The 69,480-nt window shown below is 48.7% G+C and overlaps 4 protein-coding genes and 2 non-coding genes across 6 annotated transcripts in view; 2 read left to right on the top strand and 4 right to left on the bottom strand.

Moving 5' to 3' along the window:
- The first annotated feature begins 3,955 nt into the window (after nt 1-3,955).
- TRNAE-CUC lies at nt 3,956-4,027 on the top strand. The gene has a single exon. It is a non-coding gene; the product is annotated as a tRNA-Glu (tRNA).
- A 488-nt stretch (nt 4,028-4,515) lies between these two features.
- On the bottom strand, nt 4,516-4,597 carry TRNAS-UGA. Its single transcript has one exon. It is a non-coding gene; the product is annotated as a tRNA-Ser (tRNA).
- Nucleotides 4,598-14,075: 9,478 nt separating this feature from the next.
- Nucleotides 14,076-25,292, top strand: LOC104289865 (myeloperoxidase-like). Its single transcript, XM_009888880.1, has 11 exons — nt 14,076-14,214; nt 14,834-14,957; nt 17,062-17,191; nt 17,799-17,993; nt 18,083-18,398; nt 19,568-19,728; nt 20,359-20,611; nt 22,042-22,212; nt 23,063-23,300; nt 23,624-23,841; nt 25,252-25,292. The coding sequence occupies exons 1-11, from the start codon at nt 14,076-14,078 to the stop codon at nt 25,290-25,292; spliced, it is 1,986 nt and encodes a 661-aa protein (XP_009887182.1).
- A 2,636-nt stretch (nt 25,293-27,928) lies between these two features.
- Nucleotides 27,929-34,499, bottom strand: AGPAT1 (1-acylglycerol-3-phosphate O-acyltransferase 1). Its single transcript, XM_009888859.1, has 6 exons — nt 34,315-34,499; nt 32,843-32,976; nt 32,218-32,393; nt 31,855-31,950; nt 31,284-31,356; nt 27,929-28,074 (listed from the first exon to the last, which is right to left on the bottom strand). The coding sequence occupies exons 1-6, from the start codon at nt 34,497-34,499 to the stop codon at nt 27,929-27,931; spliced, it is 810 nt and encodes a 269-aa protein (XP_009887161.1).
- Nucleotides 34,500-42,039: 7,540 nt separating this feature from the next.
- Nucleotides 42,040-59,644, bottom strand: LOC104289864 (myeloperoxidase-like). Its single transcript, XM_009888879.1, has 12 exons — nt 59,570-59,644; nt 57,942-58,033; nt 56,857-57,032; nt 55,210-55,333; nt 53,661-53,790; nt 52,340-52,546; nt 51,176-51,491; nt 48,718-48,878; nt 46,632-46,878; nt 46,064-46,234; nt 43,912-44,149; nt 42,040-42,313 (listed from the first exon to the last, which is right to left on the bottom strand). Exons 1-12 carry the CDS (start codon nt 59,642-59,644, stop codon nt 42,040-42,042), a joined length of 2,211 nt encoding a protein of 736 aa, XP_009887181.1.
- Nucleotides 59,645-66,806: 7,162 nt separating this feature from the next.
- The window catches only part of BZRAP1 (benzodiazepine receptor (peripheral) associated protein 1), a 58,954-nt gene continuing 56,280 nt past the window's right edge, over nt 66,807-69,480 (bottom strand). Inside the window, exon 29 of the mRNA XM_009888858.1 lies at nt 66,807-68,170. The gene's annotated coding sequence lies outside the window, so the exon portion shown is untranslated. The remainder of the gene's footprint in view (nt 68,171-69,480) is intronic.

The raw sequence follows: 69,480 nt of genomic DNA, 5'->3' as shown, positions 1-69,480 counted from the left end.
CCTAACACACCCCAGCATCAGCCAGGAAGGGGAGTGCTTGCCTGGGAAGCCCAGCTCGGTAGTCTGACTACAAATACTGTTGTCTCCGAAAACATGAGGCAAACACAAGTGCCAGCATGGGTTCGGTACAAAGTGGGATGCAGAAGGCGGAGCAGGACGTTCCCCTGCCTGAGGAGTGGAGAGGGACCAGCTCTTGTACAAATGGGAACCCTCATCCCCTTGTGCACACTCACAGGCACAGGGCTGCCCAGAGCCCCCCAGCACTGCCCTTGCCATGAGATGATGGGCTTCCTGGCATGCCCCAGGGACCATTTCCCCTTTTTCCACCTCCATCTTCTCTGTAACAGGCACCAAATTTGCCAGCTCACAGCCTGTGGTTTCTCCGGGTATTTTCACTCTCGGCTCCCAGAGATAACTGCCGTTCACGAGGCACCACGAGCTTGTCTCCCCGGGATTTCCTCGCTTCCCTGTGCACCCAGTAATGCAGCGGGGATCGCAGGGCAGTGCTGCTCTGCTCCCACTCTCCCTCTTCCCCACCACATCGCATGGGTCTGCGTGGGGCCCTTGGAGACCTCCTTGTGTCTGGGTGTATTGAGGCTGCCTCCCCGCAGCATACCTTTCACTGCAATGTCCCCACGGGTGGGGACCGGTGCTGCAGGAGGGTCCCCATGGGCTGTGCCAGGGACCACGCTGGGGTGGGTAAGAGTCCATGGCTTTCCCAACTCATCCTCCCAGGAGCCATCCTCATGGGGCTGGGGGTGGTGGTGTCCTGGAGGCCCTGAGGACCCCTGCCTTCAAAGGCACATGAAGGACCTGGAGCTGAACCAAGTGACTGACATCATGGGGTTGTCACAAACGCACAGTGGTGGCACCTTGGGGCAGCAGAGCAACATGCTAGCAGGTACTCAGGCTTTGCAAGGGACAAAAATCTCAACTGGAATTTGCCAAGGGACATCCCACTCTCGGAGATGGGGAGAGGGATTATTTATTAGATATTATTATTAGATAATAATAATAATTAGATATTTATTATCTAATAATAATAATACTATATTTATTACATATTGCATGTGTTCCAGTATTCCAACTATCCCATTGTTCTGGCTAATGTATGTATGTGCTGCTTGTTCCCAGACCCACGTAGGGGTGCACAACAGGACAATGTGTCTCAGCCTCATTTGCTACAACAGCAGTTGTATTCTGTACAGATGCTTGACCTGTCCGTGCTGCCCCAAGGCAGATCCTGGGCCTGGGACTTCTCTTTCAAAGGAGTAGTGCCTGTAGAAAGTAAGTTTTTACATCCCCACTGCCTGCCTCACCACATGGCCCCACACGCTGCTGGGCTCCAACATGAAGCTCCTGGGCTGCATCGCGTCCTTGTGGCACCTGGTGGGTTGGCAGTCACCCATCTCCCCTTCCTCTGCCATCACCGACAGAAACTGTCCTGCTATGGGACATGCAAGTGAACATGGTTTGGTGTGCCCGGATCTGCTGGCAGAGGAAGGAACTGTTACTGTCTATGACAAAATATCTGACAGGTCCTGATAGAGATCTAAGAAACCACAGAGTGATACTGACGTTCCCCCAACCGCAAGGCTGCCAGAGCTCACGCTCTGTTAGAGCTTGTAGAGGCAACCGAAACCATGACATCTGCATATCTTTCTGAAAGCGCAGGGTGGCTGTGCCTCAGCCCAGCACAGCTGCCTCTTCCCCCCCCGACATGCCCAAGGGATGGCATAATCCCATGTGACCATTGCACAGCCCAGACTTGTCCCTCACTCAGCACGGGGCGGGGATTTGCCTTGTGCAGGTTTTTCGGTGTGTATTCTGCAGCCCTGACCATCACAGCAGAGATGCCAGAGTGTTGTAGAATCACAGAATGGTTTGGGTTGGAAGGGACCTTGAAGACCATCTAGTTCCAACCCCCCTGCCATGGGCAGGGACACCTCCCACTAGAAAGGTGTTGGAAAGATGCCAGGCCATTCATGGTGGCTCTGTCCTTGCTCCAGGTCAGCTCTTGCAAAGGGTGACACTCCTCCCTGTCCTACTCTGCACTCCTCCAAAGCTACCCTCTGCCTCCCTCTGCCCTCTCCTGCTCACTGCAGTGCAGCTCCTCAGGGAAAGGTGGTGGCAAAGGCATCCACCAGGCATTGAGGAGGAACCCGGGCAGAGATTGGAGCACCATGGGGACAGGAGACCTGCATGCCGCATGTCCCACTGTCACCTCAGACCGTGTCATGGAAAGGGCTGCAGGAGGGGGGAACATGGAGACCATGCAGGGGTTTGGTCTCAGATGGAGTGGGGAGTTGCACTGGCCATTTTCGGGAGCTGCATGGGACAAGGCAAGCCCACGAGGAGGTTTCCCCACTCCCCACTGACCCCTGCGAGTCAGAGAGATTTTCTATCTGTCCATGCGCTTCCCCTCCCAGCCACACATGAGCATCCAAGAAGCACCGGGCCCTCTGCTGTCTTGTGCAGGAAATGTTCCTGGAGCCCTTTCGTTCATCTCCATCTCACTCGGGCTGGTCCATCTGCCCAGAAAGCCCTGCAGTGCTTCCTCCTGACCAAGTGCATGGTGGGGGTCTCCTCCCCGCACAGCTGGGGGCAGGCAGGGCTCCTGGGCACCCCCATGGGTGTCATCCTCTGTGTCAGCACTGGTTCCCCTGGTGCCTGCGCCCCACCATGCTGGGCGCTGCAGGGACAGCACAACTGTCACCTCGCGCCTGGGGCTCTCTCCTGCTGTCCTGCTCATGCTGATAGCAACCACATGGTGAGTGGGGGGCCTGTTTCAAGCCCGTCTCCATCTTCCTATTCAACAGAAAGCCTCTTTTCTAGGAGGGGAGTGCAGGTGGTGGGGGAGAAGTCTGCTTTTATTTTTGCCCCAGCCTGACTTAGCCTCTTTTTTAAATTCCCTGCCCCCCCTGGCAGCACAGCTCCCCCAGCACACTGGTAACAAGGGACTGCTTCCTTCTGAGGGGTAAACGAGGGCAAAATTCTCTGGTCCCTCAGAAGGACCCTGTGGAAACTGGGATCACCTCCTCTTTGCAGCTCCAGATGAAGTCTCAAAAGATGGCCCCAACTGGCTGTTTTCCCCTAGAAAAACAAGATGCAAATGTTACTGTAAAACCAGGAGGAACAGGGATTCCATCTTAACAGCAGGAGGAACTTCTTTACTTTGAGGGCAGTGGAGCACTGGCACAGGCTGCCCAGAGAGGTGGGGGAGTCTCCCCCTCTGGAGCCATTCCAAACCCACCTGGACGCCGTCCTGTGCCACTGCTGGAGGTGCCCCTGCTCTGGCAGGGGGTGGCACTGGGGGAGCTCCAGAGGGTCCTTCCAACCCTGACCATTCTGTGATTCTGTTATTCTGTGACTCCAGACACATGCCCTCTGCCAGCACAAGGACTCAGACCCCTGTTTGCCCTGAACAGGGAAGGCTCTGCCGACAACAATCCGCCTGCACCTATACTGTTCTGCTTCTCCCGAGGTGACTACAGGGAAACCCCGGCTCTGCACTGGGAGTCGGGGTTGTTGTGTCCATGAAGCTGAGTCGCCGGTGCCCAGTGTGATGTGTGTCACACAAGCCTTACGATGTATAGCAGTACAAATGGGGTCCATGCTCCGTCATCAGCAGGGCTGAACCTCCCTGTTGAAACCCCAGGGAACAGCTAAGTCTTTTGTTGAACCATTGGCCATCATTGCTTTCCCTAAACCTGACCTCGGTGGTCATCAGAGGCCACCTCCTGCTTCCCAGGCTTGGCAGAGATGGGATCCTCTAGCACAGAGGTTCTTCCCAATGCCACAGCTCTCAGAGAGGAGCAGGCAGCCCTGCAGTCCCTCAGAAAGGCTGTGGCATCCATCCCATCTGGTCCTCTCCTTGGGCCATGGGGCCCCAGTGTCCCTGTCCTTCAGGGCTTGGCTGGTGGCCACCAACAGGTCCACCACTATCACCACCTCATCCCTGGTGGTCTAGTGGTCAGGATTCGGCACTCTCACTGCCGCGGCCTGGGTTCGATTCCCAGCCAGGGAAAGGGGTTCCTGCAGCCACCGCAGGTCCCAGCCTTTTCCTGGGTGGCTGCACTGCTCTTGAACAGCTTCTGGGGTTCAGCATGGGGTTCTGAAGCCCCCACACCCAGTGCATGGGGCTGGGCCAGGGTTGGATGAATTTTGGCGGGTTGCAGCAACCTCCTGTCCCCCCACTGCCATCAGGCTACACCCTCCCAGCAGAAAAATACCTCAGGTGGAGGGTGGCCACGAGCATGTGATGGTCTGTGGGAAGCAGGGTGACATGGCTGTGTGGGGTGGAGATTCTATTGCAGGATTTCTTCTTGTGATAAGGAGAGGTGCAGGGCTGCTCCCCTGAACATCATCTTGGCCACCTCCTAAAGGTAAGGGGTCCCTGGGAGACCAGGGGCAGGGCCAGAGTGGGGATGCAGGGTCCCTTAATGGAGGATGACAGGTCTGTGTCCGTCTGTCCCTCCTGGGGACAGGAGGGCAGGGGCTGCGAGTAAAAGCTCCCGCTGTGAGCAGGATTTGAACCTGCGCGGGTATACCCCATTGGATTTCAAGTCCAACGCCTTCACCGCTCGGCCATCACAGCAGCTTGCACACATGGTCTCCACAGGAGCCCACAGCTGTCACCCTGCCCCAGGGGCCACACCAGGACCCAGTCCCACCCTGGACATGGGTTCTGCCATCCTGGCCCCCACTGCACATCTAGCACTACTCTTACTGCTGCCACCTGCCCTGCGCAGATATGGCTGATATGGAAATTGGTGTCCCAGCAGTGCTGGGAAAGGGAACTGGCACCACTCACAACATCAGTGCTGCTGACACGGGAGACAGACTTGCTGGGAGGTCTATGTCCCATCTTGTCTCCTTGCACCCAACAGGAAACTTGTCCCTGGATGACCGTCCCCAACCTCCTTTCCTAGTCTGGGAACATCCCAGCCTCCTCTATCCCCCCCTCCCCCGGCCATACATACATTTGCCTATGTGATAACAGGTCCAGACTTTGCTAACAGAGGCAGTGGGACACAGTCCAGGCAGCGCTTTGCCCTATAGCTGGCAGGATGCTGTTGCAGACTTGTGTGGTTTTCACCAGTTTGCTGCCCACCTTTGGCTTTTGGAAGCACTTGCCTATCCCTGGTTTGGGTGGGAGCTGGCTCTGGGAACCCATCCTGAGATATCCAAAGCCCTCTCTGGGTTCCCAGAGTTATGCCCCAGAGCTGTGCAAGTGCTTCTCTATGTTGCTGCCACCCCATGCCTCTCCCATCCCTATGGGGATCTATCAGCAGGGAGGAGTTTGGATGGAAGCCTCACCACATAGGAACGGCTCCTCCATGCTCAGCTCCCAGCCCAAAGGAGGGTCTGTCTGCACTGTCCGTGGCCTCTGCCTCACTGGGTGCTTTGGTTTCCCTCCTCCGCTGGCTGGGGAGGAGCATAGTCCTGACAATGAGTCAGGTGTGGCACAGTCCCACAGGCATGGATGGATGCCCAGGCATGGGTGACCACCTGCTTGGATGTATTGATGCATTGGAAACCAGGTGCTCAAACCAGCTCTGTCACTGGACACATGAGAGAGTGAGGAGAGCAAGGCCAGCAAACAAGACAGAGCTGAAGAGAGGGGTGAGTGGGGGGAATACTGTCTTTGGGCAATTATGGAGAGACTCAGGAGAAAGGTTAAGCTTAAACTCATCCCTTTCAGTTATCCAGGTTTCCTTCCCCCTCTTCTAGGTGCCATGTTCATGTTCAGAGCTAGGAGATACGTTCCCTGAATCTCCTGAAGTCCCTGTGGGGTTCAGGTTAGGGTATGGCACAAGAGTGGAGAACCTTCAGAGCCAGAAAGCCACTAACATCCTGACGGGCACAGTTAGCGAAGATGAGGTCTATGGACTGGAATGAGCTATTTCTCCTTACTCCTGTTGAGGATGAAGTACTGGTATCCAAATCTGGTATCCAAAGAGGTCTGTTGAGGTGAGGTTTCATTTCAGGGTAAGAGTTCAAACATCCTTCAGATGGCAAATGGAGGAACCTGGAGGAACCAGACCAGAGCACATAGACCTGCACATTACTGGAGCCTTAAAGGAGGGGTCTGGAGGGGTTCACAGTGCATATGGAAAGGACAGGGGTGGTCCAGACCCCAAGGGAGGGACCTGAAGAGAACCAGTGGTGGAACAGAGGGGCCTGGAGAGCAATGGTACCCTGATGGAGCAGCTTGGAGGGGACCAGAGCTTGAAAGAGAGGTCTGAAGGGGTTAAGGAGGGCAAAAGGTGTGGTCTGGAGAACTCCAGAGCCTAGACAGAAGGGTCTGGGGGAGATCCTATTCCCCAACTCGTTCTTGCAGCCTGACTGAACTCAGACTTTCATTGCACTGGCCAGAATTCCCACAATATTTCCCATAGTTAGGTTTTTTGTTTTTGTTGTTGACTTTATTCCTTATCTAATCTTGTGTCATCAGCAATGGACACCTATTTTCATCTACAGTTCTTGTGATATTTACAGACAAAACAATCTCGCCTAGTAGAAAGAACAGGATGTGTTTATAGAAAAGTCTGAGTTCAATGGAAAATTGACAGCTCTTCTCTTGTAATAAATGACACTTTTCAGTATTATGCAATATAGAAAACCACAAGGTCTGTCATGAGACAGACCTTTTTCTTCTTCAGGGAAACGTTCAGGCTCCACTTCTACTTGCAAGTTTTCACCCTTTGATCTTCTGAGTTTCAGAAAACAGCGACTGCCTTGCTCGAGTGCTGGCTTTGCCAGACCCAGTGCACAGTGGTCACCATTCACTGCTGTGTCCCATTGTCTGATGCGATGTTGTCCTGATGATAAACCAGTGCTTAAGCACCTCACTGGTTGTAACACAATGTCATGTGATGTTCAAGAGGAGACTACTAGTTGTGCATTGTGAATACTAATGATCCACAGCAACCTCTGTCCATCCAGACATTCCTTCACATTGTTAAGCATTGAATCAAACCCAACATTTGTCCTAATTTTCACACCTACTTATGTATTCAACCTCTCTAGAAATGAAGCTGTAGTCCAGGGAAAAGAGTCCACTGCGGCGAATGACTCCCATGTCTCCTGGCTGGTATGGCAAGATGAAAACCACAATGAGTATCTAAAGCTTCTTCCACTCTCTGTTTAAATAAATCCCTGGAGCTTTTGAAGCCGTGTATTCTCCCAGTGGCTTTCTAGGGGCCTGACAACTGCTCTGTGTATGGCTGTGTCCCAGATTCCTGGGTAAGATGGGAATGGGTTTCAGAGCAGGAAGGTAGTGTAAACTGGAAAAATGGAGAAACTGTCCTCCTGCCTGGCATAAGGGGCAGCTGAGGTCTCCTTCCAGACCTGCCAACCCCATCTCCAGGGAAGTCATCTCCCACTTTGAGCATGCGGTCACAGTCTGAAAGAAAAGTGAGAGGGTTGGAAAGGGGCTTTTAATAGAAGATGGGGCAGGAAGAAGTTTTGTTCCTGAGGAGGAGCTGAAGATATTATCCATGGAGAAGAGAGGGAGCTTGGTCCATGGGAAGGGGAAGAAGAGACCAGCCCCTGGGGAAGGAGAGTTACTCACAAGGAAGAGTTGCGCTAGCTGCTGCGTGGGACAGGAGTCATGTTTGGGCCTTGCACACTGAGGTCTTTCCCCAAATGGATGTGCAGTAGCTTGTCCTCGTGGGTGTGGTGGGTCCTACCACTGTGCTAGAAAGTCACAGGTGGCCTTCCATGGCTTTCCTGCCCTGGGAACTGTGCCTACTGCTCAGGGCAGAGTTAGGTCTGAATGCCCTACCCTGCTGATTCACGCTGAGGTGGCATAGCCCCCACCACCTCCAGGACCACTGCAGGCCACAGGGGCAGCAAGACTGCATGGGCTGTCCCACAGTACAGCCTGAGAAAGCCGTAGATGGTCACTCCATGGGTATCTTTTCTGGAAAGAGGCACAAAGCAGTCTGTACGCACTGATGGCACTGCCCAGTCTGGTGGGCGTACCTATTTCTGCATGGCTGGCAGAGCCACTGTCCACTTGCCCAGAGTACCCCATTGTGGCTATGGAGCAGTTTCTGTGGCTGATGGAGAGCTGCACTAAGAAGGCTTCATAGCTTTGGGCATTGCCTTGAAAGGAGGACTTCAAAGAGAGGTAACAATCTCACTCCTGGGTGTCATCCAGCTGGAGAAACCCCTGAAGTGAAGACGTCAGTGATGCTAGAAAGGCCTGTGGTGCCACCTCCTGAGCATCCTTTGCTGTTGCTATCACTCCCACACCAAGACTCTGAAAGTTCCCACTGAGAGGAGTCAGGAGTGAGCTGACCATGCCATGGGCATGGGACCCTCAAGCACATGCGCAGCTACTGCTAGATGGGTACCAGCTCCTGCTGGGGGACTGAGGTTTTTTCTCAGCAAACCTCACCAGTTACCATCCCAGGCTGGAGAGTGAGACCCTCCTGGTGTGCCAGTTCCCCTCCTCCAGAGCTGCTGGCTGATGGGGGTAGGTTGGTCAAACCATGGGAAGAAGGAAAGTGCTCTGGCTGTGAGAGCTACAGCTCTATTGTATGATGAAGTAAAGAGGAAACAATCCTATAGCCCACTGATGCTCAGGTTTTCATGTGGTTTCAACCTACATTGCTGCTCTGGGGTTGACCCCTTACACATTCCCCAGAAAGCATCCAGTAGCGAGCAAGTACCCAGGCCCGGGACATACCTTTGAGTCCAGAAGAGCTGTTGCAGGAAGCTGGACTATGAGCTGTGCAGAGTATTCTCATCACCAGCTTTCCCCTGTGCACCATCTGCTGAAACTCCTCTGCTGTCCAGAGGCTGTATTTGGCCTTGCACGTAGAACCAGATGGCTTTCTCCATAAAGAGTTAAAGTTACTTTTTAGTGCTGAAGCTTTTATATTTTTAAAGGTGGACAAACTGGTTTTATTTAAATGTCACCCCTGAACTGCTGGGAACTTTTCCTCCTCTACTTGCCCTACAATTTCTGTGCTTCTTACCTACCACTTCTTTTTTTTTTTTTTTTTTTTGTTTTATCCTGCTTGCTCCATCCCTATACAAGCTCTGATGTTCATCTGTTGGAGCAGAAGATGCTCTGGTTGCGGTTTTGTAAGCCAGAAGTGGTTCTTTTATGCCACTGTGCCCTGGACAAGGACAGACTTGTCTTCTATAGGCTTTTTGCTCTCAGTAGTATGCAAATAAATCCACTGTTTGAAATATAGGAAAAGTATGCCATTGGCAGGTGAGGAAGGATCTTCATATGTTTGAAGTTGTACCTAAATTAAGTCCTTAACTGCTGTTAACCTTGAGACATCGTGGTTCACGCCTGGGTTTTACTGGCATGAATGTGTCTATGTGATGAAAATGGGCACTGAAAGAGCTTGCAGGAAAATCCGAGGTGTGTCAAACAGGGAAAGGGACGATGTTGCTTTTTGCTTTTAGGATGGGAAATAAGGATTGTAATAATGACCTCTTTCTTTTTTTTGTAGCTTAAGTTTAATGATCTTCTTGCTACAGTGAATGCTTAGTCACATATTTAGCAAACACCATCGGTGGTCACACAGCTACAGGTTGCCAGATTTACACGAGGATTCACAGGTGGAGATCTGTGGCCTGAATAGTAATACCAAGAAGTAATATTACTAATACCAAGAGCCTGAAAGAGAAGAAATATACAGCTTCTAGACACTCAAGACAGAGGAGATCTGATGGAGAAATCTTCTGCTTTGTTGGCTAATTAATGGAAAATTAATGCCCTGGCAGCCCAGATGTCTTGTCCGCTTTGCTGAAAGAACATCAGCCTTGGATTCCGTGGTTTCTCTTGAAGGTCAGAACATTGCATCAAAATGCCATAAATCCTAGTTGGAAGTGGCATAGGTCAGCTTGCCTGCAGACACATGAAAGCCCCGGGTACTGCACTGACACCCAGGCTCAGGTAATTGCAAGGACACATGTAAGGTTAACGCAGCACTTGCATGGACGTGACTCCAGTCGTGGGAGCAGGCACTGGGCCACTGGCAAGTGACGGCACACGCCCTGCAAGGCAGACGGTGTCCCTCTACCAAGGGCAAGCGGGGCTTCCCAGACTGTCACTGAGGCACTCATGCAATTGCAATGATACGTGTCAAAATACAAAGGAAATAGCAAACCCACCCCTTAGGTACCTGGACTTCCGCTTATGTACATTTTGCAGGCAGAAAGGTGGATGGACAGGTTAGAGTCCCTGCCAGGGTGATCAGAGTCCCTCTGGTACGAGGGCCCAGCTTCTGCTTTTAATTTTGAATTTCTTTTTAGGAGAAATATTGACAGCTCCTGAAAACCTGACCTTCACAAATATTTTTTTTTTTTTCGTATTTAAAATAAAACATGTTTGTTAGCAGTTTCCTTTTTCATATTTTCTTTTTATTTGTTTTGGCTTAATAAGAACTGTGAAAATATTTAAACAGCAGGAAGGATTGGCTACCTAATCTTGTGAGATTTACATGGCTGATAGTCAGTGAGAATTCAACATTGTCTTTTGTGATCAGCCTGCCTGATGTTCAAAGAAATTAATTGTTTTTGCTACCTTCCTGTTTGTCCACTGAAGTAGAGCCCTTTTTCCTACTGTATAGCTTTTGTAATCCACTTTGAAGAGCTCAGCTGGCCCACGACTTTGTTCCTTTCTAGACATTTGAGGATGGAATCTCCCATTTTGCACCTCTGGCCTGTTCTTATTTCCATAGATATAACTTTGTTATTGTCCGTATTACTATGGGTATGATTTTAGTGGATACAGCTCAAGTTTGCTCTGTGCAACTGCCTTGTTCTTTCTCCAGTCTATGTCATCCACAATGATCAGCGGTTATTTTATATGCGTTTCCAAATCACTGATGATCTGACTACTATTTAATTACAGATACCATCTCAATAAACAGTGTAAAATGGGACAGAACTTTGGTTTTCCTGGATACAAATGTTGGCAGGTCCACCGTTCAGACATGCTGTATTTGGACCTTGGTATACTCCACAAATGCATGTTGGCAAAATGACCCATTTCTGGCTTCCTAAACCATCAGAGATGTCAACCAAGAGGGAAAAGCAAACCAAATTCCACCATCGTCTTTTACCACCATAAAATTAAGCTGGTCTCTTTCACCTGCGGAAAAGAAATGTGTGCCTTTATTCTTTTCCCCTTTATACTGATTTGTCAAAAAGGAAGTCAACATTTACTCAGAAGGAATGGAGAATTGTGCACCTTTCTGCCTAATCCGGGAAAGCAAACCAGCAGATATTTCCTCTTGGCTCAATCTGGTCCCAGTTTCTCCCTTTTTGGCCACACCCAGGTCAGACCTAATTTCTACTCTGGTGCAGGTGCTATAAAGGACTGGCTTGCTTCCCAGTTCCTACCAGCTCGGCAGAGATGGCAGGTAAGATCAGTGCCTTTTAATTTTATATCTGTATTTGACTGATTGGATATTTCTGGCGTGGGTATTGGTGCACACCATGGGTGAGCCCCGGGAGATGAGGAGACAGAGAAGAGCGTTAGGACCTGGTGGTCCTTCACACTTACTTCTCCCCTCATCTGTGAAATACATTTGTCTTGAGAAGCGAGAAAAGAAAGCTTTCCTGCCTCATGTAGCAATATAAGATTGCAAGGAATAAGCAGCCTTCCATCCCTGTGAAGATATTTGAAGAATTTCCACAGTTGTAAATGTAAGATAACCTGCCCCACTCTGAGAAGTTCGTTAGTTCTTCCAAATTTTTTCTGACTTTCCTGTTCTAAACAGGTAATACTCTGACTAAATTACTTAACATGTATCTAATTGTAACCTTTTGGCTAAAGATCTCCTTTCAGGGGAGGCACTGTGCCATTGTATATAACATTGATGAGAACAGATGATACACATTTCTAGCGCTAATGTGAAAAAGGGATAGAGACAAATTTCAGGGAGCATCAAGAAGTCTAATGGAGATGGTCGAGGGCTGGAGGAGAGGAACGGTGCTCAACGTAGCAGCTTGTTTTGCTGAGTAACAAGTCAGAGAGTGTGGAGAGGGATGTGTGAGGTCTCACCTCCTTCACACCGTCCACCTGAGAAGGACCCTCACGAAGGCAGGACGCCAGGAACCTGTCCTCTTCCAACGCACCTTCCCAATAGTCTCCATCACTGAAGCCTGGACTGTACCTGGCTGCCTCCTCCTTGGCTGTTACTCAGCCTGGTTTGATGAATGTCCCACACCACAGGGATGTCCCCGGGTCTTGCCGACACCTACAGCTCCGTCCCTTGCCAGTCCCACTTACGGTCCTGATCGGAGGGGTGCTGTATTGTATTCCTGGACCCTGAAATACATATTCAAACCAAATTTATAAGTCTCTTCTGATGCTTCAGTGAAGCCCTGCCTGTTCAGAAGATTTATGTTGCATTTCTTTCTAGGCATAAACCCAAGAATTACTCTCTTAGGATCCATCGTCACTCTCTGCTTCATCGGGGCAATGGAATCATTAAATAGTAAGTTTTTGTTTCTCCTTCAGCCGCTACTGTGCTTGAAAGGGTGTGAGTCAACACTCAGTCTGAGTTCCTAGTCAGATACAGCTCCAATATAAATTCAAAATATCCTGTACATTGACCCACTAACAATGAAGTCAGTACCTAAGGAACTTGTCTAAGGAAATTGCCTATTTAACCAATAGGTTTTCTAAGCACATGATCATCATTTTATGACGAGGAAACTGGGTCAGGCATCATGTATTTGATGACTTCTATGCATTTCCCCTCTCACAGGGAAGAATAGCTTCAAAAAGAAGGGTGAAAAATAAGTCCCTGAAAGCATCCCAAAGCCATCAGAGCCAGTTCTGTGAAATGGGTAACAAGCTACTGCTTTGCACTTGTCCTGTGATTTTCAGGACCTCAGCAATGGGGTGAAGCAGATGAGCAAGAGAAGCACAGATGAAGGTGTCCAGGCAGCACTAAACACACAGTGGGAACTGTGTGTAAAGCGAACCAGTGCACCTCAGCACCCAGCGATGGGGTGTGATGTGTAGCTCCTGGTGTATCCTCAATTTCTGTGCTTTCTTCTTTTTTTGGTAGAGGACCCAGAGGTGCTATCAGACTCATCTCTTCTGAGCAGCATTAGTGAAGCCAAGCAGCTGGTAGACACAGCATATTTACTTGCACGAAAAAGGTGAGTAACTTTTGCACGAGGACCCCTGCATTATAAGGAAATAAGAGAAAATATGTGTGTTTGTTCTGTTTTCCAATGCACATTTATTATGGAGATGCTTTTGTTCAAGGACAAACTGTCATGGTTGGAGAGATCCTTTTGCCCAGTTTGGCTGCATTCTAGTGTTCCTGTCTCAGTCCCAGGGCCACCCTTCATCACCCAAAGCTATTGCCTCCTCACTGGTCACACTCCCGTATGGGCACCTCTCAGTAGCCTGTAGTGGTATGGGCACACTGGGCACATGCTGAGTCCTCTCCTGGCTGATGAGGTTCTGCCTCTCTCCAGAAGGACCACAGTCATGAGACAGCTGTGCAGATGAGCACCCTATCACAAACAAATCTCTGTGGAAGTCAAACCCCAGGTGTCCCTCCGCGTATTGTCCCAAAAGGCTGGTTCCAGGCAGCATGATGCTCTGGGGAGGAGTCTCTCTCCCCTCACCCTACAGAAGGTTTCTCATTGTGCAAGAAAGAGACACGGGACTGGGAAGAGATGCAACAGGACCAAGGTTGTCTCTCTGTTCAACGAATATAACTTGTGACATACTAAATGTAAAACTTTATCCAGTCTCTGAGTCACTGTTTTCCACTGATCTGGCTTTTCACAAGATATGACAAAATTTATTGTGACGAGGAAGGAACGCAAACTTGAAGTAGGGAATCACAATGATTTGTTTGCCAAAATCTGTCCGAGATAATGTGCAGAGCTGCTGAGCAGCCACCTTGTCCTAGGTGCGCAGAGCCTGCCGGGCATCCAGCAGCGCTGTCATGTGTAAGTGCACCCAGCCCAGCATGACAGAGGAGGTCTGATTTCAGAGAAGGCACTTCATAGGACTCTTTTTTTTAATGTTCAGCTTAAAGAGAAAACTAGAGGAAAGGGCTGTCAACCCCATGGATTTCCTGAAGCACTTAAAAGACCCTGTAGGAAGAACCAGATCTGCAGTCCGCGCTGCTGATTACTTGGAAACTACTTTGAAACTCCTCAAAACAAAGCTGCACCTCTCTGGGAAACGGAGATTCAATGTTACAGGTAATGGGGTTTAGACCAGAATGGCTTACAAACAGCTAAGAGCAGAAAATCTACCACAGCAGGAGTGTCAGAGAGCAGCTCTGTCATGACCCAAATAGCTGGTGATAAACCCCTTCCCCTTGAAGCATACTCAGAGGCAGATCAGACCACCCGGTGTTTTAATCACCATATTGGGCATATTGGGCAGTGTCCGTCTCATATCTTTGGTCATAAAAACAGCCTGACGATAAGTGTGATAAACCTGGGGCAAAACGTGCTGAATGGCGGGAGACTCTGAACCCTGAGAACAGAAGCCCATCTTCCACTTCTGGTGGAACCCACCTGCCCAGGTTGGACCACTCTGCATGCTCGGGATTTTGTTCCCAGTCTAGGATAGAAGGTTGCTGGTGGCGATGCTTCCCATATTTCCCTGGAAAGTCGCTCCATGCCACCACAGTCTCCCTAGCCCAGAGGTGAGAGCTGATCCACAAAAAGGTTTGGGTGCCAAATTAACAACTCAATTCCAGATGTTATATATCCACAGCTCTGAGTCAGCTGACTCAGACATTGACCTAGAATACCGGGAAGCTAAATAAAAAGGAGTAAGAGCAGATATTATTTTGCATGATTTCTTTTGTAGACCTACTAGACAGAAAACAGAAGGAGGTGATTTCCAAAGAAACCGGCTGTGCCTATCAAATTCGTTCCATTAAATGCCCAAAGCGTGACATTTACCGAACCATTACTGGAGAATGCAACAACAGGTAGGACTTGTGTGTGGGCAAGGAGAGTCCCCAGTCTGTTCTTTGACCCAGGATAGATGGCTTAAGGTCGTTTGTGTAAGTACCTTTCAACAGGGCAAGAAGAATGAAATGCTCCTTTTAGTAGTGCCTAGAACAGATGTTTCATTTCTACCTGTGCCTGGCAGGAAAAGATGTCATTTCTTGAAAATTTCAGATTTGAGCCCATGGCCCTCCATATGCTGTTTGTATGAAGGAAAGGACTTCTTGGTGGAGGAAGGTGAAAGGTTGAGGAAAGCAGACTTTGGGGGTATGACGGCCAGCCTGCCACTCAGCTTGAGGCTCCAGGAAATCACCCCTCCTCTCTTCTGTGGCATGGATCATACTCATTTCTCTGGGCCTAGGGAGATGCTGTGCTTTGAACGTGATGAGGGCATTGACTGTCAAATTTCAAACTTCTCTTGTCTTGGACTGACTACACAAGCAAGGTTTTTAAAAACATAGGTTTCACGGGCGCTGTGAATATATATAGGATATGTTCAGTTTACTCTACTCAGCATTATGTCACAGAGGACCAGATTTGGTGCCCAGTTCATATAAAAATATACAGCTCTTAACATATCTGTGCGGCTACCGAAATAGACACTGTGTTTTGATGCATGAGGAAGGGAAGTAAATAAGAGTTTAATTCTTGGCTCCTTGGTGTGTATCCTTTACGTGAAAAAAAAATTAGTTCTTCATCTTTTTTGTGCATTGAACCCTCCTGGTTCAAACCTGGGATCATACATTTATTTATTTCCTTGTTAGCTTTATTTTTGACCAGAAGATGGCAAAATTTCTAGCCTAATCCTTGGAAGTCAGGGCTTGCTGTCCTGTTCTGCCACAGAGTTGCTGCCTGGCATGATAACTCCAGCCCCCCGAGTCCGAGCCGGGCTTGCATCTGATGTGCATCTAGCGTGAAACAGATGTGACAGATGTGAGGAAATAGCACAACTCCACACCGCACGTGCAGGGAGCTCACACTCACTGTGCTAGTGATACAGCCAGTCTGTACCTTTACCCACGGACACCAGAGCCTTCAGCTCCCCAAGGACAGCAGTGTCCATGCTGACTTCTAGACTCAGGGCAGGGTTGTCCTTGGGCTTCCAGCTGCCAGTGGGATAATGAGGCACTCGGAAGCAAGGGGACTCTGTGGTATGTTAACATTTGTCCAAGGATCTTGCACAGCTTCAGACATGCACCGTGAGATCACACTTCAATATTTTGCAAAATTCTGCCCGCATAGGATAGTAATAGTGATTAAAAAAATAGCTGTGGTGGTACTGGGCTCTTAATATTTGATGGAATTGCTTCAGCTATGGGGTGGCAATTGTTCTAGGGCATGCTCTTGCTTCACAGCACACTGCTGTAAATTTTGGGTATAACACTCCTTTTTTGGTATAGGTAGGTATTACCCAAGTTTTACGGATTTAAGAGCTTAAACATAGAAAGGTGCTGTGCACCAGCGGATATTCCATAACTGATTTCCCCAAAATCACCTGTGTTTCTCTGTCCCTAGGGCCACCAATAATTGTCTCAACCAGCATTATTGTTCTTCTGAACAAGTGCTGCTGAATTTACTGATTCAAATTCTTCTGAGTAGTATGAGGCAATACAACAAGTGGTCATGGCTGCAGATTGCAGCTTGAGAGGTTCTGTGTTGGACATGGGGGAAAAAATTCCTGAAGGTGCCTTCCTTGGCGCAGGTCTGCACAGAGGCGGAGTATCTTCATCCTTGGAACCTTCCAGCCCTCAGCTGGAGAAAGGCATGGTGCCCCCAATCACTGGTGATGGCACTGCTGTGAGACTGATTTTCTGTGGAGCAGCAGTGGAGACAGGTGCTACAGAAATTTAAATACCAAACAAAATTAATATAATGGCATAAGGAGTCTTTTCTTAATGTCAAAAAAGTTCATTTTTCTCTGCAGTAATAATCTTGGTATTATTTACTTCTCAGTGTTTTCTGGCTATCACCCCTGTTGCCAGAGTAACCGGACATGGATTAAGGGGCTGCAAAACATTAGTCTCTACAAACCTGTGCATTTCTGAAATAATACCGGTATTTGCTTTTCTTCTTGTGATGCTCCAGAAAGCGTTCTTATCTGGGGTCCTCGAACCACGCGTTTGCTCGCTGGCTCCCAGCAGTGTATGAAGATGGAGTGTCTGTTCCCAGAGGAGCAAGTGAAGGAAAGCTGTACAATGGATTTCCACTCCCGCTGGTGAGAACTGTTATTCTTGTCCAGGTAACATTAGTGGACACTGCCCTCCCTGCATCCATCAGAAATGAAACCATGGCAACATCTGGAGTGTAAATTACTTGATCATTTCCTGTCATCTCAGGTGCTAATTTGAGGGTTGTTTTCTACAACTGAGCTATCGGTTGGGATGATATTTTTTGTTGGAGACAGGTGAACGAAAAGGTTGTGAATACTTCGCTAAGCAAAGCATGGACAACATCACGTTTTCAGAAGTGTGCATCCCAAGGTTTGATGCGGACAGCATCACAGTGTGCTCAGATACACCAGGATGTTTATACAAACCATAAGACTTGGGTGTTCCTCAGCAGTCTTCCTGACTTTCTGGATGTGTGCACACACATTCCTTTCAGCCATAAAAGGCTTTCCATGAAGCTGGGCTTGGCTGAGCGACTGTGCAGTCAAGAGAGTGCTACTTATTACATCTGAGCTGGGGCATGGCATGGGTCTGTTTAATACTATAATTAACTCTTATGAACTCATCTAAGATCATCTTATGCATGGTTTCATAGTAAGTGTTATGTTGAGAGGTGGAGATAGCCATATGCATTTTCATTTTGATTTTCTTCAGGTTCGAAAAGTGTCAAACGAAATTGCTCACACAGCCAACGAGAACGTCACTCAAGATCAAGAGCTCTCTCTTGTCTTCATGCAGTGGGGCCAGTGGGTCAACCATGACATAGACTTAGCCCCTTCCAGCGGTGCAGGAGTGAGCCCGGAGCTTCACTGCGGTTGTGCCTTCAAGCCCCCTTGCTTCCCAATTGAGGTACCCCAACTTTCATTCTATCCCATGCAATCTTAAGACAGTAAGAATAAAACCACATGACTTTGCGGCATTGCTTATGTTTGCTTTAGTTTCCCCCCGATGACCCACGGACACCGCGGTCAAACTCTTGCATGCCATTCATCCAGTCGGCATCCGTCTGCAATCCCAGGACATTTACTCGTGAGCAGATCAATGCTGTCAGCTCCTTCATGGATGCCAGCACGGTGTACGGCAGCGAAGACTCCGTTGCAAAGAGCATTAGAAATGAGACAAACCGGCTGGGTTTGATGGCTGTGAACCAGAATTTTACTGATGGCGGGTTGGAATTATTGCCCTTTGAGAACAAAACCAAAAGTGTTTGTGTTCTCACCAACAGGAGCATGAACATCCCCTGCTTTAAAGCAGGTAAGGTGCATCTGTGAAGGAGTTTTCAGTGGCCCATAAACTCAAAAAGGATCATTATGGTCAGGCATCTGATGTCTCTTTACATTTGTATTAGGCGTTGCAAGACATGATTATGTAAGGTGAAAGACAGGGGACCCCCCCAAATTAAAAAAAAAAAAAAAGAATAATTGAACAATAACTGTTTAATTAAACACAAAAATTATTTTGTTGTAGTTTCCCAGAAGAGTTACAGCAAATCATCCTGCCTTAAAATGTCTTTTCAAAGGTAGGAGAAATTTTCGATAGAATAACCACCAGTGTTTAAAACTTCTCAGTGACTTTTTTTTCCCCTCCTACCTAAAATTCACCATCCAGTTTTCAGCTCAATCTTTACTAACAATTAAACAACCTTAATCAATTTAGTTAACTCTCCCTGGTACCACATTCTAAATTTTTAATATCTCTAATATCCCAACCTCTATCAGAAGAGAAGTCTATAAATTTGTCTGAAACTTAAACACACTGATAACTCAAAATGCAGAACTTTTTCAAATGGGAAGTGATCCGTCATAGACATAAGAAAATTATAAATGTGAATCTTGCAAGTCAATCAGAAGAATACAGAGTATCCCCATTGCACATTATTTTCTCGTTCCCTGCACACGGGAAGAGCTCCTTGCTGAGTGAGGAGATATTCAGTGCTTCTTCCATCAGCTGTTGGAGGGTCTTTGCTGCATCCCCTCCAGTTTTCTCTCAGCATCTCAGCTGAAAGCACGTTCATAGACCACTCAGAGGTGTTTACAACTTGGGTCACCCGAGACAAATTTTCAAAACCAAACATTCACAGTGCTGATATAAAAGAAGATTGTATCCTTGAGGTACAAAAGGAAGGCAGACACTAGAGTTTCACATAACAAGATGTTCACAGCTGGTTTATAAATATGTGCAATATAGTTTAAACTGCCCAAAGCCTCTTCTCTGATGGTCTTGGCTAAATGGTTTGGGCAGAGAATGGTTTGTCTGTGTTGGAAAGAAATACCGGGGACGAATGGTGACTGCTAGGAAGCTTAACCATAAGCATTACTGCCAGTAACATTGACTATCAGTTGTTACTCATCTGTCCTAACACAGAAACCTGCCACTGAAATAAAAAGCTGTTTACAAAATTCCTACAATATTTTCATTTGTAGGTGACAAACGGGTAACTGAAAACCTGGGACTTTCTGCGCTGCACACTGTCTTTCTACGAGAACACAACCGCCTGGTTACAGAGCTGAGGAAATTAAATCCTCACTGGGATGGAGAAAAGCTTTACCAAGAGAGTCGAAAGATTGTCATCGCCACAAACCAGGTACTGGTCGCTGCTCAATGTTTATCATCTGCATGCTTAGGAATGGTTTTTCCTCCAGGAAAAGGTGGAAAACCATGCTTTGCAGATCTAGCGGAGTTATTTGTGAGAGTCGAAAATTGTGAATAAGGACGGTCCATCTGAGACAGCACAGGTACTCAGAGCCTTTTTTTATCCATTATTTTACCAATTTATCAATTATTTATTATAATAAATAATTTTAATATATGGGCCAAACTCGTGGGTTAAAAGAGTGCAATTTAACAGAACAGCAAAAGGAAAAGACGAAAACGCGATTACAGTACCGCCGCGAAGCGCACCGACCAGACCCGCACTGCCGCAGCCCACCCCCGAGTGGCGACTCATCTCCTCGCCCCGGCTAGCGCCTCTTATAGCCCGGGATGGGTCACGTGGGATGGAATACCTGCCCCCTGCCGGCTCCTGGGGAGATTAACCCCATCCCTGCCGGAACCGGGACAACGCCAAATTCATGCCATTGCTACAGCTCTTTTCTGAAGATCTTGTGAACTCACTGCCACTGGATGGAGAATCCAGGTTCATGCTCTGCACTTGACTTTGGTGGCATTTCTGCTACACCTGATGACAACTTGCTCTGCTTTTGTGCTTTTTCAGATAATAACATACAGAGATTACCTCCCACTTCTGCTTGCGGAGGAGACCAGAAAATGGATCCCTCTGTACAGTGGCTACAATGAGAAAGTGGATCCCACAGTATCAAATGTTTTTTCCCTGGCTTTCCGATTTGGCCACACATCAGTACAGCCTTTTGTATCCCGTTTGGATGACAGTTTTCAGCCTTTGGGTCCACTCTCCCATGTCCCTCTTCATTTGACCTTTTGCGCTACATGGAGAATTATAATGGAAGGTAAGAGCGTGGGGCAGCCAGCAGTCCTGGTCTGGTCCTGAAGCAGACACTCAGTTGAAGGTCAGCTGGTAAGACACATGAGCCTAGACTCCAAAAACTGCTTTAGATCCATTTATTTAACTGGCCTCACACAAATTACAGTGCCATTCAGCTTGGAAGGTGTTCATGATATGTCTACCCAAGGGGCTGCAAATTGGTGGTGTGCCAAATGTGGGGCAGCAGGACAGTCCTGCAGAATTGTCACCAAGCACAGCCTAACACCGGTTCTGCATTGTAACGAGGCAAAGGACCTCTGCCAAAAATTACATGCTGTTATAGTCCAGTCATTGAACCTTATCAAGACCAGCTCCTGCAGAAGCAGCCACATTGGAGGAGGATTTTGCATCAGAACATATAGTTCTGTAGCATCTTTTGCACGGTTTTTCAGTATTGTCTTCCTCAGTTCATTGCACGATAATTATATTCGTATTCTGAACGTCTCAGTAAATAACCAGAATATGTAACAGATTAAACCTCCTTCTCAGGTTGCCATACATCTCAGCTCAGTGAGACCCGACAGTGTGAGCATTGCGCATTCACCCAAATAGGGCAACTGCTCATGCTGTTCCAGAAGACGTGACACTCATGGCGCCAAATGTCAGTCAACCAAAGTTTAGGTCAATCTAAGCTATTATATCCCCCTGTAGGTGTTGCCATAGGGTGATGCCTCCAGTCTAACTGAGTTAAGACAGCATAATTTCTTCCTAGTGGTGGCCATCTCTCTTCACAACTCTAAAGGGAGCTATGACATCCTGCACTTATATAGGCAATATCTGCTGACAAGAGTCTTTCCAAGGAGCACAAATGTCTCTTCCAAAATGAGTTATCTAACTAATTACAGAAAACATACCAAAATACACAAGTGCAGCCAATTTTGCTGTGTTTTACTAATACTGTCTTCTTAATGGCTATGAAAAAGACATACACAAACAGACATAGATTGATTCTATCATTGTATTTAATGTTTTAATAAATATTTTGCAGTTAATAGCTGATCATAAACAAAATCAATTGCAAAACCTAAACCTTGGACAGAACCCCATGTATCATTACATGCTGGGGACTGACAGGCTAAGGAGCAGTTCTGCAGAAAGTGACCTGGAGGTCCAAGTGGGCAACAAGTGGACTTAGGCCTGCGGAAGGGAGGTTGAGGGATGGAGATGGGGAAGGGTGGGGAGTCTAGTTACCAAAGGGCGGCCCCATCTACTGGCATATAGAGGTCTGTACATATGTAGTAGTATATGCTGAAATGGAATTAAGGAGCTAGGTGAACCCCACACAGCCCAGAGTAGAAAGGACATCTAATGTTGCACTGTTTCAGCTGCACAAAATGGACCATCAAAGCTGGAACTTGGTACAAAAAGCCTTTTCTTGATTTGCAATGAATGCAGGTGGCATTGACCCACTGATACGGGGCATGGTGGTCGATCACGCAAAGCTGATGAAACAGAATCAACTGCTTGTTGAGGAGCTCCAGAACCACCTTTTTGAACAGACAGAGGTAATGGGTCTGGATCTAGCAGCTCTGAACATGCAACGGGGAAGAGACCATGGCCTTCCAGGTAAGGAGGCACAAGTCCACATGTCCTGTGAACAGCATTCTTTTTTCTTCTGCTGTTTATAGTAGTTCCACAAATGCACTAAGCTTTTTCCATACCAATGGGAAGAAACAATACCTTGATTTGAGGGCAAAGGATGGATAGAAAATCAAGCTCAGAGAAGAAAAGTTCTCTGTATTATAAAGAACTTTTTCTGACAGATTTAAGACAAGGACAAAAGGCTTGGAAAGCAAAGATGACATCTGGGATAATGTAATAAAGAGGGGTAGAAACAGTCGTGTATTGCAAAGAGAGAGCATGTGGGGTACAGAAGGCACAGACTCAAGCAACCAAGCTCAGCTTTCACGTGGACTAGACAGACCATCTGTGCTTTGTTCTTTGCCCAGCCATGCCTACTTTGTCCCTTCAGACAACTCAGAGCTCTGAGCAGAAGTGGCTTGCACCCACAGGTATGATTGCCCACAGGCACTGGAGAAGAACAGGTGTGCTTGGCTTAAGCACAACCAAATATTGCTCTTTTCTAGAACTTTGACTGCAGAAATTTTGCCTCCCAAAACTGCAAAGACTTGTGCATTCACCCTCAGCACCAGGTAGCTCTAACCGACGGGATGAGATGAACCTGTAGTCATGTATGAAGACAACTCAAGTTGTTGGTTTAGTGTGTGCGTAAAAAATGGACTTTGAAAACACGGCATTTGTTGTGACTGTCTAGGCAATAACGTCTTCCAGATCCTTTAATGCCGTGAGAAAAAGTAGACATTGGTCATGGGCCAAGGGGTCTGTTTAGCTCCTGAATTTAGGCAGATGCTGGGAAGTCATGGGTCCTGATCAGCTGCTGTTCCTGCTTTTGCAGGTTACAATGCCTGGAGACACTTTTGTGGGCTCTCCCAGCCTCAAAACTTGGACGAATTCTCTGAAGTGCTAGGCAATTCCAAACTGGCCAAGAAGTTCATGGATTTGTATGGGACACCGGACAATATTGACCTCTGGATTGGGGCAATCGCAGAACCCTTTGTTCCCCAGGGCAGAGTTGGACCCCTCCTGGCCTGCATCATTGGCACTCAGTTCAGGAACCTGCGTGATGGGGACAGGTAGGTAGCTCTGAGAGCAAACCTTCCCTGTGGCATTTATTATGGGAAAAAATGCTGACATTTTATGCAGCACACTGATCCAGCCCATCTTCAACACACCAGTGAGTGCTCCCAGCAAGGCTCACACCTTTATTTTAGCCTGGTTGCCAAAGGGCTCTTTTTTCTAGCTGTTTCTACAGACCCACACTGGAGACATCTCTTTCCAAAGGGGTGTGCTTGCTGCCTGATGAATCAAGGTGGATCTGAGCAGAGACTCACCTTGGTCAGATTCCTATCTTGGCAAGTAACCGTACTCTGAGCTGCTCCTGAAAATATCATTGCAGATTCTGGTGGGAGAAACCAGGAGTTTTCACTCCACAGCAGTTGCACGCACTAAGAAAAATCTCACTGTCGACGGTGATCTGTGACAATACTCGTATCAAAAAGATACCCAGGGATGTGTTCAAGGTCAACAGTTATCCTGAGAACTTCGTTGACTGCCACGAGATCGACAGGCTTGACCTCTCACCCTGGAAAGATGAGCCTGAGAGTGACACAAAAGGTAAGCAGTTGTCTGAGGTCTGCCAAAAATAATAAATACCCTACAAGGTCAGACTCTTCTGTGCCTAAAAAATAAAAGAATTAAGGTCATCACAGTGACTCTACCCCAAAAAGGCCTTGCCCAGCCATTCAGACCTACGCGGACACCACTGGAGGCAGAGGTGCTGTTAGCCTAAGTCTCCTTGCAATCTATCACCTTCATCATCCCTTACTAGCCTGCTTTTCCTCTTCAGCTAGGAGGGAAATCCCTGAAAATCCAGTCTGTTCTGGTCCTTGTGAACATGTCCTTCTCTGAGCACCTTATTCCAGGACAACTGGAGTCTTCCTTCACAGGAAGAGTGTCCCTGAAGAAATCAATCAGAATTAGCCAACCTGCTCTGAATTCTTACTTCCCTGCTCCAAGCCCCTGCTCTCCTCTTGCCTTCCCTTAAGCTTTAAGGCCTCTTGAGGTATATCTGGCATTATGTTGACACTGTATGGCCTGACACACCAGTAGTTTAACACACATAATCAGAGATCATGATGTGCCACATCCTGAAAGACAGTAAAACAGTGTCTTCATACAAGAGGTGTGGACACTAGCTGTGTCCTCCTACTGGTATGCTTTTGGCAGGGGGTCTTCCAGTTGAAAATGATGTAGGGAGAACAGAGACTTGCAGAAGACAGGTATGACCTGAGCAGAATGGACCGGATTCAAATTTTCCTTCTGGCAACCCATTTATAGATGATCACAATACCTGGATCACCTACTCTGTCCTTCTTCAAGGCACAGACCACAAAGCATCTCCATGTAGTTCCTGTATTGAGTTTGATAAACTATTTGAGACAAATACCACTGTTTAAGAAAGAATTTGCACTTGATATAAAGGCTAAATTATGGTGACTTCACCCCATTCTTTAGGAACCAAGCCCAGCTGATCTTGCCTTCTCTATAAACATTAAAGGCTTCCTGATTTCTTTTATTACCTTAGTCTTATGGTCACTAAAAATCGCTGAGCTGCTTCCTGTGGCTTTTTTATCACCAGGCTGGGAGGAAGCTGAACTGTGTTTGCATAACCCAGAGATGGTGAAATCCCAGGGTGTTAAAAAGCAACTGCTAGAAGTTTAACCTTTTCAAGTGCCAAGAAGTTGCCCCAAAAGCTCTCGTCCAAAGGGCTGTCTGCTGTCAGGTCACTGCAGGTACCTTTTGACAAGGCTGAAGGCATCGCAGTGTCTCAGAGGTACAAGGATACAGGGGTGACCTCGTATGCAGTTACCCATTCCTTAGTGACTATTTTAAGCTATAGAGTCAAATAAAAATGTGGGGAGAAATATTGTGCCCTGGAAAGGAGTCAAATAAAAATGTGAGGAGAAATACTGTGTCCCGGAAAGACTTTCGGCCTCTCAGTAGCTTTTTCTGCTTCACTGACAGTTTCTAATCCTGCTCGTCAGACCAGCGTTGGAAATTCCTAATGGTGGCACTGAGCTGCTCTTAGGAAACCGCTGCCTGTACATCATGCTCAGCTGACTGCTGTCCACCGAACCTCGGCACGTGATTTCCCAGAGAGGAGCTTAAGACTGTGTCTACTGTTTTATTTGCTGAATGGTGATTTTTATTGCGTTCATTTGTAAAAGCCTCCAATAATGTAACATTTCAGACAGAAGGGTGGTGAACATTTTATTGCCTGTTGCCCTAAAAAAATGTTCAGAGTTGTGCAAGGCTTGGTTAGGTGCTGGATACTTTGACTCTCTAAACGCACAATCAAGACAAACTTTTTACTTCCCGTCCTGAATGGGTGTTAAATATGGAGGTTGGTGCGCTTGCATTTCAAAATCAAATTCCTTATCCTTTGTACCTGCTCAGAAATAGCAAGTTCATGTAATCTTTATCAAAACTTTTCTCATCTCGTTGTTTGGCACAAGAGCATAAACTGTTCAGGCTGTTTCTAATTAGCAGTGACATTTCAGCCTTTGAAGACACTGTAGAACGGCAGCTGCATCTTGAAGCCTGGAAACATATTTTATTTAAATCCTATAGTGAACATGAGCGTGTTTGCGTGTGCTGGGCAGTAATAAAATACATTATGTGCACATCTGGCATCAATTCTGGTATGTCAAGCATGTGTCCAAAACATTCTTTGGCTATGGTTCATAGCTAAATGTATCAGCATAGAAAAGCAAACCGAAAGCTGGCTGGTATGTAAACCACAAGCATTAGGGCCAAAAAGTAATCGTCTGGCTGGGATGATCACTCCCAAGAATCATCATCGTGCATCAGAAGAAGTGTGGCCAGCAGGCAAGGGAGGTGATTCTGCCCCTCTACTCCACTCTCGTGAGATACCACCTGGAATATTGCATCCAGCTCTGGAGCCCTCAACATCAGAAGGACACGGACCTGTTGGAGCCTGTCCAGAGGAGGACATGGAGGAGATCCGAGGGCTGGAGCATCTCTGCTGTGAGGACAGGCTGAGAGAGTTCGGGTTGTTCAGTCTGGAGAAGAGAAGGCTCTGGGGAGACCTTATCGCAGCTTTCCAGTATCTGAAGAGCACCTACAGGAAAGCTGGAGAGGAACTTTTTACAAGGGCATGTACTGATAGGACAAAGGGTAATGGCTTCAAACTGGAAGAGGGGGGATTTAGAATAGATATTAGGAAGAAATTTTTCACTTTGAGGGTGGTGAGACACTGGAACAAGTTGCCCAGAGAAGTGGTGGCTGCCCCATCCCTGGAGGTGTTCAAGGCCAAGTTGGACCAGGCTTTGAGCAACCTGGCCTAGTGGGAGGTGTCGAGGTGTCCCTGCCCAGGGCAGGGGGGTTGGAACTAGATGGTCTTTGAGGTTCCTTCCAAACTAAATAATTCCGTGATTCTATGAAGACTGTATTAAGTCAATAAATACCAAACATGTAAAAATCATATCAAGTTGCCATTTCTCCTTGGCACAATTGGGAGGCAAGGAGGGGACTGGGAGCAAGAAGGTGACAGCCTAAGGAAGAGTCATGAGTAAAGCTTCTAGGTGGAGTAGGTACCTCCCTGATGAGGAAATGAAGGAGATGCTCGGTAAAAATCCCACAACTACAGTATTGGATGGGAGGGTGCCATGGGAGGGTGTGCTGGCCAGTCCTGCCCATCTCAGCCCAGTGCCCACCCACAGCCTGGGGAGCCCTCGGGAGATCCATGGGTCTGCCAGGGCCCCAGGTGAGTGATGTAGCATGGGGATGGTGCTGATCCATGAGCCCCCAGCATGTGGGGAGCGGGGAAAAGCTCTGGTGACCCTGGGCAGAGGAAGACAAGACACCATCCTCTGACACACAGAAGACAGGTCAAAATCAGGCAATATTCAGAAATCAGGAGCTGCGGCTTCCACAGTGTATTTGCACATACATAGGTTGTGCTAAAACTCATGAGATTATCAGGGCATGGCAAGGATGTTAAGCCTTATGTTTTTGCTGTTTGCCTCTGGTTTCTGAGTCCTCAGGCATGTTCCCCTCACACTTTCAAAATCTGCCAAACCACTGAAAGCAAAATCTTGCTTTGCTTAAAAGGAAGGCTAAGAAAAACAAAGAAACCACCAGCCCCTGGAGACACATGTAAGGTCTTTAATCGCCCTTTTGTGGCAGAGGAACCTCCCAAGTCTACCCCACGGAATGAGGCAGGAGACGGTCCCTTATCTTGAGTGTGCTTCCAGAGGAACATGGCAGCCCTCAAACCCCAGGACAGCCACTTCCCCAGGCAAGATGACCACGGGCTCAGGGATAAATGCCTCCACTTTGTTGGTTTGGAATAGGAAAAGTTGATTGTAAGATGCTCACAGGAAGGGTCCAGCTCTGCCTGGGATCCAGCTGGAGAGAAGTTCTCAGGGTTACGGTTACAAAGGAATGTCCAGCTAGCCACTATGTGTCTGTCCACACAGGTGGCACAGTCCTCTGGAAGGAACGTGGCAACCATTTCACCACCTCCACTTACAAGCTTTTCTCCTCTGTGGATGTTTTTGCTGTCTCCAGTATGTCAGGGTTGCAATCCATGGTTGTCTCTGCTTCCAGATCTTCTTGTGGTTGCCATGCCCTCCCCCTCTGCTGCTACACACACAGCTGGAGCTGGAAAATAGGACCACTAATGGGAAGCCCCATTCGTCATTCCTGATATCCCCTGATAGGCAGTGAGCATGGAGTCACGGACTTGCTCAGTGAGCTTGGGAACATCGTCTGGGCCCAGGCCGAAGGTCTCCACTTCTGGCAGGATCTGGATGATGCTTTTCCCTGGAAGAGGGAGACAGGAGGGTCAGAGAGCAGGGAAGGAAATATATGAGTGGTGTAGAAGAGCAAGAGAAGATATAGGAGCGGGATCAGTGCAAATGAAGGAAAAAGACAGAAAGGAAGGGAAAATGCCCTCCTTCATACACCAAAAGCTGTGTAGCAACCCAGCCATGTCCCAGATGCACACAGCAAAACCCTGAACCAGACTTTTCCCATCCACAGAGATCGCAAAAATCATAAATACAGAAACAGGTGAATCTCTCCCTAAAGATATTCAATGCAATGATTCGTATCAAATAAATTTTCACAGTGGAAAGACCTCAGGATCTGTCTATATCACGGCAAAGAGAATGAGATGTCTGTAATACAACACACCCAAACTGGTCATACTCTGATCTATGTATACCAAATTCAGCAGAGTCCCTCTTTCCAGAAGTGTGCTTCAGGATGAGATAAATCGTGCCCAAGACCCCCTCTTTGGCCAAGGTGTGTCAATACTCTTGGGAAGCACCTGAGCAACGGACTGGTGCAAACTGGAAGAATATACTGGGGAGCTATCATTGTGCTCTTCTGCTCTTGCGCCTGTGGCCCTTGTTCTGGACAGCAGAGACAACATGCTGCCTGTGCAGACACCTACCTAAGGATCTGGGGGGTGTCTGTGTTATTTTTTAACTTTCATGCATGCCTTTACACATGTGCTGGGAAATGAGATGCAGAAATGTCGCTAGCAGAGCCATGTAAGGGAGGCAAAACAGAAGCATAGAGAAGAGCTTCACAAAAGAAGAGGGCACGCTCCCTGCCTGCACATATTACATCCAAAGCTAGATCTGGTGTCTCAGGAGTCTACTATGCTTCACTTGGTCCTACAGAAAAAGCTGAGAGATGACAGGCCTGTGCTGAAAAGGTAGGTCTGAACAGACTTCCAGCAAGCACCAGACTTCACAGAATCACAGAATTGTGGGGGTTGGAAGGGCCCTCTGGAGCTCCCCCAGTCCCACCCCCTGCCAGAGCAGGGGCACCTCCAGCAGTGGCACAGGACGACGTCCAGGTGGGTTTGGAATGGCTCGAGGGGGGGAGACCCCCCCACCTCTCTGGGCAGCCTGTGCCACTGCTCTGCCGCCCTCACAGCAGAGAAGTCCCTCCTCAGGTTGAGATGGAACTTCCTGTGTTCCAGTTTGTGTCCGTTCCCTCTTGTCCTGTCACTGAGCACCGCTGAACAAAGACTGCTCCCATCCCCCTGGCAACCCAAGTCCCTCAGCCTTTCATCATAAGAAAGATGCTCCAGTCCCCTCATCATTTCTGTAGCCCTTTGCTGGACCCTCTCCAGCAGTTCCCTGTCCTTCTTCACCCGGGAGCCCAGAACTGGACACAGCACTCCAGATGCAGCCTCACCAGGGCAGAGTAGAGGGGGAGGATGACCTCCCTCGACCTGCTGGCCACACTTTTCTTGATGCAACCCAGGATGCCATTTGCCTTCTTGGCCACCAGGGCACATTGCTGGCTCATGGTCATCCTGTTGTCCACCAGGACTCCCAGGTCCCTTTCCACAGAGCTGCTCTCCAGGAGGTCAGCCCCTAACAGGTACTGATGCATGGGGTTATTCCTCCCCAGATGCGGTACCCTACACTTGCCCTTGTGGAATTTCATTGAGTTCTGCTCTTCCTCCACACATAACAGTGTGGGCACACACTGGATACACAGCTGGGCTTACCAGAAGCTCATTAGCATGCCCAGAGCCACTGTGGACATGACGAGCTGTCCTGAACTAAGGAATAGCCTGCTTAATATGCAGAAATCCTGGCCACGTGTAGCACATCTTCAGAATCAGCCCTGGCAAAACTTGCTTGTGGGAAAAGTGGGGCAGTAGAGGAAAAGCTAACTGCGGTTCTTCCTCCAGCAGCAAAGGTCCTACTTGTTTAACAGCAATTAGGAAATGGGCTTAGGGGTCAGCTAATCACAAACTCTCAGGGTGAGGTTATTATAAAGGCAAATGTACATGAATTGCAAACAGTCTTTCCTAAAAAGCTCAGGGAGGTTGTGGAATCTACTTCCTTGGAGTTACTCCAAATTTGGCTAGACAAGGCACAAAGCAAACTCATCTATCTTTGGAGTTGACCTTGCCTAAACCAAAACGTTCAACTGCTCCAGAAATCCCCCCCCCAACAGCATTATTCTCTAATTTCCCAGAGGAGTGGTCTATCTTGGTTGCCCAACCAAGCAGGGAAGTGACAGGGAGGGAGTGGGATAGTAAAGCAGGGCTGACATCCCTGCTCATGCTCCTATTGACCCCCACGTTGGGGGAATGCTTCCAGTACAAAAGTCTTTGGTGTGTGGCCAACAGAGACACGATAGGCCCAGTGGGTGAAAGAAGAGTAGAACCAGACAACACAGTGTTAAACATTTGCACCAACTCTCTCTTCCAGGTGTCTGCCTGCAAGGAATGACTACGCCCAGGTGCAAACAATGGGAGGAATGAGAATTTCAGATGCAAATCCTCCCCTTAGGAAGGAACAGAACTGGCCTGGGGAAGGGTGGGAAGTGGCAGAAGTCCATTTTGGGGTGGGAGTCAGGGAAGAAAGTGGAGGAACAGAGTGGGTTACTTTGTTCAAATTGGAAAGATTTTTTCCTGCATTTTCTGTTTGAAGCCAATGACTTCCACCCTTTTTCCCCAAAAAATTGTATCACTGTCCAGCAGAAATTTTTGTCACCATAAATGGATGAAACATGAAAAGAATGGGGTAACTGGGAGGAGGCACGCTCTCAACGTGACTTTTGCTGAGAGCTCCATGTTTGCTTTGAGTCCCCAGTCCTCCATGCACCTGCAAATCCAAGCACAGCATGGGTGGACCAGGGCAGGACCTGCCCCAGAACTCTGCTGCTTCTCCAGGTTCCCTCATATGGGTATTGGACAAGCTGTGAGAACAGTCTAGACCATGTTTTTGCCAAGAAAGGTTGGACCAGATGATCCTTGAAGTCCCTTCCAACCTGGTATTCTAAGATTCTATGATTCTGTGATTGAAATCCAAGGGAAGAAGAAAAAGTGATGCCTGAAATCCCCCATTACCTTCCCTTCCTGAGAAGACAGCAACTGCCATTTTCTGGCTGCTACCTCCACATCACACATGGTCCTCTGCCCACCCACCTTATGGTTCCCTCCAAGGACTAAGCTTGCACCAACACCTAGCCCGCTCTCTGTACCAAGTCATCCTTACCTGGTGTAAATCTCTTCTCCTTCTGGTTGTAGAAGTCCTGGTAGGATGAGATCACCACAGGAATAATGGGGACCTGGAGGGGAGACAGTCTACAATGAATCTATAATTTCCCCATTCCTCCCCCAAAATGGAACTGGTGTTCTTATGGGAATCCTGCACCTTGCTGATAATTATCTCAGTCAGCTTCATAGTAGGCACTCAGAGGGGTATTTAGAACTTTTAACTGCATCACACAACATCCTCGCTGTTACTTTTTGCACTTTCATCTCTGTATTTAGGCCAACAATGCATGGATTGCCAAATCAGTATGTACAGAGGCCTGTTCAGCAGAAACTCCCCCTGGGCAGGTCCAGGGCTCTTGTCAAGGTCCCTCCACTTTTTTCCCAAGATGAGTCATGAAGATTTTTCATCTGTCCCTGAGACAGCCCCCTCCTGTGCCCTCTGCAAGCTCCTGCTGGGCTCTTGGATGTGTGCTTTATCCAAAGGGAAGTCAGGGACTCAAAACCCTGGTTGCTGGTAGACCATGGTAGGCAAACCACACCCCACGGGGCAGGTGGAAGGTGGCTCTCACCTGGGCTTTCACAGCCAGTTGGAAGGCTCCACGTTTGAAGGGCAACATGGAGCCACCATGATTGCGAGTTCCTTCAGGGAAGATCAAGACGCGGAACTGCAGGAGAGAGAAGACATTGAGATAGAGGCACCTGCAGTTACTATTCTAAACCACTGCACAGATGTATTCCCCTGGGACTGATCTGTCTGCTCTTGACCATGCAGAGACATCCACTTCCTCCATTTCAAGCACTTTAAGGACACAAAGCATGCTGCACCCACCAGAGACTGCCCAGTCCTCAGCCCAGAGACAAAGATCCCTTTTCAGCTGCATCAAGCTCTATGGTTTCCAGTGCCTCCTCACCAAAGAGTCCTTCCCACTCACATTTTCTTTGTGCAGGGAGTGTGCCACCTCTGTCAAGGTAGTGATAGACTCTTCCCTCTTCTTGCGGTCAATGAAGATGAGTCCTGAAAGCCAACATGCCAGTCCAAAAGTGCCCATGTATAGGATTTCCTTCTTTGCAATAGGCACACAGCGACTTGGTAACATCTCCATCATCACTGGAAGGGGACAACAAGGACAGAACAAGTTGTCATCTGCACAGAGGATTCCTCCAGATTCTGGGCTACAGCACTTTTCTCTGGGACGTGCCATGCCTTCAGCGCTTATCCAGCTTCACAGGATCAAAAACATGTTGGGAAAGGGATTCTGGGGGTCTCCAGACCAATCTCTGAGGAGGACTATTCCTGACAATGAATGAGAGCAGCTATGACATAGCTGTGGTCAACTGACATTCTCATCCCCATTCTCTTGGAAAGGATGAAGCTGATTTAGCTTGAAAATACATATTGGGCTCTAATACCCTGGGGAACAGCCCTGGCTTGGGGCTAGCTGGCAATGGACTACATAGCAGCCACTCCTGCCCCTCTGCCTGTGGTACTTGGGATTTTGTACTACCCTCCTCTACAGACAGCTGGAGCCAGGAGCAGGAGCCAGGATCACCACATACCCATAATGTCAAGGGAGGTCTGGTGATTCATCACGAGGACAAAAGGTTTCTTAGTCCTGAGGTTCTCCTTGCCCTTCACCACTATCTTCATCCCAAAGATGTATTTGAGAGGCCACAATGACATGCACAAATACCTGGAAAAGGGGAGCAGACATAAGCCAAAGAGATGGTGAAACTGGGTAAAGGATCTAAACACCATTCTTCCAAACCAGCCCATCTTAGACTGCCTCTGCAGAGCAGCCTGTTTCTCCACATTCCCAGGTTTGACCCAGGACTTGGAGAAGAGCAATTAGTAAGTCTTTTCAGCTCATCACTTCACTAAAGACCAATACACCTCGTAGATTTTCTTCAGGCCAGGTTAGACCAATGGCCAGACAACTTCAGCTACAGCAATTCTGGGGATCAGTCAAATACTAGATAATGCCCAAATTAATAGTGGACCTGTTTGTACTCTAGTTCCCTGCCCACCTTGCTGAATAGTGAACGCAGGCTGCCATGAATGTGCCATACACCTAACTCCACTATTGCCCACGCTGTGGAAAGAGATGATTTTGCCTCTGGGTGACATTAGACTGCAATTCTGGCAGCCATATATTAACATATACTGGAAAAATAAAGACAAGAATAAAAGGCACAAAAGTCAAAAACTGAAGAAAATTTCTTGAAGTGAAAGGCTGGTGCTCAATTGAGAGATACCAACTTCCACTGCAGCATACAAGGATGAAGTAGTAAATCCTGCTCCCACAGCACTTGAGGAGGCTACAAGCACCGTGCTGCCGTATAGCCGAATCAGCTTCTAGCCCCTGCTCAACCCACACCCCAAGTTACTAATGCCCACCGCAGCTAATCACACGTGTACAGCCGCCCAGCTGCCGGGTGAGTCCGGCAGCTCATTGCAGAGGCAGTAACAGATGGATAGAGGGGATGGGCAGCAAGGGGATGGGCTCAGAGACTGCCAGACCTGGGGGCAATGGGCTGTAATTGCAGTGATGGGGACACCAGTGACCACGCAGGTGCCAGCACTGCGATGTGGTAACGTCTGCTCGTGCCTGTTCAGGTGGGCACTGGCTCAGAGTAGAGTTGAGAAGGAGAAGAGCACTTGCAGAGGCTTTCCCAAAACAACTTAGAAAGGGGACAACCAGCCACATGGTGGAGGGGAATACAGCTCTGAAGACCAGATAAGAGTGAGTTACTTTACCTGTGCATTGTATCCAGTTTGTTGGTGTTACCTAGTTTGACAAATTTATGTCACCTTTTACATCCTTTCTCTCCATCGTTCATTATTCTTTCTATCAACTCAAATACAATACTGAAACCCACATCCCTTCTCTGAATTGCAGAGCCTGGCAGCTCTCCACACCAATGCACAATTAATTCCTCCCCGCTGCACTGCAACTCCCAGGACCCTCCAAAACAGAGTGCGAGTTGACTCTATCCATGCCCAGAGCAGAAAGAAGCCACAGACAACTTACTTCATGTTTTCCACATTACGTCCGCGAGGAATACACAGCATAATAACCAGAATGCTTACGGTGAAGAGCCACAACTTATAGAAGGTCATCTTGCAGAAGTATCTGAAAGCAGGATTCACCTGGTAAAGGACTAGAAACGTGATGAAGAGAAAAGTAAATGGGTAGTGAAGGAGCAAAAATTCCATCCTTCCAGCCCAGAGTCAACCAGAGGAGTGTTGCACAGAGCAGTAAATGAGTCACGAGCACCCGATGTTGTGGAGCAGAGTTTAGATTCCCTTGATCAGCGACATGTGGGTGGCACAAGGCTGGAACGAGATTCGGGAGCGATGCTTCAGAAAGGCTGTGTTCGCTGCTCAGTGCTAAACGAACCATGGAAAGCCGGTTTAGCAAGGGATCTCCAGCAGCACTGTGTGTAGGAGCTGGCTGGCAAGCAAGGGCAGACATGCAATAGCAAGGCTGCCGATGTGCAGGGGGTGTGTGGCTCTGGGCTGGTAGAGTGATGACTGCTTGGAGAGACAGCCCAACCCCCCACGCCCCGGGGAGCTCTGTACATAGGAACCCTGAGAACTTTTAAGAAAATCTTTAATGGGAGGGAGTGTGTTGTGTCAGACAGCACAGACACCAAGCTGTGTCGCTCTCCATGCAAACACCGAACTCCACCAACAAGTGAGCTAGCTGCAAGATGTCCAGGGAATAAGAAATTAGTATTATGGAAGAGAGAAAGAGAAAACCAGTGATCCAAGCGGACAGCTCCTGCCCCGTACATCTGGGCATTAGAGGGACGAAGTCAAGCAGCTAGACATTGCTCAAGAAGAGTGGGAAAAGTGGAAAAAGTGCCACATGTCTAGACAAAAAGATAAACAAAGCACGAGCAGCTACTCCTGATGTTTTCATGGCCAGAGGCAGGCACATGTTTAGACAGCATCTGCATACATAAGAAGTAAATCATGAAAATGTAAGTATAACCTGGCAGTGCTCCAGCTGCATTTCATCTCCTAAAACCACTGCATGAGAAGGATCTTTGCAACAAGTACAATGACTAGGCTGAAAAACAAAAGCTTCATGTTTCATCATCTGCATGACGGGCCTTGTTCAAGCAGCTATCACTTGAGAGGAGTAGTAATATTAAATTCCAGCCAGGACTGAAAGCTGCAGATCCTCAAAAGGGAACGGGGAAGTCCGAGAACCCATAAAACCACATTGATAGTCACCTGCACCTAAAGAACAGCATCAAATCCCCGAGAGCAGTAAAATGGACAATGCTCAGCAATACTGAATGAAGAAAGTGAGGAAAGGCATGATAATAAAGAAAGGCATTGGTGGTGCTCCCTGCTCCCTTGGCTTAGCCAGGGACACATCTTCTCCTGTCTTTCATGGGAAAACTGGAGAGAAGTGACTGCACACACTGCTGCTCAGCTCTCCCAAGGCTTCCCTGCAACCACAGAGGCAGCCAAAGCAAAGAGATTCGTCCACAGCCTCCTCACTGTCTCTGCACCAGCATATGGAAAAGACAAGCATCTCCTCTGTGCACATTGGACCCCTCTGTACTGCAGAGACTAGCTCACTTTTGGAGCTGGTTCACAGAGACTAGCCATGGCTGCTTTGTGCTTTTCCAAGGTCTGATCCAGCAAACAGTTACTCTCTTAATGCCTATTTACCTTCTTAATATCTCACCTATATCAATTATGGCCTTTCACAGTTGGGTGGATGTTGATTTGACATGCAACTGGTTCATCCTGACCTACCAGGAGAGAGGTTCCTAAAATGTAATGCCAATGTGTCGAGGCTTCAGTTGGGATAGAGTTAACTTTTTTCCTAGCAGCTGGTGTAGTGCTGTGTTTTGGATTTGGGATGAGGAATACTGTTGGTAGCACACTGGTGGTTTCAGTTGCTGCTGAGCAGTCAAGGGCTCCTCACACCTCCCTGCCAGCGGTGGGCCGGGGGGCACAAGGAGCTGGGAGGGGACACAGGTGGGACAGCTGTCCCCAGCTGACCACAGGGATGTCCCACCCCATGCGACGTCGTGCTCAGTACGTAAAGCTGGGGAAGAAGATGGAAGGGGGGACATTTGGAGGGATGGCATTTGTCTTCCCAAGTCACCATTACACGTGACGGAGCCTGGCTGTCCTGGGGCTGGCTGAACACCCACCTGCCATGGGACATGGTGAATGAATTCCTTGTTTTGCTTTGCTCATGTGTGCAGCTTTTGCTTTACTTATTAAGCTATCTTATCTCAACCCATGAGCTTTTCCTCACTTTTACTCTTCTGATTCTTTTCCCCATCGCAGCTGGGGGGTGAGCAACCAGCTGCGTGGTCCTGGCTGCCAACTGGAATTAAACTGTGACACAGCAAAAGGCTGGAAGGACAGCCATAGGTTTCAAATCAAGCTGGTCATTGTCAGGCTCCTAATGGGAGACGGACATCTTACACACTTACTCTGCACATGAAAACTCATCCAGAATGTCTAAGGAGAGGGAAGCGTGCAAATAGGAACTCATCACAAATCACTGAAGACCTTTATTTTTAAGTCACTGACAGTAATTTACAAATACTTCCACCAAGGCTTAAGGAAATTATGTTCCTGCAGTATAGAGTGTACTACCAAACAGGTACTAAGCTGTAGCAAGTTGTTGACTTACCCAAAGGAGAACAGCAACCCTAAAATACAGCTGATCTACAAGAACACAGGATCCTGAACCTGAGGGAAAGGCAGAAGAATGTCTCCAGCACAACTGGTGGTCTCCATGTGGTCAAAACAAAGCATAACCAGAGAAGGACCCACATAAGCAGATTTACAAGTGTGAGGATCTGTTAGATCTAGCGTGGCTGGTATATGGGAGGAATACTTCTCCATGGCACCACCAAACTGAGAAATAACCAACATTGGCTGGGCATCACTGAGCTGCTCCATGCAGAAAGGTAACTCCAGACATTCGGAGCACTGATGACAGACACAGTCTCAAGAAGACATCAGATACACAAGAGCTTGAAGCTCAACTAATGGTTATTTGAGGCTTTCAATAGCTGGTATCTCTCATGAGTATGGGAAAAGGAAAGGGCATAAAGAGATAATAAAAATTATGCCATTCCCAACTCACCACGGAGAGACAGTCAGCTCCTATCTAACAAAACACGGAGGCTCCAAACCCACAGATACCAAAATCCTCAGCTATAATTTTCTTCTGTTGCAAGGCTCCCTAGCACCAAGATCCATCATGCTTCCATTGCAAAAGCAGCCAGGTCTTACCTAACCTGTAAGGCGTTTTCAGAAACTACTAATGAAGCTCCCAGTTTCCAGAGTAAATGTATCCATGCTCAGCTGACTCCCTTTTGCCCCTGGGTCTTTGCACCTTTTCTGGAGCCTGGCCCAATTTCAGTGAATCTTAGATAGGGAGAGGAGGGGCTTGTTCACATCACGAGCTTTCACCATCCAGCTTTAATGACTCTCCTACTCACCAGCTCTGCTAAGCCACACATTGGCCAGAAGAGAGAGGTGGAGGCAGGGAAGGTGATCTAATCTAATGGGAAAAAGTCAAGAAATTTGTCCTGCTCACAGTAAGCAAATGAAGGCTCAGAAGAAAACGGACTGTCAATACAGCAACACGAGAGACAGAAGAGTTTCTTAAAGATCACAATTGACTTTTAAACACAAAAGCAATGATTTCAAGAGAAATAAGGGCACTGGATTCTGAAATGGGAGCACTGGAAACTGCTGACAAAATAGTTCCACTGGAAGAGACTGGAACAAGCTATGAAAGGGCAAAGTGTTGGGACTGCTCAGTGCCAAGGACCACATCAGCCACCCAGTCTTCAAAAGAAGAACAGTACTAAAGGGAACTCATCTAGTGCATGCAGTTACTACACAGTTAAACAGAGGCATTAAAACTGATATTAAAAACTTTAGAGGGATTCCAGGGTAAGCATATTGGAGACAGGTTATCAAGACTGAGGAAACTGTGTTTGTCACACTCTGGCTGCAGCTCCATGATGAATCCATGCATCACTCAGTTTTTTCAAAGGCACAGATTTGCTCTGGATACCTACCTCTGAGTAAAAACATAGCTGGAAATTTTTGTAATGACAGCAGAAGAAGAGTTTCTACAAGAAAATGCGTAACAACTCATGAAGATTTCTGCAGCATCCAGACAGCTCTGACAGAAACATAATGTGACAGGCTAGAATAGCTTGTGTTGCAGGACTTACATCCAAGGAGGTAGTACAGTCAGGTGAAATGTGGGCTGGAAAATAAGTCAGTTTATCACTTTAAATCACAGAAAAATTGAGGTGGGAAGGGAGTCAAACCAGCTACTCAGAGTAGGGTTAACTCCAATTAATTAGCTTGCTCGGGACCTTGTCCAGGCAAGTTTGGAGAATTTCCAAGGATGGAGATCCCATTAGCTCTCTGGTCCCTGTGTCCACATTGCACCACTATCTTCTTTGTCTAATGGGAATTTCCCTTGTTGCAACCTATGTCTATACCTCTCAGCCTTTCACTGTGCATCTCTGAGAAGTGTCTGGCTTCATAGCTACTCACTAGGAAGCTGAAGACTGAAATCACCCCTTTCTGCTCTTCTCTTCTCCAGACTGAGCAAATCCAGCATCCTCAGCCTTTCTTTGTACACCTTGTGCTCCAGCTCACTGACCACGTTGGTAGACCTCCACTCCAGTGAGGTGTAGTCATCACCAGGAGAAGGTCCTGAGCAAGATGGACTCAGGATGGACATCCATTCCCAGAGCTGAAACAGCTGGGGAGGCTGCAGGTGGGAAAGAAAGTGAATGAGAGGCCCCAACAGAGCTGGGAGGGAGATCCGTGTTTCTGAAATCTGCCGCAGAGACTGAGGAGGGCAAACAATCCTGTCCCATCTCCTGCAGGATGTATTCCCCATCTCAGTGGCTCCATGGCCAGGGAGGGCACGCCCCCGGCAGCCCTGTTGCAGCAGCCCCCATCCTGCTGTACATGCACTTCACGGGTTTGGTTAAGCAATCAAGCCAATAAAGTAGATTAAATTTTCCAAATTCCAGCCTTTTCAGCTAAAATTGGAAAAAAAGGTCCTCTGCTTAGTGCACACAGAAAGATTTCGAGCCAGTCATTTTCTCCCCCTTAATTGCTGCACTCCAAAGGTAATGAATGAGACCGCCCCTGTTCCCAAGGGGCTGAACAGATGTTGGAGGTGCAGACATCAGACAACTAATACTAGAAAACTGAAGCTAGAGAGACTGAGCCACGCACCCCCCATGTTGTCAGGCATCTCACATCCATCAAAACTGTTGCCTAAGCCCTTGCATCTCTCAACACTAGGAACTCACCCAGGAAACAGTGGGCTTCAACCCACTCCTAGGGCAAGCTTGCATGCTTTCTGCCTTCAAAACGTGTCCAGGCTTATGTTTATCAGCTACACACCTGGGGTGTTACATAGCCCCAGCATCGCCCCTCCACCCTGGCCAAGTGCTGGCAGAAGTCAATATTTATGCCTGTTCTTTATCTCTGAGGATCTCACAGGGACTCTGCCCATTTGGGGGGCAATGAGAAGGAGATTATTGTCAAATGTTTGTTGGAACCAAATCCTGCACCAGCCCCTTTCTTGGGGAACTATTTCATAGTGCCACACAACACGGGAGTATGGGTCGGAGACTTCAGCAAGAAATATCATATTTCATGAAAAATACACAGGTTCTTGAATCTTCTGTGTCCAATACCCCCATCCAAAACCTACCACCATCCTCCACTCACCTTTTACAAAGCACAAGGAACATTCTGGCCTCAGCTCAAAATTGCAATTTATTGATAGCAGTAACACAACAAACTACAGAGGAAGGAGAAAGCCGTTCTGATCCCTTTCACGAAAAGATATTAAGGGGACAAAGTTGAAGTAAGACTGGATTAGCTTTAACTTTCTTGTGCTTTATGACTGTTCTTATCTTTGCAGGACACATCCCACCACCTCCACAGCCCAGGGGTAAGTCACTCTGGCTGATGCCCAGGCTGCAGGAATAACTTGTCACAGTTTTCCATCACACTAGGTAATGCCTTAGGCATTCTGGACTAAGGGCAAAAAAATATGAAAGAAAGCTTTCTTCCATGTGAATGATTTCTTCACTCCATGTTCAAGCAAAAACTGAAACAGGTCACTTTAAACAAGTCTGTTTGGGGTGCATTACAGCTATTGGTGCTTCACTCACGGGTACTATGAAATGAGTAGATTTTCTCTGGAAACTGAAGTATAAGTCCTTTTAAACAAAAAAAAAATGGAGAGCAAGAACAAGCAGTCATTCCAATGCCCCAGTCTCTTTCTATGTAGGTTGGAAACTTTGAAAGGAGGGTCCAAAACATGCTTTTGACAGTAAACCTTACTGAAACACAGTGTAAGTGAAATGCATAAGCCAGCAGTGGATGTGATTGGGAGTCGGTCTCTGGATAACTCATTTTGCTTTGCTTTTTGATGTTGAGTGATTTGCATGGGTCTGGGACATCTTTTCATGAAGTTATTTCATTGCTGGACTCCATCTCACTGAGAAGGCTTCATGCAAACTAAGTTGAGCAAATGACAGCAATCATGCCCAAACATTTCAGGCAATAAAAGCATACACACAGTGGAAAAAAAAAAAAAAATCCATCTCCATAGCTTCCCAAGTTCAGACTTCTGGGGAATCCTCAATGTTCAACATTAGAAGTCACCAGATGCTTCTTCTACAGGGCATAAAAAGCAATGTGTTAACAAAAGAGTAAAGGATATGTCATAGTTCCCTGTTATCTTGTTTGATTTATTTCCACAGATTAAGCTGGAAAAGAGGAACCAATAACTCTGGTATTAGTCTTTATTGCTCTAAAGACCTCTGGGGATCCCTCCTTGACTACTATATCCTACAGGTCTCACATTTTCTGGCACCATGAAGATGGCATGTACAGTTGTACCCAGCAACTGATATCAAGCTGATAATCCCACAGCCCCACGGAGAATATAATGAACCATCCTCATGGAAAGTGGGACCTGACAGCAGACGGAGTTGTCTGAGCTGCTAATGATTGTTGTTAGGTTGCAGAGATTTTTTCCTTCTCGCAGCCTGGACATCACTGTAAGAGCATGGTAGGGCCTGACTGTCAGAGCAAAGGAAAGACACTATTTTGTTAGGAAAAGACATGGTTTAAGGCACTGAAGCAGCCCACCTTTCCCAGGGGAGAGCCACTCTTGCCCACATCTACTTCCCAGGAATTTCAGAGACTATTTCTGCAGAAAAGCATTAAACCTCAAGAACTTTAGAAAACCTGAAGGCAGCTGAGGGAAATACTGTAAATATATGCAAAAACGTTCCTAGCAGAAGTCAAACTCCACAATCTCTTCCATAAAGTGGGAATCTCTATTCAAGTGCAGAACTGCTTTTGGCCTGACCAGGATGTGCTGACAGCCTGCTCAGAGCTGTGCAGGAGACACACCAGCCATCTAGACAGAGAGACTAGCCTGCCTGATCTGAGCATCACTTCCCACGCAGAAAAGCAGCAGCATCAAAGTGAAGAGCCAAACTGAAAAGTCCGTTCATCAGAAAACTCCCAAGAGCAATGCCCTTAGCTTGGTCTTGCTATGCCAATGCTGGAAAATCTGCATGCTGGAGGAGCTACTCACAGTGGACCTGATGAAATGGAGTATGGAAACATGTGCTAGACATGTACGCAGCACATACGTTCAGACCCGTGTGAGGCAGCTCTGTTTTAGAGCCTCGGGGTCTGGCTACCTCACGTGTTTGCAGGCAGGAGCTGTCTGTTGTTTGAAGCTTATACCTCGCTCTGTAACTTCCTCGGTCCTCTTCGACTTCCAGGCTCTGAGGTCCAGCTTTGGGATCTGGTTGCAGCTCACAAAGCCAAAAGGGTATCTGTTGGCCTTGAAGATATGTCTTGGTACTTTGATGATGTGGGTGTTGTCACATATTATTCGTGACAAGGAGATTTTGGCCAGTGCGCAACGCTGCTGAGAAGTGAAAACCCCATTGTTCTCCCACCAAAACCTGCAGGAGAAAGAAGATGGCACAACAGGTTTTTTACTTCTGGCTTCTTCACATTCAAGGCTCCTGCAACATTATTTCCCATTAACACCAATAACACGTTTCTTTTGCCAATTTAAATTTCTGTTATTTAAATCTAGAGTCCTGACTCACCAGCTGGATAATTTAAATTGCATTTCTGCCATGGATATCTAATAAAGATTCAATTGAATTAAAACCTTTCCCTGTGTTCCCTCAAATGAGGCACAAGCACCCTCTTTCGAATACAAAAGTCAGCACATACTGAATGCCGACTGTGGTTATGTCCACACGATTGCCATACTGGAACCAGCCATATGATTACTGTCTTTAAAAAAAAAAAAAAAAGGGGTTTTTCCTCCTGCCATAAGGATAGGATTTCTAGATGTGCAGTGGACTGTTTGCAATAGACTTTAAGCTCCCCATATTGTGTTTTGAGCTCATAGTGAGTCTTTCTAGGCAGAAAAGTTTCCCAGTTTCCAGAAAAGTTTCCACTGGTCATGATCCCATTTTCAGGTGGTATGGCTAGCCAGTACAGGACCTTGCTTCAGAAATGCAGTTTAAAATGGGGCATATAACTCACTTCTGCACCTGACGCCCCTGAACAAATTCAAGGAGGAGGACAATTTCAGGTACGTTGAAAGCACAGCACTGCTCAAATGATTGTGGCTGGCAAGCAAACTCCAACCCACCCATCTCCTGGTGCAAGTGAAGCCCGAACGCGGCTACGTGTCAGACCACAGGGTTCCAACTCACAACTGGGATGGAAAGAACTAGTGAAAAATCATCTCTAATACCCTTGACAAGAGCATAAGAAACTGCAGTGGTGCAAAGCTGTGTATTGCAAACTCAAGAGATGGGAAGGTGGACAGATGTTTGGCTTTTGCAGGGGACAGTAGCCCAGAAGGAGCAGTCCCACAGAGAAGGGCCAGGGATGCTGCCAGTGCTGGGGAAGCAGCTTAGGCTGAGATGGGACTTAACCAAGAGAGAACAATTAATTTCTTTTACTCCCTGCAGAGCCTGAAAGTCTTTTAGTCTTTCAGCAACATCCCTTGGTCTGAAGGCAAATTTCCAAAACTACCCAGAGCATGAGCAACCGCATCAACAGATGCTGAGCATCTACTGTCAGTGCAAGCCATTTAGGCTGATTAAACCTGACAGCTTTTGTTCTAATTGGTGAAGTCAAACCATCCTGGTTTTCCCACCTTTAGAGCTGTACCTGTTTTTCTTGTTAAGGTATTTATTCCCTTTGCTGGAGTGAGCTGCTGCTTGAACACACAGTAACATAGGCCTCCTTGAAACCACTTATCTGAGGGAGGAGAAGGGCAATCCAATTTGGACAAGTAGAGAATGGGCTGAGGGTGAAAATACTTGGCTGGGAAGGTACCTTAGCCTAGGGTCTCAACCATGATAGATCTATACAGGGAATAAGAACATCACCAGAAACAGAAAAGAACAATTGGAAGAGTAATGAAAAAAACCCCAAACCAGCTGAAACGGTTCCCAAATCTACATGAGGAAATCCACATGAACTCCAGTCTCCTCCTGTTCTTTGGGGTTTGTACATCCAGCTGCTCTCTTACCTGTCTCCATCACGAACATTCCTGAACTGGGTGCCAATGAGACAAGCCATGAGAGGTCCAACTCTGCCTCCATTCACAAAGGGCTCTGCAAGTGCCCCAATCCAAATATCAATATTCTTTGGCGTCCCATACAGCTGTATGAACTTCTCTGCCAGACCACGATTCCTCAACACTCGAGCAAGTGACTCCAATCCAGAAGGCTGTGAGAGCCCACAGAATTGTCTCCAGGAGTTATAACCTGGAAGGAGTTGGGTATCAGAGCAGACAGAGGTCAGTAATGTGCTTTCCCCTCCTGGAAAGGTTTTTCCTCTCTTTTCCCAGAGCTAGGGCATGGGTAGGTTCCCAATATCTTTAAAACACTTTTCTAAATTTTTCTATATTTCTGTTAACGCCGTTGACTTTCCACTCCTCCAGAGCCAGTTCATTCTGCCTGGCATTTCAGTGCTGTTTGTGGAAGGGCCATGTCTTTGCAAGTGATCTCTGCTGGCAGCAGTTGCTCTATCACCTTCCAATGCTGTTTTGCTGTTCTGCTCAGCAGCAATGCAGGGCCTGCGTACAGGGCTCCAAAGCCATGGTGTGTCTGAAACAACCTCCTGGTGATGCGACTAAGGAACTAGGGGAGACGCAAGCCCTGCTGAAGCTGCAGCAGAGAGACAGAAGAGTGACCTCGGGGCATGTCAAACAGCAAAGGAGACCTATGTTCAGGCACTTGCTCCTCCACGTGCTGTGACTCACTCAGGTGAAGGGTTTGCGCGTGCCTAATGGCTGCCCCATCTTCACTGTGACTCAGGAACCCTAAGGAAGCTCAGGGAGCACACAGTCTCAGATATCTTCAGATAGAGCCACAGGAGACCTGTCCTCACAAAACTAGTTGATCTCGACTACATTGAAAGTGAATCTGGAGAAGAAGTTGATGCTACTTTATTCTGTACAACAGGATAGTGAAGAAATAATTCCCCACGGCTGGTCTCACTTCTGTCCCTGCCCCACAGGGACAAGCTATCCCACACTGCGAAGAGAGGTCTACATAGCCCAGGTTACTTCAGGTGGGAGAAGACCACCGAATTTTGCCATCTGGATTAATTTTTCTGTACTGCAAACAGCCGAAAATCCACTGGACCACAACGAGTGCATAATTCTGCATCTTGGTGGACAGGGCACCATAGGTTGTCTAACACCAAGGAGTACAGTAGCACTCGGGGGTGGGCTGAGACCCAAAGGCTAGGAACTAAACACAAATTCACACTAGAAATACACGTCAGTTCCACCGCAGCAGATCAGCAGTCAAAGCTATAAATTCAGGATTTGTGATTCAGATCAGGTTCTGCACAACAGTGTTCCTAAAGAAAACATTGAAAAATCACAACCTTCTGTTGCAGCAAAGGCAGAGCAATCCTGTGACCTGCCCATGCACCTGGGTGCATTGCAAAGCCTCTGTCTGAAAACCTGTGAATCCAGCACATTTTTCATCAGTTTCAAAGTGAGCCCTGTTGCATGTCCCAGGACATTGTTGACACCGCAGCTCCAGGCGCTTGCACCAGCCTAATAACAGTTAGGCAACGACCCACCCATGAGCTAGTTGTAAAGTCCTATCAACAGTCTATTTCTCAAGACCAGCTTGCAACACTGGTTTTGCATCTGGCAGAGCCCTGAGAGTGGTTCTGACATGCTTTTTTTCTGGGACACAGTCTTTATAGAGAGATTACGACAAGATTTTCTCATATATTGCGATCTGCTCGTCCAGTCATGTGTGGCCAGGCTGGACCACTACAGACACTTGGAGAGAAGCCACAGGGGACTTTTGGCCCTAATGTTACTCCTGCAAACTTGTTGCTGAGCTACTTTCCCAATTTTGCCATTTGAACAACAATACAAATGAGTCAGTTACTGAACCCTTGACTCTGGTCTGTGCAATGCCCCATGTTCTTCTGGCCGTGTGTCTCCACGTGTCTCCTCCTGCTCCAGCCAGGCTCTGACTTCATCACTCAACATCTCATCCACTTACCTATGGTTGTACAGGAATGATGAAAAGGTTTGGGAAAGACTAATTTCAGCCAAGCATGGGCTGGAGATGTTTCTCAATGTTCAATCACAAGAGCACCTGGTTTCCACTTGTTTACCTTTGGAAGCTCTGCTGACACAGCCAACTTACCTGGGAGACCATGATCTCTGCTACGCTGCATGTTAAGTGCAGGCAAATCAAACCCAATCCTTTCGACCTGCTCAAACATCCGATCCCGGAGCTCATCCACGACCATTTGCTGCTGTGTCATCAGCTTGGCCTGATTAGCCATCAGGCTCCGGAGAAAGGGGTCAATACCACCTGCAATGGTTACACAGGGACCAGTGAGCAGGGCAGGGTGGCAAGCGTGTGTAAGAGGCTCCAGAGAGCTGAAGGCAGCTCATGTTTAATTATAAGCTTCTACTACAAGAGAATTAATTTTCCCACACTCAAAGAATTAAAAAGAAAATACTTTGAATAATGTTCTTGGAGTCTACAGCAATTAAGCAATCAGACTGCATGCTTCATAATAAGACGGGCTACACTTGACTGCAGAGAACAGCTACATTGGGAAAAACTCTGGCTGGTGGTAACGATCGTTTAATATATTTAATGCAAACTACTTTTAAGTTTGGCTTGAAGCAGAAGCTCATCCAGAGAGGGCAGAAAAGGCTGAATGAAATAAACTTACACTGCAGAGGTGCAAGAAAGGCTTTACCTTCTTTAATGATCCTCCAGACAGCAAAGAAGGTGTTTCTGAGTAGCATTTTGGGACCTATGGGCTTGTAATTTTGATTTAAGCGGTCAACAGTTGGGGGAACCGAAGCATGAGCAAAACGAAAAGCCAGGGTGAAGACATTGGATATTCGAGGATCTGCAGACTCGTTGTAGCCCCGGTATCGAGGAATGAATCTCTGGAAACTGGTTCCCAACAGAAGAGGCAGGTAGTCCCTGTAGGTTATAATCTAGGAGGAAACAGGGGAGTTATGAATCATTAATTTCTTGGCCATCAGTTTCCTTTGAAGCAAAGTTATTGTTTGTGTCTCAAACTACACAAGCTGTCACACTGAACTTCTTTGATGGGATTTATGTAGGAGATTTTGCTAGCACAGGTGCCGAGCAGAGAGACTCCCCAGGGCAAACCTTTCTGTCACCTCATCAGACCTTCACCCAGCTGCTCTGGCAGCCCAGTGAGGATCATTTGTGGCACTGTTAAATGACATTTTTGTTTCTTCAGCTCCATGGCCTTGGTTCAAAGCCTCTTCTGCACCTGGCGACTGCACAGGCAGTGCCGCTCCAGGCATAGACACAGGCACTGCAGACCACTGCCTGGGCTCCTGATTTCTCCAGCCATGCATGGTGGGATCTCTGCGCTCTCTAGCAGTGATGAGATTTGCATGAACATGCAGTGATTTGCATGAAAATGCAAAGTGGACATAACTGCTCCAGGAACATCAGGAAGCACAGGCACTGCTTGTACCTGACCCACGCTCATCTTCCACCTGTGCACCAGGATCCTCTGCCCGTTGGTGCTCAGGACTTGGCACTGGGGTGTCCCCATACATGCTCCTCCCTGCCTCAACAGCTTGGCAGGTCACAGCAAGGTGAAAGCCTGCCAAATCCTCCCAAACATTCCCTCCTTGTCCTGTAGGTAGAAGCCATTGCCATCAGCCAGGCAGAACTGCATTTCCTCCTCCCTCCCGCCCTGCGTGCTTCAGATGACAAAGAAAAAGTCAACAGTGTTGGCATAGATGATATCACCACCCATGGGCAGCTGTGTTAGTCCTCCCATGGTACAGGTTTCCAACCCTGGTCTCATGTCTCTTTGGGATGTTGAGGAGGCTGCACAATATAATTTTAAAAATCAAATTCTTTGCCAGTAAGTGAACATGTCTTCATTGTCTGAAAATTGCAAGAAGATGAAACCATTGATCTAAACATGGTGATGGAGACAATGCTTTTAGTACAATTGTTTGAGTCTCTCCACATTGATTTACCCAACATGTTTACTCAACAATACTATAATACTTAAAATGACAGTTTTAAAAACTTAAACCTTTTGATATTCCTGCTTTTTTTGTTTGTTTGTTTGTTGAGCCTACTCAGAAGACACGTTTCCAGTTAGGTATGATAAGCACTGCCTTTGGAAACCCCATGTCTTCCTCTCTCATAGAAGCTGGCCTTTTCTGTTGGCTGTGAAACCTCGTCTGGCTTTGAAGCTGGTCCTGCTCCAAACCAGAGGCTCGACAAGAGGCCTTGAGAGGTCCCTTCCAAGTACAGAAATATTTCTGTGACCTTAGGATCTCATCCAGGCTGAAGTCTCTGGTACAGCACAGTCCCGAGGGGCTCTTTGCCCCATAGTGGTAAAGACAGAGGAATGCCATGGCTGGTTGCACACACCAGCACATGGGGCTTCTTGAGAGGAGGAGGCTCACAACCCAGAGGAATTTTAATCCAAATCTCTGATACCATTTTTATCCCGTGCCAAACACTGGTTAGAAAAACTGTTCCTGTGACTTTTTGTTTCTCAAACAAAAATGTGCAGCTAAAAACCCATCAAGCAATTTGGAAATTTAACAGTAGGGGGACATCCAAGATTCAGGGAGACCCTTCTGCCTGTTATTTCAGGTATCCCTGGGTCACTTTGTTTTGGACTAAAGGGGTTGGTGAAAAGAATTTGGTCATTTGCACCTCGAAATATTGCACCCTTTGGACACCTCACACTAATAAAACCCATCACATTAATTCTGTGAGACTGCAAGACAAGGTAGCAGAGCAGGGACATGTGACATGGTGGCTGGTACCTGGATCATGGCTCCCAGGATCTTCCGTGCCTCCTGGTAGAGCTGCTCTCCATTCCAGTGGGGATTTAGTGTCTTCAGCTCTCTAGCCAGGCGGTTGTGCTCCCGCACAAAGAGCGTGTGCATGCACGCCAGCTCCAGCATCTCGTTTGCTCGAGAGTCACCTAGGAGTATGACAAGTGAGTGGACTTGTACTGCCAGTGACCTGCCTGTGCTTGGCTGCTTCCTGCTGGAAGGAGGCAAATGTCACATTGGGAAGCATGCACAGAGAAATGTTTAGATGTCTTGATATCTGCATCATGAAGAAGATGGGTAAGAAACGCACAGGAGGAGAAGGAAACCAGGGTCTGATCCCCAAGGGTTGGAGTGAAAAAGCCAAATTTCTGCTGAAGCAGCAAAAGCCAAGATGCCACCATGACTGCGCTTAGCATCACGGAGAGATGGTGAGGGGTTTTTTTTTTTCAAATAAGGGATAGGACCATTAACTTAAGAAGATAAATACAAGTAGGGATTCTCCAGGTTTCCATATGAGAGAGACAGTCTCACAGCTCAAAAGAGAAATGAAAATGTGCAGAGGGAAGTCAGAACGGCCAAGGGAGCCCTGTAAGTTCCAAGGCATCCTTCAAACCAGCTGAAACTATCGCCAAAGCAAGATGACAGTCACAACCAAGCTCTCTGGTGGGTAAAAGTAGGAGCAAAATGAGTCACAACTTGAAGGAATAAATTACAAATGGCATCACTATGAAATACTCAATCCTTCTTCAAACATCTAGGGCAGGAAACCGAAGAGCAAGCAGGTGATGAGAGTATAAAGAGGCACTCATAGAAAAGTAAATATGTCGTATTTAGTCCCCTAGTCCCATAGTAAATAGAGGGATTTGCTCTTGCATTCAGCACAGAGCCCTTTTCATTTACTGTCAAAGGCTTTCTGTAAGAGACTGCGGAAGAAGAAACAAAAGAAGCACTGTGAGGTTTCCTCGAGCAGAATGCATCCACCCAGGGCTTCCAACGGAGCTCTAGTAGGAAATCACTGAACCCTGTTAGGCAACTGCACACATAAAATTTCCCCAGCTCTCAGTGACCGGAAAAGTCACAAATAAGACACTGAATTTTCAAAGGAGTTTCTGAGCCAGCCTGAACTGTTCGCTATAGATTCATTGATGGGTCTGTGCCCAGCTACGGAACAGCAACTGCTCCAGCAGCCCTTAGCTGCAGAGTCCTGGGGGCTGGGAGTCCACCCTGGGAAGCATCCCCTATGCCTGCCCGTTCTGCTCCTCACTGGGCACCAGCCTTTGGCCACGGATCCTGCGTGGTCCTCACCAAGGGGAGACCTGCACAGAACTTTGGAAGCAGCTGAAGACCCAGAAGAACGGATGGGACAAATTGAGAGGTGTGAGAGGCTGCAGCAAACATAAACCACCAAGAGCTTAAAAGGAGGGCACTGGAGGATGACACCAAGCAGAGCTCTCCCACTGGTCCCACCGCCAGGTCCTGATGATGTCCAATGACCATGGGGATGTTGTTCAGAGGAGTTTGGGCCAGATATGTAGGGAGCCAAGGGAATAGAAATCAGCTCCACAGCAGATGAGATCTGTTGTGCCCTCAAGCTTTCTCTGGCAGTGCCATGAGCAGCCCAGTGTGGCCAGAGCCAGCAGGTTTTTTTTAGCCAGGAGGTCCTGCTGGCCAAAAAAAAAAAGACAAGGGAGCAAAAGACAAATTTATAAGGTGCATCAGAAACATCACTCTCTGGGCTCCTGCAGGCTTGTGGCAACATTCTGGTCCTCACTAGCAGAAGCCAGGGAGAAGGGAGGAATGCTCAGGGGGTCAGTTATTTTGTCTCTGTGTGCTGGACACAGGAGAAGACAGCAAACGGTAGCGGATGGGAAGGTTGTGGTGGCTGTGTAGTGTTTTGGCTGGAGGGGAGGCATGGCCTCGGGAGGCTGTGCCCAGGACAAAAGGGCTTACTTTGGGCTGAAAGAGTGGTCAAGAGAATACCAAAAGCGCGACAAAGGATAAATGGAACTGGAGGCTGTCTTGATGAACTGAGGGCCTGTGCTGATGTCCTGGCTGGTGTTCTGCCAGTGCATGCCCAGCCTTCTCCGTGGTGGGGACAAATGACAAGTATGGAGAAGCCATTGCCTTCAGGCCAGTCTGCTGTTGCTGGGTTTGCTCAGCTCCATCATGGCACCTCCAGGCAGCCCCATGTGCTCTCTGGGCCCTACACCAGCACTGCTGAGTACAGATGGGACAGCTTCACTCCAGGCACATAGTCACAAAGACAACTTGGACACAGTGAAGACCTTTCTCCTACCTAGCACAGCTTGTCTCAGTCATTCACGATGTTTTGCTATGCTCTATTTTCTACTTAAATAAGAAAAACAAACAATTAAAGAAATGAACTGGAGCTGGTGGAATTGTTTACTCTGGATTTCAGGGTGAGGGGTGCCAGCACTCAACTTACCTGCAAGAAAGCAAGGGATTTTAGCTTCCCTGCCAGCTTTAAGGCAGGGGTCCTTCTGCATGCTGTCAAAGGGCATATATGCCTTCCCATTATCAGTGAAATTCCGGTTAACAGCCAGCAAGCCCAGCTGGTTGGTCTGATCCCTCAGTTTGTTGGCCAAAGGCACTTCACTGCCGTACACCACGCTGCCATCAAGAAAGGAGGTGAGTGCATTGATCTGATCTCGAATTGCTCTGCCGCTGGTGCAAGCAGGAGCTGAGCGGAAGAAAGGAAGGCAATCTTTCGTGTTTTTAATTCGTGGGTCATTGGGTGGGATCTGCAGAAACATAAAAGAATAATTTTTCACAAGTTCAGGGGTGCAGAAACTGCACTGTGATCCTACAGCCATAAGAAATGACAGGCAGGAGCCATGTCAAAGACAGTCCCTATGCTAGAGAGGATGGAGATCAGTCATAAATCCCAGATATGAATGGTCAGATTGACAGCAGAGATGCTATTTTAGGCATCCAAGACCCAAATATGGATGAAAGCCTGGAGATGCCTTAATTTCCATAAAGTCCTATGGATCATAGATACCTAGACCTTTTCCCCCGAATATATACATAACGGATTGAATCTTTAAAGCTCAGGTGTTCCTATCTCATGTTGGAGTCTAGTGTCCATATCTACATTGTGGACAGTTGTCATCTAGAACTTGTGACCCTGCCTGCATTCTCAAATGCATGTTGGGCAAATATTCAGTGATGCTCCGTCCCTTCACTGTTGTCCCTGTCACAGTTGTCACTTCCTTGCCCCTTGCACTACTGAGTTTCTAACCATCATGGATTTGCTGGGGTCTTGACAGCTATCAGCTCCTGCCTCTGCCACGTTTACTATAAACCAAGCATCACCCGTGTTGCCTTTGCACCATACCGCCAGAGCAAAGCCGGATCTTTGAGGGAGAAGGCTAAATATTTGGAAACAGGAGAAATACAGGCTGTGACTGTGCCTGACATCTGGGGACAGCCCCCAGGACCCTGCACTGCCACCTTACAGAGAGCGGTTTGACCCCTTTGGCCTGCTCTCGGAAGATGTCCCTCCACGGCCAAGGACCAGGAAAGCCACCAACATCTCCTGGTAGGAACATAGATACCCTCTCCCCTGCAAGAAGAAGGCTGGCTGTACCTCGATGGGAAAGCAAGGGGGCTGCTTGACACAGCTGGTGTCACAGTCCTCCTTGCCACTGAAGGTGACCCTGGCTGGGGTGTCTGGACTGAAATCCAGGTCGTGGTCAATAAACTGGCCCCACTGCATGAACATGAGTGATCTCTGCTGGTCCATCTTGAGCTGCTCAGGGGGGAAGCGGACAATCTCATTTGACACTTTTCGAACCTGCAGGGGATGAAGGCAGAACATGTGCGTTAGGAAATGACTTGTATGAATGGGTGCATCAGTTCGTAGGGTCACCAGCAAAAATTCACAAGGCATCCCTTATCCTTCACAGACAAAAACCCCAAATCTCTGTCTGAGTTGGAAGGCATTACTGAGTGCCCCTTTGCTGAGCATTGATTTTTCTGGCTCTAGCCAAGCTTCTGAGCCTCTAGGCCAAGAATAGCCCTTGATGGACAGATGGAACCAACTAAGAAAGAGCCATACTGAATAGCCTGGGAAAGGGAGGCAAAAGATTTTAAAAGACCCGTTGGAATAGAAGTGTGGAAAAAAAACAGTGTTTGGGAATTTCTGAGTTATCTCAGTAAACTCCTTCCAGCAGGATACTCTCCCAAAAGCCCTCTCCTCTCCTCTCCTCTCCCCTACCTACCACAATTCCCCTGCCAGTTCTTCTTTAATGTATTATTACCAAAAAAGTGGTCAAAACTCTGCTCAAGCCCTGCTGTAGAGCAGAGTTAGCAAGTACCATGAAAACATGAATGTAAGGCACACAACCCAGAAAATTGCAGAGCTCCTCATTACTGCTATTGTTGCACCAAGCCCAGGAAACCAGAGACCACATCACAGTGTCCCAGCTCCCATCCAGGCACCCTGAGAGCCACAAGCACCCCCGCAGATCACCCCACCCATGGACCCACGCACAGAATTTCTAGCTGGATATTTTTTATTCTGGGGATTCACTTGTTCATTTTATCCTCTGGCATATTGCTTTTCAGGAGATGACCAGCTTCCACAAATCAAAACAGCTGAGCAAATTACTTTGGCTTAAGTGTACTTAATTTTAAAAGAACACGTTTTGTAATTCTTTCTCTATCCTGTGCTTCTGCACTAATTACATCGATTATCCTTTGCTTTTCCTGAAAGCATGGGCATTAGAAAACATTTCTGTTAGATCACCCTGGGGATTCTCATATGATCAACCTGAAATTGGTGAATTTAACTTGCTCCTCCTGATCACCACCACACCAGTTGGTGGACATGCAATTTGACACCTGTGATCTATCCAAGGACTGGCAATCCCTTAGCCTGCATTTTCAGGTGACTGTTAAAACAATACCAGTGGAACGCGGAATCCAGAGAAACGCTTTCCTTCTGTCCACCCACGGGGGAGTGACACGCCGTCCTCATATTCTGCTGGCAACCATCTGACGAGGGCTCTGTTTGAAGCTCCTAGTGATGGGTTTCTCCTGTCAGAGCGAATGGAAGAACAGCAAACTATTATTGACATTAGGATCGCAGCAGGGCCAAGAGCTCCTGGATGTGGAGAGAGCCAGGAACCTTGGGATGGGACCATGCAGCGATGTACAGTGGTCGGGGAGCTGCTGCAGCCCTGTGGGTTTGGCGCTATCAATAATCCTCAGGTTTAATAATAATAACAACAATACTCATAATACACACCAAGATTTCAGCTTCTCCCAGGCAAGAACTCAGGTTGCTGGTGACTCCTGGTGTCATCCAGACTGAAGAAGGGCCCTTAACCCCAGACCATTGGTGGAAAACAAAGGTGAAAGCTTAACATCAGAGAAAAGGGGCAGAGACTTAAGCCCGTTCATTTAATGGTATTACCAGTGATCTTCAATACAAATAGGGTGACTTGGATTGTGAGTGTTACTATGCTGTAATCGGACTAAGTGATTATTATAGTTTGATTAGACTGTTAAAGCCCTAATTAGACTAATAATATATTTAATTTTGGAGTGCATGTGTAAGGTGTGTTCTCTGGCTGCCTGTCATACCCTGTGGGTGTAACACCGCGTCGGGCCAAGCGATGGAAGGACACTGAGCACAGGGCACAGCTGAGCCCACCTCCTCCAAGGCTTCAGGGTCTGGTTCAGGTGTGATGGACCTGTCCTTTTCCAGATTGACCTCCTGAATGAGGACACTGCTGTCTGAAAACGGAAGGAGACAGGTGCTTCTTGTAGAGATACCTGGAGGTTAAAGCATGCCCAGGGCAGGCAGATCTGCCTGAACCCCTTCCTGTGCTGGAGGTGCTCCCAGGAGATGCTCTGCCTACCAGGGTCTTGGAAATAGGGGAGGGATGGGGAATGTTCCTATACTGTCCCTTTAAAAACACCCTACTCTTTAGCACAGCTTCTCTTTCATGACACTGGGAAAGCTCTGGATACACGGAGAAACAGTTCTTATGTCCCACATTACAGTCATGCCCCTCCATTTGTCCAACCACGGGACATGCGCAAGGCGCTCTCTCCCAGCCCGTGTGGCACATTGTGGGGCACGCAGATGGTCAGATCATGCCCCAGGGTGGGTTTGGGTCAGGAAGCACTTTGAGACCCTGCAAAGGGGCAGAGCCAGACAAAGCCCAGGAGAAAGCAGAAAGATGCAGCCTGATGGCAGAGACCCTGGTCTTCAGGATCAGTCCCCAACACAGAGCTATTTGTACTCAGGCCAAAGAGCTAGTTTGGGTACATCACCAAGAACCCTCAAAGCAAGACTGTAATTAAAATCCCCACACATTTAGGAAACAACACTGTAGGGTGTGGAACCCTAAAGAAGGCATCCTGCATGGATCATCCCTGGAGACGTGGGTCTAATTCTACTGATGGAGGACCCATCCATCCACCCTCCTGTTGATGCAGCCCCCTCACCTGTTGTTGCACTCGCCAGTGATCATTCGGTAGAAGTGGGACACATCACAATTTATTTTCTTATCCTGCTGGTCACATCCACTTGCCTTGAAAATCATCCCCAGCTGAGCCGGTGTCAGCAAGTCTGCCAGGTAACAACAGAGAATAAACATGCAGGAACATACCAGAGCCGCTGGGTCTGTGCTGGCCCCCAGGCTCAGGAAAAAGCTTTCCTTCTTGTACCCTGGAAATGGTTTCTTATCACAGTATGGTCCAGAAGAGCACAAGGGGCTGCCATTTAGGGTATTCCTGCTCAAAGCTGTGCTGAGGATGCTCTCAAGAGCAGCAGATTGCTTTTTCTGGTTTGGAAAGCATTAAACCCAACAAAGTTGTGGTGAAATCTTATTTATAATTACATGTTAGGCTTGTGCAGCAGCAGAATGATTTTCTAGCATTAGCAATCCTTTTTCCTTCCTCTCCCTTCCCTTTTTATCTCCACCATAAATTGCTAACAGCTACAGTCACCGTAGTGGTGTGTTACAAGTTTTTCCCCCCTGTGAAGCAGCCACCAGCGTGTATCACCGCTGTTCCGAGCTGCCTGGAGAAGAACCCACCAGGCGGCTGGGCAGCACAAGGGGATGCCGGCTTTGCATTTCCACTGAGCAGATTTCCCCATGCATGGGAGATAAGTGGTCGAGCTCAACCAGCAAAACCTTACTGGCTGTTGCTGCCGTCACAGCACGTCCTGACTCCCTTGGAGGTTTCCTAATCACTGCTGCCACCAACAGTTTGGGTCACAGTATGGTTCAAGAAGCCACTGGCCTCCTGGGCAAGCAGGTGAGAGGTGGCAGCCGGGTGGTCCAGCAAGTGTCTAGAGCAGTGGTGGAGCGTCGGTGCTGGATGCAGAGGCAGCAGCTGAGTGCTGTCAGCCCTGTCTCCCTCTTCACGCACACCCCGTGCTGGAGCGACACTGGAGCATCCCATGACATGTGTCTTGGCCTGCCAGTGCTGCGCTGTAGTGCTGGGGATCCCCATGAGTCCGTCCTTACAGGGCAGGAGCCCTCCCGGTGCCTCCCTGAACTGTTTGTCTTACTGCCCCGAATTTGTCTTCTGCTCTCAGCAAACTGGTCTTGCCGGGAGACCAGGACTGCCACCTCATGGAGGACAGTGCTCCTTGAAATGTCCTTTCACATTGTTCTGATCTCATTCTCTGTTTGTGCCTTTCTCACAGCATCCTGTTCCCGACACAGAACAATCTGGCAGTGACTTTGACTATTGCTAACTGAAGTCTGGCAGAAAAACTGCTTACCTTGGGGTTGAGCTATTGTGAGTCACATCCTCTGTGTTTGCTCATCCCCTACTCAAGCAAAAGAATATTATCTAGCAAAGTCTTGCAAGCTTTGACCCATGGGTACGTTAACCACTATATTGGAGAGAGAACCAGGGAAGCACACAAAGCACTTTCATTAACTGACAAACCCTCAAATAATTTTTTTAAGATGGAAAGAGAGCACAGAAAAATAACTCAGCTTTGCCTCACCGCAGTCACATGGGAGGGATTTGAGTCGTGGCCCCTTTCATTCCCTCCTCCTGAGCTCCACAAAGCCCCATTGATCAAGACCCACACCGTCCTCCTCTGCCTTCCTCCCAGCAAGGGGAGATCCCTACCTGTGACATTGAAGTCCCCCCTCACAGCCCATCGCAACTTCTCCTTGAGGAGGGCCAGGGTGGTTTCCATGTAATCTGCAGCCCGGACGGCAGCCCGAGTCCCCGCCACCGGCTGTTTGAAATATCTCAGAAGCTCTGTTGGGGTCAAGGCACGGTTCTGCAGGTGCTCCTTTATGCTGCAAGGGAGAATAAAACAAAATCTGCAGGACTGAAATGGGGAAAGCCAAGAGTCCTGCAGGTTACGCGCTGGGCGTCGGGCACCCCGGCTCTCCTGGCGCATTACGAGCCTGAATTGCAAACAAAGGCAGAGTCATCTGCCTCCCTGCATGGTAGCTGGAAGAGACCAAGGCTGCTACTACCACCCTCAGCAGAGGAGCAGAGTGAGCTGCAGGAAGGGAATCTCTTAAATTGCCCAGCTCCACCTGCCAGAAGACAAACCTTAGGTCTTTGCATCCTTGAGGCAACCACGCCTCACTCAGCTGTTACCCAGCTCATCAACATCTGCAGGTGCCAGTCTCCATCCAGAGGTCCCAAATGTCTCCAAGTCACCCTGTCTTAATGCTGCTGGAGCCTTCTCTCAGATGGAGGGGTTCCTCAGCCAGCAAGGGGTTTCAGAGGATGGCTACAGAAGGAGCATGTGTATGGGCTGGTAGGAAGCTGTACGCTCCCTAACCACAGTGGCAAAAGCTGGGCTTTCCTGTCAGATCCCACGAAATGTCCTCACTGCAGCCTACAGCGGTTTGCTCCCTCCATAGGAGGGAACCACTAGAAATCAGCAGGGACCTGTGCTGGCTCCAGTCCTCCTCGGAGTGTCCCTGAGGGGTGGAACAGGGCCAAGCAGTACTGAGCTGGGAGGGACGGCATGCACGGAGGGCAGTTACAGCTCTTAGTGACCCAAAAGACTGGAGACAGGGTGTAAAAACAGGGGGAAGGCAAGCAAAATGCTGGATTACAACCCACTGTGCTCCCAGAGGACCTCACGCCCTTGTCCACTCTGCCAGAGCGCAGAGGAAAAGCTGTCGGTGCTGCAGTGCAGGCAGGGCACGCAGCATATGCCCGCAGCTGAGCCCAGCCCCGACTCTCACCGGTCGCGTGTGCGCTTGTAGGCAGCATCCACCATCCGCTTGGCCTCGTCCACGCTGCTCAGGAGGGGCGCCTCCCACAGCTTTTTTGAGCGGTGGTGAGAGGTCTGTCTCCCACCCTGGAGCATCCCTATGCCACAGTGGGGGTTCTCTTCGTGCTTCCAGCACCCAGGGATATCGGCACAGCAGTGCTGGAAGTAATTGCTGCTGCTCGCTCTCTAGAGAGAGACAGCTGTATGTGTGTGTATTCCTCAGGGGAGTCTGAGAGAGTCACTCCCGGGTATGAAAAGAGCATCATCTCCATCAGTGGAGGCTTCAAATAGCCACTGTGAGAGATGTGGGCATCATCCCTCCTGCTGTTTCACAGGGGAGCACTTGCTATTTCTTCAAGATATTTTGCAACCCCAGTTAATGTGATTCATCTTATTTCTATGCCTCCAGCCATAGTTGCCTTCAGAGAGCCTGCACAGATACCGCTGGCTGCCGGAACAAGCATTAAGGGCCTTCATCTGCTGTTTTTTCTCATCTCTGTCTTTACTCCCCCACTTTTTATCCTTGGTTGGTTATAGCCACATTGCCAATACACCTATGGTGAGTTTGGGTCCTTCCCCACAGCACCAGCTGGCCAAAGCCTGTCTGCATCCCCCTACACCTCAAGGCAGAAGGACACACAGCCCTATTTCCCCACACCTTCCCCCAGTCCATCCTGCAGCCTCCTGCCACCCTCACTACTCCCCTCCCCGCTCGGGGAAGCTCCCAAAAACGAATTGCATCCCCATCATCTGCTGGCTGTGGGTCACAGAACAGGAAGGGACAGCGCCTGGTGGGCTCCTCTGAGTGACAGCATTTTCCTACAGCTTCTAGGGAAGAAGAAAACTTCAGAAATTGGCACAGAGGGGATAAATGTCTCCAAGTTCTCCCCAGATTCTTTAAAATATCTTCCCTGATCAACCCAGAGTTCATCTCTTGGACAATCTTGGGGAGAAAAATTATTGCCTGGACCACCATTTGAGACAAACAAAAAGTCACGCATGTGTTTTCCATAAGGATTTTACATTGTAAATTAACAGGCAGAGGTCTCTATATGTTTTGGAGCAGTGATTCAGGGTTGGAAGAGAGCCAAGCGGCTGCTCCATCGCCAAACGCTGCAGCAGCTGAAGCGAGTTCCCTTAAGAGACAATAATTCATTCCTCACTTTGAGAGCAGGAACCAGCCCTGCCTGCCCCGAGAAGAGGAGAGTTCCATTTTCAGCCTCCATAAAAACCAGCACGAATGGAGTCAGGGCACTGCCCGGCGCTGCAGCCCCCAGGGATACGCTGCGCTCGCCGCTTTGCCCAGCGTGCGGGGAGGGTGATCGTGGGACCGTGGGGATGGAGCGGTTCTGAGAACAGACCTCTCCTTTAACGTGATTTTAAGAAATCAGATGGGACATTAACTGATAAAAACGTGAAACAGCCAGGATTGCTGCCACAGTAGATATGAACTCCTATGTTTGTATCCTACAATGCTCCTTCTGAAACCTCTTCAGGACTTTGCTGCTTACAATAGAATAATTCAGGCTTTTCTAGACTGAACTTTATCTGTCCTGCTCAGAAAAGCCCCTGATTTGCAAAACCTGAGGAAGGGACAATACCATAGGAGGAAGATACAGACGCCTGGAACAGGTTGAGGATCACCAGCAACTCCAGGAAGATTTCTGCCTTCATCCCTGCAAAGAAATGCAAGAAGTGAAGAAAAACAAGAGTCTGTGAATCTTGCCATATATTGGAAAGGTTGGTGCCCACGCGGCTGGTGGCACGTGTTGGGGGAGCTCATGAGGTGTCCCTTTCCCAACGCAATGCTCCCCAAGAGCGAGCGCGCTGCCTGGGAGGTCCTTGCAGCGGTACGTGGAGAGGGAGCTGCCTCCTGCCCCAGGGACCGCAGGGGCTGGTGGGAACACACTGCTTTGGGACTGTAGGGGCAACACAAAAGGGAGCGGGGGCCCGAACACGCTGCCAGCACTGTAGGCAGGCAGCCGGCCGGGGAGCCCGGGCAGCAACACCGAGCACACAGGGACAGTGGGTGCCTGGGGTTAGAAGGGCTGGAGGGGAAAAGGGATCAGCCAGGGCAGCACGGCAGGTCCTCGACACATTAGACATTTGGAGTGGTTTTGCCCACAGCTGACCCACTCACCTCCCAAGGTGGCTCCAAAGAGACCAGCTCTATCAGGATGAGCCCAGAGCTGTGGGCTGAGCCTACTGAGCATTGCTTAGCCCCCACCGTGGAGCTGCCGGACAAGGTAGCCCAGAGACCACCCTAAAATCTCAAGCTAAACCCATTCCCCGTGGAGAAGCCCCCGGCGACAGCAGCAATGTGGTCCAGCCACATCCTTGCCATGCTCCTGCTGTGTTTGGTGCTGGGCAGACAGTGGCTCTGCCATCCCTGGTCCAAGGTGAGGAGAGCCATCACACAAGCGGCAGGAAGCTCCGACCTCAGATGGATGCTCCAAACGCAGCCCCAGGCCCCCTGCCCCCACCCACGGTACCGAAACAAGCGCTCCACGAAAGCAGAAGCAATCACGCCGCGGGCCAGGCTCTCACCTGCCATCCTCCTCTGTCCTCACCACCAGCCCCTCCGTGCCTGCGCTTTTATCTGCAGCAGGGCGTTATCTGCAGCGGGCGGGCGCCCATGGGGCTGGCCCATGGAGCTTGGAAACTCCCCCACGGGTGCCAAGGCAGCACAGCACCCACCTCCCACCCCAGCCCCCTGGCAGGGACCCTCCTGTGCATCCCCTGGATACACAGTCTGGTGCTCACACAGAGTTTCCCCAGGGTTTTTTTGGGGGTGGGGGAGATGCAAGGCAGCACTTTGCCATGGTCTGAGAATCTTGACTCCTTTTGGGGATGTCTTACAGGGATGGGGTTCCTTCTCCCATGGTGCTCTTCATCCTTTGGTGCTCTTAAAGGTCAAAAATGATGTCCTCGTATCCACCTATAAAGGCACCAGCTCTACAGGGTGCCCGTTCTGTTCAGCACTCCCCATCTCACCTCCCTGACCTGCCATACCCCATGGTCCCTGTTGTGCTCAGGAAGGGTCCACGAATGCTGCTCCTTGTTTACTTCTCTGCGTAGACAGGAGCAGTAGGAGGAGGCACTGGGATGACGGTTTGAAGAGCCTTCACCAACCTCCAGCTGCTGGTCTTGAGCATGGGGCAGCTCAGGCAGGGTCTCGCCCTTGCCCAAACCACCACTGCGCTGGGAGCTCATCTGGCACAGCCCCCCACCTCTTACAGAATCCCAGAGTGGTGGGGGTTGGAAGGGCCCTCTGGAGCTCCCCCAGTCCCACCCCCTGCCAGAGCAGGGGCACCTCCAGCAGTGGCACAGGACGGCGTCCAGGTGGGTTTGGAATGGCTCCAGAGGGGGAGACTCCCCCACCTCTCTGGGCAGCCTGTGCCACTGCTCTGCCGCCCTCACAGCAGAGAAGTCCCTCCTCAGGTTGAGATGGAACTTCCTATGCTCAGGTTTGTGCCCGTTCCCTCTTGCCCTGTCACTGGGCACCACTGAACAAAGACTGTTCCCATCCCCCTGGCACCCTCCCTTTGAGGATTTATCAGCATTGATGAGATTCCCCCTCAGTCTTCTCTTCTCCAGACAAAATCCCCAAGTCCCTCAGCCTTTCCTCATAAGAAAGATGCTCCAGTCCCCTCATCATTTTTGTAGCCCTTTGCTGGACCCTCTCCAGCAGTTCCCTGTCTTTGAACTGGTGAACCCAGAACTGGACACAGTGCTCCAGATGTGGCCAAAGCCCCTCTCCCTGCCTGGGTGCAAATCCGCTGAGGGACACGTCCTCGCTGTGTTACAGCTGGGCTGATGAGCAGGTCACTGGGACGCTGCTGGGTCGGGCCAATGATGCACTTGAACACACTGGTGGACAGAGAAGCAAAGGTGCTGCTCACCAGCTCCTCGTCTCACTCCTAACTAATCGTGCACTGCAATTGTGCTTTTCCTTCTGTAACAGAAACCTTTTGGTTTAGCCACACAGAGAGCACCCGTCTCCGCCGGTGTTCCCCCGGGGAAGGTTAAATGAACGTCTGTGAGCTGAACTCTTCCCCGCGTGGGGCCCTGCAGGACCTGCGGTGGTTTTACAATGCCTGCAGCAGTGCCTCTGCAGGTGTCCCCGTCCCCGAGGCCAGACTGCTGGCAGGTGGAGCCGTACCTTCTGACGCACTGTCTTGGTCCTCCAGTGCTTTAAAGAAAATCTGCCAAGCGAAGTGCAAACCGCGCGGTGAGCCACAAGGGAGGCTGCAGCTGGAGCAGACCCTGTTGGCACACCCTGAGCCCAAGACAGGTTTTGACAAAACGGAGGGATCCCACCTAGGCCTGGGTTGGGTCAGTCTGGGGAGGAGAAGGCTCAGGGGAGCCTCACTCAACCATCTCCTGGGAGGGCTACAGAGCAGATGATAGAGTCAGAGCCTTTTCCGAAGCGCACAGGGAAAGGACGAGAGGCAATGGGCACGTGCTGCAAAGAAAACTCCCATTAGACGTAAGAAACCACCCCCTGAGAGGGGTGCAGTGGTGGGACGGTGCCCAGAAAAGGGCTGGGATCCTCAGAGACACCACTTGCTTCAATGAGACCCAGCGCAACCTCCCCCGGCCTTCGAGGCATCCCTGCTGTGGGCAGGGGGGACCAGAGGCTCAGGAGGTGCCCTCACCCCACACCTTTCAGGGATCCTGGGAGCTCAGCATGTCCCAGGCAGAAGCAGCCTTTCTGCCTGAGCTCCCACCACCACCACCACCACCACCGTTGCTTGCACAACGGTGAGCCCAGCACAGCTCTTGTGCAAAGGGGCCGAGCCGGCAGACTTTCGAAGCCGTTATCTGCTGCAGCAGGCAGCTCACCAGTTAGAAGAGGATAAGGATTATTCAAAGGCTAGCGAGACAGTTACTGCGTATCTGTGCTGATAATTGCATTTCACAATTAGGAACTTACTTAATTGCTCTCAAAACTGCTTCAGAAACCATGAAAATGGGAGGTTTTGAGAGATTCTTTGTCCTTCTCCCCAGAGACCGTGACCCTGCTCCCAGGTAACTGTGTGGGAAAGGCCGTTTACCCGGGTGAGCCTTCTGCTGAGCGTCAGTGCAAGTGCCAAGCCCTCGTGCTCCCCACCCTCAGCGGCAGAGACCACGTGCTGCTCCTCCAGAGTAGGGAAACAAGAATATGTTGACGCAAGCTACTGCACCTCAGAGCAGAGATGTGCCATCAACACCTGGGACACAGCACAGCAATGAAAGCAGAGGGTACAAAGCAAAGGGGCCGATCACAGAATGGTTTGGGTTGGAAGGGACCTTAAAGCTCATCCAGTGCCACCCCCCTGCCATGGGCAGGGACACCTCCCCCCAGCCCAGGTTGCTCCAAGCCCCGTCCAACCTGGCCTTGAACACCTCCAGGGATGGGGCAGCCACAGCTTCTCGGGGCAACCTGCGCCAGGGGCTCACCACCCTCACAGTCAAGAATTTCTTCCTCATATCTCACCTAAATCTCCCCTCTTCCAGTGTAAAACTGTTCCCCCTCATCCCATGGCTCCCCTCCGTGATCCAGAGTCCTTCCCCAGCTCTCCTGGAGCCCCTTTAGGCACTGGAAGGGGCTCTAAGGTCTCCCCGGAGCCTTCTCTTCTCCAGGCTGAACAACCCCAACTAGGTTATTTTCTAGATTATCTAGATTATATTTGCATCTAGATTATATTTGCATTTTACCTTATTTTTTTGTTTCTTGTAGCCTTTTGCATTTAGCTACCAAAGCCTAAAGGTCTTAAACCTTTCTCGAGAAGACTTCTCCCAGCTTTGCTGTAAAGCCTGTCTGGTGTTGGGGAACCAACTGAATTTGGGTGACTTTGCTAAACGATGAGAATCTGTGTCTATCACAGCAAAATTTGCTGGGAAACAGCCCAGGACGTGCCTGGGGAGCGGAGAGACAAGGTGCACCTTCTGGTCACAGGGGCCCAGCTGAGGAGGGAGGAAGGGAGCAGCAGGAGCGAGGGAGCCATCCTGCAGACCCGGCCTCTGGCTCTGGGCAGACCCTAGACATTACAGCAGCAGCTTTTCTTCCAAAGGGTTTTGTTCTTCAGCTCATCCCCCAATGAACTGATAAAAGCAACGACAGTTTCTTTCAAAAGACCTTAAACAACTCGCTTAGGAAACTCCAGCTGGTAAATTCAGTTAGGAGGGCAACCAACTTCCTCCGTGGCAGGGCAAGCTGAAGATAAATTACTGGGTCACTGGTGACTTTCATCGCTTAAAGTCTGCTTCAGAAGCCATGGAAACTACTTCCAGCACTCATAGCATTCATAGCTGCCCCAACTTTATTCCAAACTTTCACTCCGTCCTTGCCCCAACTCCTGCCCGCCACAGGAGACAGTAGTTCACTGCAGTGTAATGATCCTCCTGGAACGTTTCTCTCTAAGGTGCAGCAGCATCCCAACCGAGTCCCCCTCTCAGGGGAATGCTGCAAAATCCACAGAAAAGCCCACAGTGACTTTTGCCACCTTGGCTGAATTCCCAGAGGACCAAGGTACAGAACTGCTACTCCACACAACTGATCCGACATTTAGGCACCAGTTGCCTTCGCAGAGCCCGCATAATGCCACAGATCCCAGTTTCAAGTGCCACGTTTCCACTGATGGGACTACAAGGCATCAACTACTCAATGAGTTGTAAGAGCAAAATACAGAGTCAAGACCTGTGGTCTGACCTCAAAGCTTTGGGGGTTTCCTGATTTTTTCCTTCTTTTAGCCAAAGCATGTAAAGAATGTCATTCAGCTGAACTGTTCCAGCTGGACGAGAGGGGAAAACCACCTGTGTTCTTCTCCTTTCTTAGGGTCAGATGCCACAGACAGCAGCTTTACTCAGTTCCAGACATGTTCTTGGGTGGCCGACGCACTGCAAGGCTGTGCTGCATACAGCATGACCTGGACAGGCTGGAGAGTTCGGTGGAGAGGAACCTTATGAAATTCCACAAGGGCAAGTGTAGGGTACTGCATCTGGGGAGGAATAACCCCATGCATCAGTACAAGTTGGGGGCTGACGTGCTGGAGAGCAGCTCTATGGAAACGGACCTGGGAGTTCCAGTGGACAACAGGATGGCCATGAGCCAGCAATGTGCCCTGGTGGCCAAGAAGGCCAACGGCATCCTGGGGGGCATCAAGAAAAATGTGGCCAGCAAGTCAAGGGAGGTCATCCTCCCCCTCTGCTCTGTCCTGGTGGGGCCGCATCTGGAGTACTGGGTCCAGTTCTGGGCTCCCCAGGTGAGCCTGCTCTGGCAGGGGGGTTGGACTGGATGATGTCCAGATGTCCCTTCCAACCCTGACCGTTCTGTGATTCTAGGCAAACAAGCAGAAAACCGGGAACTCTTAGCAAGATTGGAGGAAAGCTAAGTCTGTCTCCAGCATCTCCCCACCTCTCTTGCCAGATCACAGAGACCACACAGGGTTGAGGCCCAGCAGAACTCAGACGCTAGGGCAGGTCCACACAGGAGGCCTGGACATGGAGTAGCCCAAGACTTGTGTCTGCCATGGTGGCACTACAACAATCAACAACCAATAATAACGGCATTTTTGATGATACACATTTAGACTTTGGCACAGGGCAGCAGTCCCCAGAACAACCCAAACTGGGAGACACAGAGGCAGCAAAGCCTCTTCTCTTGGCACAGCCCTGATTCAGGGCTCCTGGCAGGAGGCAGTTCATCTCTTGGGTAAGAAACATGGGAGAAGACCCTTGCAACGACCTCTGAGCAGCTGCTGGCGGCACTTGGACAGGTCCTGCTGGCTGGACAGGACCAGTCACTGCTGGCACAAGATGTGCGTGGACTCTCTGGAAGTTGCACCAGATGTTTAGGAAGCCTGCAAGTGGACTGTGGATTCCACCTACATGATTGTCGTGGTGAGGCTGGTCTCTACTGGAGCCACTTGTTCTGACAAAGCAGATTATCGTTTCAGTCTGTCACCCGAGCACAGTGGTGGCTCTGTCAGAAGACACAGTAACTGCAGAGTTGGTGTACCCCAGCCAACCTGCCCGGTCAGCACAGCATGAAAAGAAGCCAACATCTGCAAGGGATACGCGGATTGTCTCCACAGGCATCTGCTCTCAGCCCGGCTTGAGGGAGGCTCATTGTGAAGGAGCTGATTAAAAAACAGAAAACACCAAAGCACCTGAAACTTAAAAAGTAAAAGCCATACTTCTAACAAAACTCACCATTGACCTCTTAATTTTTGCTCTATTCTAAAAATGAAATCATCGGGGAATGAAACACTGTGGTCTGGATGTAGCCACCATACCCGATGCTGCTTTCCCAAGAGGGAAGCATGAGCGTAGCTTGTTGGCCCGGCTGCTCCTGGCAGCCTCAGGCCTGGCAACCCTCCTGCTGACCTGCAATCCCTTTGCAGAAGGGATCAGGACTGCCACTTCAGCCTCCTGCCCTTCACTTCATATCCAGGAGCACCAAAGAGCAGAGAAGAGGACGGCAGGAAGGTCCCCCGGGCTCAGTGGCACCCACAGGGAAGGGGTCCAGTGCCCAGATCCAGGACTGAAGGCACCTGGGCAGTGCAGCAGGTCTACGTGCATCTCCAGCTGAGGTCTGGACATGGTATAACTGTGCTCAGGCACAGTATAACACCGTGTATCCGTGCCTCGGTGCCTTCTCCTCCAGGATTAGGTCTCTGAAGCAGGAGAGGCAAAGATTTTTCACTCCCAGAGCGGGCAACTCGCACCACAATCGCAGGAAAGATGGGCTCCTATATGAAGTGCTGTGGAGCATCCTCAAGGTACAAGTGATGGTTATCATTTTCCCCTCTGCCCCCCCGAAGAAGCATCACCGAATCTTTTGCTTTTTTAAGGAAAATGTATTTTTGTGAAAATAGACTTTATTATAATAAAATTTTATATTAAATAAAAACATACCGTATCACCAACACTCGTGGACACTGTGCTGGCATCATTCACGTACCTCACATAACTGCCCTTCTTCAAAACAAGTACCCCACTGAAACATGCAAAGAAAGAAACACTGAAAAGGATAGAAACCATGTAGTACAAAACTCTCCGTGGCTTAGAAAGGGATGTGTCTTAACTCAGGGAACACATCATCTCGTATGAAAATAGCTGCAAACTCTCCATCCCCAGCTCTGCTCTCCAAATGCTCCAACTCAGGAGCAGCCCACTGAAACAGCCCAATAAAACTGCGAAAGAGGCAGACAAGAAATAAATAAATAAATAAAATAAATAGACAGATAGATAAATAAATAAATAAGGCGGAGTCCCCAGCCAGCGTGTGGTCAAGGTGAACCAGCCAAGAGCAGCTTACAGCAGCTCACCCTATAGGCAGAAGTATCGACCCCCTTCAGGGCATCGCTCCTTCCTCCATGGTAACCCTCATGCTGAAACATGACTGAGGCAGTGTGGGATGCTCCTAGGCACAGCTGCGTATTTACAGGTTTACAGTACAAATAACTCACTCGTCAGCCCAGAGACAGCAAAGGGGATTCAAGGGAACAGAAAAGTGCAAATTTTCTTTGCGGGAAGTGAAGGAGTTGACACAACCTCCTTTGGACCAGAGAAATACCAGGGGGTGTAGTACAAGAGATACCTTTCTAAGGGGCCGGGACTTTGCTAGGAAAAGCCATTTAGCTAACTTACAGCCAAATATAATTTTTAAATTAAAATATTTACAGGGAACCGGTGCATCGGGGGCTGCATGGAGCAGGACACACTACTGTGGCGGTAGCTGTATCTTAGAGCTGAGGCCTCACACGCCCCAGTGCCATGACATTGTGTTCAGAGTCACGCCCCACGCTGTGTGGGCACCCACGGATGGGCTCTCAGCAGAGACCACAGCTCACACACCCACTGAAGAATTTTCTCTATTCAACGTACACTTTTTCCCTATGAAAATACTCTAATCAGCTTATTGCAGAGGGCTTCTCCTGAATTTTCAGTCCCTGCGTGGACTGCACAGGCTGTCTTTACAGAACAATAAATCCCTTGTTAATTTTTCTTACTGGACCCAAGTTTTTTGAAGAGGTTTTTTCCTTTGAAGAAGAAGCCTCTCTTCTTTTTACTCTGACCAGGTACATCACTGCATTTGAGAGCAGCCAGCGATGCCTGCTCTGGACACTGCTCGCCCATGACAAGGCAGGAAGGTGGTAGAGTAGGAGGAGTTGGTGAGGCGTCGCTTTGATCAACAGACCCATCTGGATTTAACTAAGGAGGAAAAAGAGAAAACAAAAGAAAAACGCAGAAGTTAGAGCTGATGAAGGACATCACGCCAACATAAACCCCAGCCAGAGAACCCCGCCCTCTGCCCGCCATTCTGTCCCTCACCCTGCAGGGCTCAGCTCCTCTATGCAGTCGCACATCCAGTTAGGAAGTTTCCAGTGGATTAAAACGTTTTTTGGTACCCACTGCCCAGATCCTGCCTGAGCTCAGACACGCTGAAATTCCTTAACTTTGGGCTAAGAACAGAGCAGCAGAAAAGCCCCACTTAGGACCTGGTGAAAGCTGAAGACGCTGTAAGTGAAGCACCTCCTGAGAGCAGGGATGGGAGGTACTGCTGCAGTCACATACGCCTGCTGGCTGCCTGGGCTGGGATAGCCTGCGGGGCTCCCAGCACACTCCGGGACAGAAGGCATTAAGAAAAACCCAACCTAGTAGGAACAAGGGCTGTGCAAAACCTTCAGAAGTTTGAGGAGGCTGTCTAAGCCGAGAGGCTCCTGTAACAGTGGCCACGGTCTGTCATGGTAAGAATAGAAATGAGGAGTCTTGCAAAGCTGCTCAGCATCAGATCTAGTCACGGGAGGGCAGAAAGCAAAATCTGATGCTCTGCAGCGGCACCTATAATGGAGAAAAAGCTCATCATGGAGCAGGACATGGGGAAGTCTTGGATCAAGTGGCACACAGCAACTGGCGTGCGTTCCTAAGTCACCTGAGCATTTGAGAGTGTTAATTGGGATCCACAGTCCCAAATGATGTACTGTATGATGCTCCTTTTGGAAAGGGCTATTGGAAATCAGAAAGTGCCTTAGTCCTGGGCTCAGTTTCCTCTTCACAAAATACTAATGGCAGGTTAGTTCCCAGTAGCAGCCTTCTTTCCATGATCTCCTCTCGCTGGGTTTAGGTGTCCGGACAGTGACCATTTCTGGTCTGGCAGGGCCAGCTTTCCCAAGAAGCTGCAAAGCTCACCTGGGAAGAGACTCTGGGTTTCTGACGTGTAGGAGAGCACTTCTCCCACTGCCTTCTCTTCCACACAGCTTTCACAAACTGGCATCTTCCAAACTCCCAGATGTACATCCCATCTTGGCAGTCCCCAAAACACAACATGACAGAGGCTGGAGCTGTGCCAAGGAAGAGCCCTCTTCCTTGGCACATTGAAACATCATGCCCATATCATCTCTCTGCTTGCATCCCACTAAGTCAGGGAGAGTGGAGTGGAGTGGAGTGACCCCTTAAGGGTCTGTATGCAGCCACAGCTCCAACTGGGAAGATGAGTTAGTGACACCGGCAGTAGGATGCTC

Source organism: Charadrius vociferus, unplaced genomic scaffold, assembly GCF_000708025.1.
Source record: "Charadrius vociferus isolate BGI_N301 unplaced genomic scaffold, ASM70802v2 scaffold636, whole genome shotgun sequence".
Taxonomy (NCBI): domain Eukaryota; kingdom Metazoa; phylum Chordata; class Aves; order Charadriiformes; family Charadriidae; genus Charadrius; species Charadrius vociferus.
Note: the sequence above shows the minus strand (reverse complement) of the source record. Positions and strands in the feature narration are given on the sequence as shown.

Coding starts and splice junctions, on each gene's coding strand:
- LOC104289865 (XM_009888880.1), top strand. CDS start 14,076: ATGGATTTCCTGAAGCACTTAAAAGACCCTGTAGGAAGAACCAGATCT. Junction 14,215..14,833: donor ACGGAGATTCAATGTTACAG/GTAATGGGGTTT, acceptor TTTCTTTTGTAG/ACCTACTAGACAGAAAACAG. Junction 23,301..23,623: donor AACCTGCGTGATGGGGACAG/GTAGGTAGCTCT, acceptor ATATCATTGCAG/ATTCTGGTGGGAGAAACCAG.
- AGPAT1 (XM_009888859.1), bottom strand. CDS start 34,499: ATGGAATTTTTGCTCCTTCACTACCCATTTACTTTTCTCTTCATCACG. Junction 31,357..31,854: donor AACTGGCTGTGAAAGCCCAG/GTGAGAGCCACC, acceptor TCTCCCCTCCAG/GTCCCCATTATTCCTGTGGT. Junction 28,075..31,283: donor GGAGAAGAGATTTACACCAG/GTAAGGATGACT, acceptor TCCCTCTTCCAG/GGAAAAGCATCATCCAGATC.
- LOC104289864 (XM_009888879.1), bottom strand. CDS start 59,644: ATGAAGGCAGAAATCTTCCTGGAGTTGCTGGTGATCCTCAACCTGTTC. Junction 57,033..57,941: donor TACAAGCGCACACGCGACCG/GTGAGAGTCGGG, acceptor TCTCCCTTGCAG/CATAAAGGAGCACCTGCAGA. Junction 53,791..55,209: donor ACTGGCGAGTGCAACAACAG/GTGAGGGGGCTG, acceptor TCGCTCTGACAG/GAGAAACCCATCACTAGGAG.